General features: G+C 38.4%; 4 protein-coding genes across 4 annotated transcripts; all 4 read left to right on the plus strand.

Annotated features, from left to right (window-relative positions):
* Positions 1-17,600: 17,600 nt before the first annotated feature.
* LOC126592228 (F-box protein At2g39490-like) lies at positions 17,601-18,723 on the plus strand. The gene is made up of 3 exons (XM_050257952.1): positions 17,601-17,894; positions 18,104-18,233; positions 18,428-18,723. The coding sequence occupies exons 1-3, from the start codon at positions 17,601-17,603 to the stop codon at positions 18,721-18,723; spliced, it is 720 nt and encodes a 239-aa protein (XP_050113909.1).
* Positions 18,724-20,706: 1,983 nt separating this feature from the next.
* LOC126594010 (diaminopimelate epimerase, chloroplastic-like) lies at positions 20,707-24,928 on the plus strand. The gene is made up of 9 exons (XM_050260208.1): positions 20,707-21,143; positions 21,267-21,434; positions 22,422-22,492; positions 22,664-22,721; positions 22,911-23,090; positions 23,379-23,463; positions 24,099-24,158; positions 24,256-24,329; positions 24,669-24,928. Exons 1-9 carry the CDS (start codon positions 20,859-20,861, stop codon positions 24,783-24,785), a joined length of 1,098 nt encoding a protein of 365 aa, XP_050116165.1. The 5' UTR covers positions 20,707-20,858; the 3' UTR covers positions 24,786-24,928.
* A 4,626-nt stretch (positions 24,929-29,554) lies between these two features.
* LOC126594600 (kinesin-like protein KIN-5B) lies at positions 29,555-35,859 on the plus strand. Its single transcript, XM_050260977.1, has 24 exons — positions 29,555-29,827; positions 30,060-30,247; positions 30,335-30,464; positions 30,561-30,716; positions 30,824-31,161; positions 31,247-31,385; positions 31,652-31,749; positions 31,852-32,008; positions 32,095-32,164; positions 32,235-32,311; positions 32,408-32,461; positions 32,535-32,615; positions 32,698-32,809; positions 32,912-32,998; positions 33,232-33,407; positions 33,485-33,646; positions 33,728-33,835; positions 33,912-34,070; positions 34,152-34,235; positions 34,318-34,523; positions 34,761-34,862; positions 34,964-35,073; positions 35,170-35,321; positions 35,422-35,859. The coding sequence occupies exons 2-24, from the start codon at positions 30,081-30,083 to the stop codon at positions 35,602-35,604; spliced, it is 3,108 nt and encodes a 1,035-aa protein (XP_050116934.1). The 5' UTR covers positions 29,555-29,827; positions 30,060-30,080; the 3' UTR covers positions 35,605-35,859.
* Positions 35,860-36,120: 261 nt separating this feature from the next.
* Positions 36,121-37,451, plus strand: LOC126592229 (zinc finger protein ZAT11-like). Its single transcript, XM_050257953.1, has 2 exons — positions 36,121-36,124; positions 36,728-37,451. Exons 1-2 carry the CDS (start codon positions 36,121-36,123, stop codon positions 37,321-37,323), a joined length of 600 nt encoding a protein of 199 aa, XP_050113910.1. The 3' UTR covers positions 37,324-37,451.
* The last annotated feature ends 34,638 nt before the right edge of the window (positions 37,452-72,089 follow it).

The following is a 72,089-nucleotide window of genomic DNA, read 5'->3' on the forward strand; positions in this document are numbered from 1 at the left end:
AGCACGATATTTGCCAACCATTCAACATATCGAGCTGTCCGAATGAACCCGGCTTTCAAAAGCCGAACCAATTCGTCCTTGATGCCGAGTTGCACTTCGGTCGAGAATCGACGAGGTGGCTGACGGAAAGGTTTGCATCCGGGCTTAATACGTAATTCATGCTCGACCAGAGTACGCTCTAAGCCAGGCATTTCATGATAGCTCCAAGCAAAACAATCTTTGAACTCCGTAAGCAAGGCATGAAACGCGTCCTTCATTTGTTGGGGAAGTAACGCACTAACAAACAAAGGCCGTGGGTCATCGGCCGTCCCAACATTAATCTCTTCCAAGGGGTTCTTAACTTGGGGCCGATGATCTTCGAGTTCGGCCGGGGCGGCTTGAATTTTATCAAGAGACAAAACAGGACCATTATCTCCTTCGGCAAGGAACTCGACGAGGTTAACGCCCGAATTTGGTTGTTTAGATATAGTATACCAATGGGCCAGCAGTCGTTCCATAGTAGATGAAACCGCGGCTCTACGTGTTTCCCGATCGGTGTCAAACATCAGCTTCGGGGAGGAAATTGGCTAACCCGAGTCTCGTCGAATCCTGCTGGACAGTCTCGGCGCCAACCTCGATAGCTTTCTGAACCGAAATCTGAGTCGGCCGTCCTTCTTCATTGAAGCCTTGCAATGTAATGTAGCCGACGTGGTCATCATAATACCGTGCTTGGATCATGTTAGCTTCGAAGGGCTGGCTATCGGCCGGGTGAACAGTGATCGAGTTGCCGTCCCAAAATACAAGCACTTGATACAATGATGAAGGAATACAGCTGGTTTGATGAATCCAGTCTCGACCGAGCAGTGCATTATACTCGGTTTTGGAATCAACCACGAAAAAAGCGGTCATGTGAGTGCGACCGGCAATATTCACAGTTAACGGTAGTACACCTTTGGTTTGGGATTTGTCGTCGACGAAACTACTCATTGTGATCCCTGACGGAATAAGTTCGTCATTCGAGCGACGTAAGGCCCTCATGATGTTCAGCGGCATGATATTGACGGTAGCTCCACAGTCGACGAAAACTTTAGAAACTGGATACCCCTCGATATGGGCCGTCACATACAAAGGCTTTAAATGGTGAAGTTTGGCCGATGATGAACGAGGAAACAATTCGGCCAAAGCCGCCTTTAGACTATAATCTTTTGTCGTTGACTCAGCTTCAGCAACAGATACAAAATCAACATGGTCGGCTTCATCGGCGACTACGTCACCATCGAGGAAATTCGGTTGGGTCGTGCTTGATTGAAAATCAGCGGGTAACACATGGACCATACTGATTTCCATGTTATCCAGGACTGACGGGCCCATCGGGTTAGGACCCTCCTCACTAGCCTCATCTCTTGTCTGGTCGGCAACTGCGAACTCTGTTGCTGTCAAGGTTGGACAACGAGACTCTTCTGTTCCTTCTTCGATGGTTTGATCCTGCGGTGCTGCTTCGGCAACTTGTTGGTTCTGCGTACCTACCTCATGTGAGGTTGAGATCAACAGTGTGCTCGGGGTCAGGACCTGCTCCTGGTAGTGTAGCCGGGCATCCCTAGTGTCGAGATAAGCATCCAGACGTGCAACACGTGCTATTTCATCGGTCGTAAGGCCGAAGAGCGAAACAGCCGAGAATACTTCGAAGTGATATCGTAAATACTGAAGGTCCTCCATTGAGAAAGGAAGGTCGGCTGCATCAATATCAGTGTAGGGGTCGACTTCAAATCCAAGGACACGAGCTTCTCGTATGTGCTGGAACCTTGCTTTCAATCCTGGGTCTGAGGTTTTCTGGATGATTCGCTCGGCATCAGGACAAGTCAGGACTAGATCAATGGTGTCCTGGCATGCCTTTGGCAATCCATACAGATCATTGGCCGAATGTTTCTTATGGAATTCTCGCATGTACTCCAAAGCCTCCCCAAGGAACGGGGGGTGCAAATTCCGTCGGATCTTGATCAAAGGTTTTTGTATAGCCGGCGGGGCTAATTTGCTTTCGGCCTCTTGCCTGAAATGTTCAAGGCGCGCCTTCATCTCCCCTGGTCGAAGAAGAAGTTTGATCCGTTTATCGGCCTCTTCAAACTTGGTTTCGACATCTTGGTTGACCAGCCGTCTCCCTTGAGCCAACTCTATAATAATGGCTGGAGGTGGTCGTTCATCATCAGTAGCAATGGTATCCTTCGGCCGCCATTTAGGGACCGAAGTTTCTTGGGCTGCCCGTCGGCGGGCCATGCAATCTATCATTTGATGCCGGCGTTTCTGGGATTTGGACAATGCGGTGTAGACGCTTTTCGAAGAATGATATGTATACCAACGTTGATCTCTAGGCTCGGGAGGTTTGAAGGTTTTTTGGCTCCGCGATGATTCTGAACTGCTAGAATTACGTTTATAGTAATCATCGTCATAGAATGAAGCATCAAAATCGAGGCACTACCTAACCGAGGGTGTCTCTTCCATTCGTACTTTAGGACCGAGCCTATCAAAAACCCCTTGATGTTTTCCTACTTCGGCAACCTTCTGCTGGGTTGCGGCCGTAGGTCGTTCCGTTATAAGCGAAGAGGGCTTCTCCTCTGGCTCACTACCGACCTTGGCTCTGCATTTGCTGCATAAAACCGCTGTCCCACTGTCTTCATTGGTGGTATAATCTACCATAGGCTTGACAATAGCGGGTCCCATTAAAGCTGTAGGTGGTTTGTTTGAACGAAAATCGGCCATGAAACGTGGCCGAGAATTCTGATTCCGAAAGCGTTGCGTCGCAACAACTTCGACCTTCCCTTTCCCTTTGTCTTTAGGTAGGCATGCATCAACCATATTTACTGTTGCTGTGGGGAACGGGTCAGTATCAACACTCATCTTCTTCTCTGGAAATTTCAATTTGCCATTATCAATCCAGCTTTGGACGTTGTCTCGAAACACGACGCAATTGTTTGTCGTATGTTTGCTCGAATTGTGGTACTTGCAATACACCTTTCCTTTAAGCTCTTCAGCCTTGGGAATGTTGTGACCAGGCCAAAGCTTGATGATTCTTGCTGATAACAGTTGGTCAAAAATTGCGTCAGCCTTTGTAATATCAAAAGTGTAAACTTTTGACGGTTTCAATGTTCCTTCAGGGCCGAGCGACTTTTGACTTCCCTAGAATCAACCTGAGTCAATGCCTTGCAAACGTATGGCTTATCTATCACTATCTCAGCTGCATCCACACTAACACATTCATCCTCGGTTGATGCATAACTGACAGTAGGATTCTTGTAAATCGTCCCCCGAGTTGGAGCTTCCGAAGTCTTTTCCTCGCGGAGCAAATAATCATACTGTTCGACATGTTAGGCTAATTCGTACATATCCCGAAAGTTTGCCCCCAAGAATTTCTTTTTGTATTCGACGTCGAGGCTGTTCAAAGCAAGCCTGACGAATTCAACTTCGGGTAAAGGCACTCGGTACCAATTCCTGGCTGATTTGAACCTGGTAAGATAATCCATTGGTGACTCATCAGATGCTTGAGCCATCCGTGCTAATGAAGAAACTGACATCTCCATCCCTGGCCGATAAAACTGCTCGTGGAATTTCTCGACCAACTCCTCCCAGTTTTGGACGGAATTAGGAGGGAGATTGATATACCAGGCAAATGCTGATTCGGTCAATGAGAAATTGAACAGCCGTAACTTATGGAAATCACTATTAACATCCCCACATTGCGCAGTGAAACGAGCCACATGCTCCAACGAAGACAGGGATGATTCACCGGTAAAAAGGCTGAAATCTGGGATTTTGAAACCCTTCGGGTATCCGAACGTTTCCACGTAAGATGGGTACGGATGAATAAACTTAGGAAACTTCGGCCCTTTCTTCATGGCCGAGTCGATCATCCTCTGAACTTCGGTCATATCGACAGGTGTTGCCTCGACCCTCTGGTCGGTTCCGTCTGACCTACTATTCGACCCTCCTCCTTTTTCCAAGTTAATTGGTTTGAGCCGAACAGGAATATGCTCGGCTGGTGCAATTGGTAACGGATTGTTTCCTGGTGGTAAGTGTTGGAGAAGATCGAAAGGCCTGCTGTCACTGACTTTACTAACCAGCATTTCGAGCAATCTGGTTTGTCGCTCATTGGAACTGAGTATCACGTCATGCATCTTGTCAATGCCTCGACTAAACGTCTGCTCGACTGACCGAGACTGCTCGTCTAGTCGCTTTCGAAGAAACGACCTTGTTGGCGGATCAGATCCTTCACCACCATCCTCATCGCACTCTTCTACTATCCCTTCATTGAGGACGCAGGTGTTTCTGTTAGGGATTTCTAGACCGCGTAGTTGACCGCCGAGATTAACTTCTCTCTCTCGGCGAATCGCGCTCGTGGACTCAAGTGTCACAGCGCTAAGGGGATTCTGCGCCTGTGGCACACTTTGTCCTATGCTCTGATTTGGCAAATCGGCTGTTGACTTTCCTATAGCTGTTTTCTTTTTTACCGATCGTGTTTCAATTGGCATGAACTTCGTAGTCTAGCACTGGGTCCCACTGGGCGTGCCAAAATGTTGACCCTAGAAACTACAAAGCCTACGTGGCGCGCAGGCCGAGTAATCTATAAGCTAACTACGTCCTTCGATGATTACGGTGTTGGAAATGTGCCCTAAAGCCAATCATGTGATGATACTTTACGGACATTTCACATGTTAAACTAATCTAGTTTTACATATAAAGGGCATAAATTATTGTTTGAGCCGTCTCATATAAATGTTATATGCTTAAACGATAAAGTCCAAGGAATATGTGATTGGGAGAATGTAATCTAATGAAGTTAGATTCATGAGACCATTCTTTCGTAGACACATCCTAAATGTTCCTGATCATAGGATTGCCAATTGGGCGTTGACAGTCCGTTAAGATCAGTACGTACTATGTCTTCTCTCAGGGAGAGTGACTAGTCTCGAGTCATTGGTGTGTGTGACATCAAGACAAGTACGTAGGTGCTCAATAGAGAATGAGTTCACTGAACGTGATCAACGAAGAGTTCTTATATTCCATGTCACATGAGAACTCATGGTTGGGATAATGCAAAGTAGTCCTTTGACCTGAGGCATCACAGTTGTCTTGTGGTTAAGTCCTTGATCTTTGATTATGTCAAAGTCACCCCCTCGGGGTGTCCACGGCATTGTTGGGGTTAAGCCACTTAGCTATGGAGACAAGTGAATGCGCAACAAGGGATCTCTAACCTTCAAACAGTTGAGGGAGAATACTCTATGATATGATTTGGAATCTCTGGCCAGAGTATGAATGAGATTAGGGAATGCGTTCCAAATCACATTCAAGGAAATCATATAAGCAAACGATTTACATTGGATAGTAGACATGAGTAAATAAACTATCATACCAAACAATGTGGTCAAGAGTATTAGATTAGAGAAAGACCGTATTGCATTTGTAATCCCGAACTGAATAGGTTCTCTATCCTCTTCTGATTAGCTTGGGTAACCATGATATGCTGCTAGGTGTCACTCATGGTTTGTGGAAGCCCTAAACGTGTGTAATCACTAAAGGGAGAATTGAAAATAGTTTCAATTCACAATCGATGTAAAATGGTTTTAATCGCCCACTACCTCGCTAAAAGGAACATAATGGATCGCACACCATAAAAGGTGGAGATTGAAGATTAAACGGAGATGAGTAAGAATGATTAAATGGTTTAATCATTTATTTATGGCAAGGATTAATTAATATGTTAATTAATCAAACGAATAAGTTCGTTAAAGACCTCGGGATAGTTATGGACCTTAAGGTCCAATGGGCTTCGAACGTCAAGCCCATTGACTTAAGTTGTATGACAACTTAATGAATAAAGATTCACAAAGGCCCAAAAGCCCAAAAATCCCAATATGGCCGGCCATAGTAGATGAATTAGGGTTTTGGTTCTTTAGGTCACTTATTTGAAGGGACTATATAAAGGACTTTATAACCAAAATTCATTAAGGGTTTGTTTTTGGGGAAAATTGGAGAGAATTGTCTCTCCATTTCTCTCTAAAGAGGCCGGCCCTTTGGAGTAAGAATCTAGCAATCCTAACAACTCCAAAGTCACTCATTTCTTCTACAATCTAACCTTGGTGAAGAGACTTAGAGGTTCTCAATTTTGGGAACTTGGAGAAACCTATTCTTCCAACCAAATCCATAGATTTTAGATGCAAGGAATGAAGGCCCTCTCTTTGGGTGATTAGCCTTTGCTTATGCAAGGAGGAATCTACAAAGGTAATAATTTCAACTCACTTTGTTTTGAGTTGATTAATGGTTCACCAATCTACTAGGCTTTGAATTTCATGGTAATGTTTTGTTTTTGAGTACATGCAAGCATGATTCCGCCTTTAATTGTTAATTGCATGCTATATGATGTTGCTCAAATGAACATGTTTTTCAAAATAAATCCTTCATACGGGGCGTGCCAACTCGTCGGCCGAGCTCGGCCGAGGAGTAAAATTTGTTGATGTTGCGTTGGGTGCGCGGCTGACTTCTGCGTCTTGCGATTGCGGCCGAGAAAGGAACGCGTCTGGCCTCTTGGGCTCTCGAACCTGAAGACAAGGTTGCTATTTTTACGAAGTTCAATATCAAATTCGGCTTTCAACGTGCCGAATGTAATCACTTGTAACACCTCACTTTGCCGAGAATGCTGATGAGATGACCTCGACCAATAAGGATTCAGAAATCCTTCTCGACCGAGACTTGGATAGGTAATCAATTGTTCTCGCCGCAGTGCTGTTGATGCCAACGGAAGATACTGCGAGACCGACTGATTCTACGGTGACAGAGCTATCTATGTCGACTTAAGATATCACCGGTTGCTTCCACAGTGTTGTTGATGCCAACGAAAGATGTGTCAGCGAAAAAGGAAAAAGAAAAATCACAAGTTGTGAGAATTTGCGCAGGGCAATTTTGTATTGATTTGCAAGGGCTCATGAATAATGCGCAGTCTCTTCTATTTATAGCAACGGCCCCCCAAGGTCGAGTTAAAAACCTACTCGGACTAGGTCTTCTTCTCCTGATCAGTACCAACTCGACCAGTCCTACTTTCACTAGGATTGTGAACCTAGTCCTTAACCGAGCCGGATTCGCTTTCTGAATTACTGATCCCGTCGAGACTCCCTATTGTACTAGGACTCGACTTATGTTCTGATCAAACTAACCTAGGCTTGGAAGCCCACGAGCTGAACGATCCATGGCCCTTTTGCCGCACGGCCTCTCAGGCCGAGAATGATCCTATCCTCGGCCCAAACTATTATTTTGGGCCCAAACAGGTACAAACAAAGCAGTTGATAAATTTTGAGGGAATTGCTCCACGATCTGATATCTCAATCTGTAAGACCTGGATGAAAATTGTTTCTCTGCCTATTGTCTATTTTCATTGATGTTTCACCTGCACTTTTCATTTGTGCTATGCGAATTTGAGAAAAGCTTTATGGGTTTTGTGCACGGTGTTTGCAGCAATAACCAATTTTACTTTTTTTTTTTTTAATTTTCCATTGTCTCATAACTATAAGTCAATTTTCATAACCCAACATTTTGTTTTTAAGTATTCAAAAACCAAACTTGAATTGCAGCCAACAAACTTGATCAATTTTGTGAGTAACCCAAATCTGGAATTTGCTTCGATTTGATCCATGTGTCAAGGTCAGCAGCTTCAATTGAAGTTGCTGGTGTGGCTGGGCTCAAGCACGAATTGCAGACTCAACAAGGTCATCCCTTTTGTGGCTAACAAAAAAAAAAGATATTGGACCCGTGTACGCGGCCCATTTCAAACAAGCTGGGTTAGATCCGGTTTCAAATTCTGAAATCCCGTTATTCGGCTTGGCCCGCCGCGTTACTATTTACAACGGGTAATATCCGATTCCTCTAGGTTTGGGCGGCCCAGCCTGTGCCCACACCTACTTCTCATGTGTTATATTTTTTTAAATACCTAGGTGAAAACGACGTCATTTAGGTCCTGGGATAAAAAAAATAGAAAAACATTGTTAAGGAAGGCTACGGTAAGATTGTCGTTATTCAAGAGTCCTATGACGTTCTATTTAAGGCCGTTATGCGCCACAACCAGTAAATGATGGACACAAGGTTTTTTTAATGCAATGATGAGTAAGGGAATAGAGCCCAAGGCATACTTATAAGTTATATGACTTACTTAGTTATACCCACAAGGTGTCAAGCACCCTACTTAACTATCTCTCTCTTGAATGCCACACTCAGGAGCTAACCTAGAAAGAATCGATGGGAAAATACCTTGTATGTCTTCCATAACATGATATTTGAGTAAAAAAGCAATAATGAAAAGCCCAATGATTTCACCATTCTCATTTCGCCTCTCTCCCAAACAATTCCTAGCTTTGCCACTTGATGTTGCCATCAAATGTTGACCAAAAGCAAAAGGCTTATTTTTAGCCACACCCTCTAAAACTCCATTTTATCTGACTTTGCTCTTTGTAACTTAAAAGTCACCACTTTACTCCATGAAACTCAATATTAGTTTCACTTTGATTTGTGGACTCTCTCTTCTCCCTGAAACTTATAGGTCACCTCCTGAAACATATGTGGGACCCAATACCCGATAAGACTATATAACTTTTATTATAAATCTCCGTTATGTGTTAACATTTAACAACCATAGGATATTAAGTTTAAAAGAAATTGAAGAGATAAAAGAAAAAAAATTTAATTAGTTTGGTGCACCCAAATCAAACCTATGTAAGAAATTAACATATCTAAGGTAATGTGTAGCAAATTTGAGAGGGGGATAAATGAAATCAAAATCAAGTTCCAGGGAGCAAAGTGGAGCGAACAATGAGTTTCAGGGAGTAAAGTGACGACTTTTAAGTTAAAAAGTACAAAGTAAAATAGACATCGAGTTCCAAGGGCATTAGCTTTAAATAAGCCAAAACAAAATCAGGACTTTAATTCCTCATCAATCAAATTGTTGTCATTTACATCCAAAACCATCTTCTTCTTGCTTTATGATTAACTGCGTAACTGCATTCCACGTTCAAATCATTTCTCTCTCCTTACTCAAATTTCTAATAGTAAATTATTTATAATAAAAAATAATAATCATATATTATTATTCCTGCATCAAATGTATCAGGATCGAATCTCCCCTTCCCCACAATTGTTTATACAAGAAAAAAATAATAATCTTATTGTTGTGACATATGGTCTAATACATATTGTGATTGTGTAAATCCTAACTAGAGATAGATTAGGAATCCTTTGAGATCTAGAAGATCTTTCCTAATAGACTTTGTATTACTTGGAGAGCAAGTTTCTCTCATCCTTATTACTATAAATAAAGGCACAAGGACTAGAAATTAACATACAATTCCTCTAGTCTATTCTCCACTCTCTTTTCTCTCCATGCCGTACCCCTCAGTTAAATATAGGCCACAACACGTTATCAGCTCCTCCGTTGCGCTAAGGAATCTGACGTGGTTATTTTGCAATCAGGGGAGTATTACATTTCAATTATTTTAATCGATTAAATTTTGACTTTATTGAATTCATATACTTTTATTGATTCAATTTACAATTTTTTTTTCTTGAACGTGATACAAGCTTTGGAGATGGAAAGCCGAAATTAAAGAAATAATTTTATGCATCAAACCAGTTCATCAATATAATCACTCAATCATGTTCTTCCAAAACAACGATTTTTATCTCGATATTTTTGTAGCCCTGATAGCATGAACATTCACCATAATGGATTATCCAACTTTACTTTTTTCGAATTTTAGATTCTACGTAAATTGTGTATGCTTTATACTCATAATTTTAAATTATGTGAATTGATATTGCTATGAATTATATTGAATATACATGAATTGAATGATATATTGTTATATATGCATATAATTGAATTGAAAAAAAAGGGTTTCGAGAACCCAACCAAGCGAGCTACAAGCTTTCATTTACGTCACCACACGAGACATGGAGCTGCGATGCACCGCTGCGCTGAGAACCCAAGAAAATGATGCCATGTTGGCATCATTCCTAACCCAGAAAACCTAGCGTCACAGGAAGCCAAGACCACGACTTTGTCATTTTTTTTCTAGACATCACAACCTACAGTCGTGTCCCTTTTGGGGTTTGCATCGTCGTCTTCGACGATATCCCTTGAATTTCTTATTGAAATTCATTGAAATCAAAGATTCTTTAAATCAAATCCTCTTGGTTCTACCCTTTCCCGACGTCGAGGGTCCTTCTCTGTCGCTGAGATTGGTTATTCGATAAACCACCATGCATCACGACTCACTCCCAAGGTTTCCCGACCAAGACACCGTCACCATAAACGACGGCTTTAGTTTTCTTCCCTGGTGAACCCACCCAGCACAACTGGGATTCTTGATTGGATCAAACCATGGCCATTTGGGCCTGGATCACCTGGGCCTGCAGTAGGGCCTGTACTCACAGGTTGATACCCCTCGTACTCAGCCCACACGGCACCAACCCAATTGGGCTCTAGTGTTCATGTGTCCAGCATCACAGTGGAACTCAGCTCGCGTGACTGTTGTGGATTCCTTGCACCGCACCACACTAGATCACAGCCTTTGTGTTGGTGTATTCGTGCACACGATGCACAAGATTACGCCTTATTTTGGGCTTTACCATCTGGGCCTACGTTTGCAGCCCTTATGTGCACATGGGCTTATTGCCCTTAGCTCGGCCCGCCTCATGTCCAGCCAAGATTTGGGCCTAGGCCTCATGACAACAATTTTTAAGCCCATTCGTGGGTTTTGGTCCACTATTTTAGGCCTCGAATTTTAAACACCTATTTTTTTAGGCCTTATGGGTTTTATAATTTTTCACCCAACCTTTAATTTTGGCCTGAAGTCCAAATAATTAAATTCAATTATAATCCTAGGCCCCGAAGATCTATTCGCATATATGTATATATTGCATTTGTTTACAGGTATTATGAACTTGAAGTTCATACTTTCGAACCCAAAGTTTCGAAAAAAGTGCCATAAAAACCTGAAGTTTCTTAATGTGCAACACTCATGTTGAGACCCAAAATTCTCCTTGCTCAAATCCGTTTAAATCAAACCATGTCTTAAAACCTGAATGTTCTAACTTTGATGTTTATGGAAATTTTATTTTTTGAAACACCGATCACATTCTTGTTTCCACCATTCAGCGTATTATCTAACCGTAACAAGTTTGATTTCCCTAATTTGGAAGTTTCGAATAAGAAACTACTTTATGTTGATACAAGACGTGACACCCTGCTTGACTACAACTAGTTGCAAAATCTTTGTAGCCAGTTATGGTATGGAAGAGCTGAATAAGCCTCTGCCATGATCTTCATTCGAAGACTTATGCCTAAAGCATATCAAATGGAAGTTCCTCCCTATCGAGGATTGTATGGCTATTTGACTCCCTATGGATTGTTTCAAATCATGCAAAGATGAATTCTTGCCCAAAGCAAAACATGATTGAAACCTTTACGCTCATGAATAGGTACAATTCTGAAGTTTATATCCAATCGAATTTTGACTGAAAGAAAATCTTTCTCATCCTTGTATATCTAAACTTCTCCTGAAGTAGCAATATAGAGAGTGGAAGTTTACCAAATTCTCATATCTGATTGCTACCACACTTGTGAAAGAATGGTACCTCAGCAATTCAGCTAGGAGCTACCGAACGGTATTGACCCAGTTTCAACTGGAGTCTACTGAATGGTGGTGTCCTGCTTTGGTAGGGATGCACCAAAGGGCATGCTTTGCTTCGGTAGAGGTGCACCATACAATAATGTCTGCTTCAGTAGAGGCCTACCAAACAAGACCCTTCCAGCTTCGGCTGGAGCCTACCGAACCCAAGTCTGGGTCTTTCTATCTCTCATAATCTAATTTCGAGTTTGTTTTACAACCTATGGTAGAATCTGGGCCTACCGAGATGTGGTATCATGCCTGAAGCATGATCGTTGGCACCTAAGACTTAAAAACCTCAACAATAAGGGATAGTATTCCTGAACCTCAATCCTGCAGAAACTAATTCTGTTTTGCTGAAATAGATCATTGGTTCTGCACTTGTCTGTGCCTTTACCAATGTTGTTAAGGAGTATCATTCTCGTAGTCACTCTATGAGACTAATTTTGCTCTACCTATCACATTTGGCGAGCGAAATTTGACATGGAAGACCGTATTGGCTGAACCCCCTTGTATATTTGGTTTACTTTGTGGATAATTTATTTTGTTTTCGGATTTAAGATTGGTGTTTGGATGTCACTATTATTCTCAAATAAGAGTTAATTAATGAACATTACCACATGTGGCTACAATTAACTCATGCTTAGGTATGTTTTGTGGAGAAGTTAGCTGTCAGGTTCTATGCTAACTTCATACCTAATCACCCCCTGACAACCATTCAAGCTTATCCAACCTGATTGTAGGGCATGGCAATGCCCTATATTCTTCAGTGGTACTAATTTTACCATAAAGGGAAGCCTTATACTCACTTCATTCTGGAAGAATGCGTTTTTGAGTTTTAAGGATATTTGAGAGCATTATTACCATATTGAAACCAATGTAGAAAATGGAGAAAATTCCTTAGCATATTACTATATTGCACTTCCTACGAATATAGCCAGAAGTGTATTCAAGAGAAGATTGAATGCTTAATAAGTGGATTACACCCATTCAAGCCCATTATGTGGCCGGCCAGAAGCTCGAGATTCCAAAGGAATTTTCGCTATGGATGTATGTTTAGGATATCTAGGATGATCTGTGATGCGTCGTTTTGGGCATCCTCTTACTAGAAGTAAAGACATCATACCTTGAGGCGTATCATGCCTTAGCACCCTTCATCTTTTCTTCAAAGGATTCAAGAGGACATTTGTGGACTGATTCAACCACCATGCATACTATTTAGATACTTTATTGTATTGGTTGATGCTTCTACACGTTGGTCACATGTGTGGCTGTTGTCCTCAAGTTGCTTTCTCTATACTGGTGGCTCAGATTAACAAGCTCAGGGCTCACTACCCTGATTATTTGATCAAATCTATTTGATTGGATAAGTTGGAGAATTTACATCGAAAACTTTCAATGCATATTGCATGTCGGTTGGGTTTTGAAGTTGAGCATCCAGTACCTAATGTTCATACCCAGCACAACCCAACATAAGCATTCATTAAACGCATTCAAATGATTGAACAGTTGATTGGTCATACATACCAAGTTCCTGATCTCTATTTGAGGCCATGCAATATTGCAAGCAACCATGTTGGTTTGCCTGAAGCCCGTCACGACCTAACCTTATAAAGCGTGTGTTAATTGGTAACCAGATACAAACCCGACATATCATATCTACGCGTCTTTAGTTGTGCGGTCTATGTTCCATTTGTGTCACCCTTACATACAAATAAAATGGGTCCTCAGGGAATGATGAAAATCTATGTCGGTTATGATTCTCCTTCTAATATTGGTTACTTAGAACCTTTGACAAACAATCTCTTTACTGCTCGTTTTGTGGATTGTCACTTTTATGAGACAATCTTCCTGTTATTAGGGGGAGATAAGAACGTCTACATTCTTAAAAGAATGATGTGAATTATCATGAACGTCCCACTATGTATCATCTCGATCCTAATCTAGATCGTCAGAGTATAACAAGACACTTCATTTGATCTAGCAAAAGTGACGAGATCACATATACCAGCTATAAATGTGCCTGCAAAGATGTGTATCAAATGTATGACAAACCTTTGTCCCAAAAATAGGAACGCCACTATTGTGGCCGATCCTTGTACATTGGTGGCTAGCCAATCAATTTGTCATGTGCCAGAAGTGTGGCAAATCATTCAGTTCGAATGATTCACCTCTCCAAAAGTGGAGAAACGTGGCAAGAACGAATCCGTCATTCGATCGCTATCTCAATCCTTTCATCTCATGAGATTAAATCCAGATTACTCTCGAGACCTAAAGTTCTTGGTCCAGTATACTAGTTTGGATGAGATATGGAATTAGAAAGAAATTATCATATATGGTGTTTCATTTATATGGTTACTACCGATATAAATGAAAAGCGACGATAACGAATTGTGTTCCATTGATTAATGTCAACATAGAACTGATTGGTCAACTAGAAGAATTAATTCCGTTGATTAATGTCAACATAGAACTGATTGGTCAACTAGAAGAATCAATCTATGACAAATGAGATGAATGAAATAGTGTGACATGACGCCTTGTGGCGCAAGGTTTCTCTTATGAGTCATGTGATTGATTGCAGCATAACAAACATGGTTGTAATATCTCTAGGATCCTGATACGAAGCTGACATAAAGCTTCCAAAGGACTTACATGTACTGATTCAAATAGTTATAGACCACAAAAACACCTTTTCGGTTCTTATTAGGCTTTCACTATGCTAATGCAGAACTATCCGGGGGGATGTGGTATACTTGTCTAAGTGAATATTTGTTCAATTAGGGATATATGCCCCTGCGTGTTCAAAATCCAAAATGGCTAAAGTTGAGAAAACTAACTTGCACCTAAAGTCGAACAAGATCCAGAAGGTGTTACATCTGAGTATATCCTGATCGTCTGTACGCTAAATGCAAATGAGACCTTTATGGAGGATATAGAGCATAAGGTTCTATATTGGAACGTGAGGCAACCATATCTAAATATAATTGGAGTTTGTTGTACTTAGCTCAATGAACTTGATTATATATCTTATATGCTAATAATCTTTTGGCATAAAGCAGCATTGCACCTACACGCCACCACCAAATTTGGTGTTCAATATGTTTTTCCATTACTACATATTTGGGCTTATCTATCCCTATGCATCTCAGAATAGATCACACCCCATTGATCTTTAAAATGATGCCTACCTTGTGAGATTTACCGAATCAGACTATCTATCTGACCGCACAAGGTAAGTTCCCGAATGGTTATGTCTTTACCATTAAAGAACACTGCAATATCTTGGAGGTCCTTAATATAGACCTTTAGTTGCAAAACCTTTGAATTGTTCCAAGACTCACTATATCTCATCACGTGAGAGATATGTTTAAGAACTCTTGTTGAGCATATTCAAACTCCCTACGATTTTCATCCATCGTTAAGTCCCAACAACGATCCATGAAGACAACACCGCATGTATCAACCAGATCATGATATGTCCAATAAGTCAATGCCAAGCATATTGTGTCTACATCAGCACGATCATCAGAAGATTGAAGTCAAGCAGTCTGATCCCAGACAATCTTGCTGACCTTTACACAGAGTCACTTTTGAAGTCTACCTTCCAGAAACTTGTTCAAGGAATTGGTATGCATAACTTTCTCATTTGCAATGCTTATAGTTTCATTTGGAAGTTCTGTCAAACTCAGGGAGAATATCCAGAAATATACTCACTTGACCTTTATGTACTATTTTTCTCTACGCTTAAGAGCATTTTTCCCACTGAGTTTTTGCTACCTGACTAGGTTTTGACGAGGCACCTATCCTGGGTTGGTCATACCATTGTATACGTTATACTTGTGTCTTGAAGACGTATAGTTTGGACTGAATGCAACTTCTTACTTTTCTCCTTTGACTATGGGCTTTTGTCTCACCTTGGGTTTTGTCATAGCAAGGTTTTGTGAGTTTTACTACCCATGCATTCTTCCATTTGTTTTGAGACTTGCATTCACTACTTGTGCCGACTAGACGAGATGACTTCATCAACTGCTTCTAGGGAGTGTTGTGACATATGTTCTAATACATATTGTGATTGTGTAAATCCGAAGTAGAGATAGATTAGGAATCCTTTGAGATCTAGAAGATCTTTCCTAATAGACTTTGTATTACTTGGAGAGCAAGTTTCTCTCCTCATTACTATAAATAAAGGCACAAGGATTGGGGAATTAACACACAAATCCTCAAGTCTATTCTCCACTCTCTTTTCTCTCCATGTCGTACCCCTCAGTTAAATATAGGCCACAACATTTCTATCCATTATTCTCTTTAACTAAATTATTATATATATTATCCATTAGTCTTTTTATATCTTCAAGTTTTATTGTCCATGTAAGTCAATGGTAGCAACCCAGCTCTCTATACAAACACTAGGATAAAGAAGTTGTTTTTGCATTCACAACTGAGGTATTAACTTTACATTTTTTTTCATGATAAATTTTCATATTCATTTCTTGTTTCTGATTTTACATTATTTTGTAATTTTTGTTGATCTAAATTTTTTGACAGTTAGGTTTTAGTAGGGAAAAAAGATCGAACTCATGGAGGAGGAAAATCTTGATTTGATCAGCAGCTTTCCATTTGACTATCCGACATAAAATTATTTCATTTCTCCCACTACTTAAAGAGGCAGTAAGAACAAGTGCTCTTTCAGCTCATTGGAATAGCCTTTGGTCTCCAATTGAAGCAAGTTTGAATTTTGACGCAAACCCAACAAATCTTGAAGGAAACCCAGTAAAACATGAAGAGATGTACTAAGTACTATTCTAAAAATCCCCGCCTAACGCCGCCTAGGCCGACTACCTAGGCGATTAATGCCTAGAGGTTTGAAAATTAAAAAAGGGCGCCTAGACTTACTAAGGTGCCAGCCTAGCCCGCCCAGACCCTCCTAGGCACCTACCTAGGCTGCAACTCACTTAGACAGAAAACAGATAACTTTTATTTTGCATTTTATTTTTTTTCAATAAATTGTAAGAGACTTGTTGAATACTTAAATGAACACACATTACATGCTTGTTCCCCATAGTTTCATTATGTTCCAATACTTCATAATATATATGTCAATCTATTTTGTAGGTTATGATAAAATTATATATATTTTAAGTATAAATAGACATTTATTTACACGAAATATATAGATTTACTTAAATCCGCTTAGGCCCCCGCCTAGCCGCCTAGGCGCTAGGCCCCCGCCTAGCCGCCTAGGCGCTAGGCCCCCGCCTAGCCGCCTAGGCGCTAGGCCCCAGTCCCTAGTCTTTTAGAACCTTGGTACCAAGTTATGGGAACTTACATGAAGTCTTTTGTTTTCCCTGAGCAATGGAAGCTTTCTCTCAATGTTGTTGCAAGCAGTGAAGACGCACAGATTACTGTGGCCAAGGCCACCAAGGGAGTTGAGAGACAGCTCCATCTCGAGTTCTTTGAATCATTGGAAATGGCGAAAGATTTGAAAGGTTTGTGCCTCCACAAAAATCTAAACAGATGGTTTTTGTGGTGTGAAGCATCTCCATCTCAGATCAGTTACTGGCCTCACCGGAACTTTGGTGTCGGATTTGTTCTCCAATTGGCATGTTCTTGAGAGCTTGAAGCTTGAGAAGTACATGGGATTGCACAACCTTGATGTAGAAACAAATAGCCTCAAGAACTTGGTGGTGGAAGATTGTTCAAACATGGTTTATATTACAGTTTCTGCAAACAATCTCAAGTCCTTTTGGTATGATATGGCGAAAGATTTGAAGGGTTTATGCCTCGACAAAAACCTAAACAGATGGTTTTTGTGTTGTGAAGCATCTCCATCTCAGATCAGTTACTAGCCTCACTGGAACTTTGGTGTCGGATTTGTTCTCCAGTTGACATGTTCTTAAGAGCTTGAAGCTTGAGAAGTGCATGGGATTGCACAACCTTGATGTAGAAACAAATAGCCTCAAGAACTTGGTGGTGGAAGATTGTTCAGACATGGTTTATATTACAATTTCTGCAAACAATCTCAAGTCCTTTTGGTACGATGGTGTTCTTCCTCGGATTGTTAGGTTAAGGGATGTAATGAGCTTGGTTCATGTGGTGCTTGATTTGAAACATGGACCAGGCAGCGATCAGTTTAAATTTGATGAATTTCTGTCCAATATCTTAATTTTTGTCAAGGATGTTGAGGTTCTCACTACAAGTGGCTGGATTCTTGAGGTATGCTTATAATGTACTTTGGATTGAACATTGTTTGGCTTCTTACACATAAAAAGTCATTGTCCTTGTACATAAATCACAGTCTGACACGTATACAAAAACAACTCATTATTAAAATCTCAATAGGAAATTTTTTTGCATACATATCAAATTGTAATTTGTCTAGTACACGTAAAAAGTCATCGTCCTTGTGCTATATTTTGTTTAAGTGGTTGTGTTCAGGTGGAGTGATTTTTGGATATCTTGAGTTCCAATTCAACAAGCTAAAGTCATTAACTTGGGTAGACTCTTTGATCAACAAGAACAAAAGAGACTCCATTGCTTGCTTCCTAAATGCATGTCCTTTGTTGGAGAAGTTGTTAGTTGAGGCAAGTGTTCTAGTTTTTAACAGATAAACGATTTTTGGTACCCAATACTTATATTTATTCAATCTAATGCCTAGAAATAAACATATGTGTGTAAAGAGAGAAACATGATGTGCGGAAATCACTTCGTTTTTCAATATTCGTTTGTGAATATATATGCTTTTACAGTTTTACTGACTCTTCCTCTCATTGTGACGAGTAAGCGGATTGACAGCAACCTCAACAGCATCCCCCGCCCATATTTCCACCATTGCTGTCATGACTTTCATCTCTGGATGGACTTCTCTTCTGTCAGGTTCAGCACCTCACAGCTCAGATACCTCAAGAGCGTTGACTTTCTGGGATTCAGTGCCAAAGAAGATGAACTACTACTGATGGATCTTGTACTTGAGAAGGCGATTAAGCTCAATTCATTCACTTTTAACACTCACAGAAAATTGAAAATTGATCAACCCAAATTGTAACGATCTCACATCAGAAGTCTATAGTCACTTTTCCGTGTTACATAACCTCAATCCCACATCGGATATGCTGGTAGTCAACTTTTTTAATTTTAGTCGAGAAAATTGTTGGCAAATGTGTACTAGATACACTAGAACAAAGTAAAATTTTCAATGAAATTATATTTTAATGAAATTGTTGGAACAATGTGTGTAGGATACACTGGAAGATAGTAGTATATTCTCGATAAAATAGATGGACTTGTAAACTGGAATGCAAGAGAAGGATTTAACCTTTTTTTTTTAATTCTTGTGTTTTAACTTGTTAGAGAGGTGAAACCAGTTCCAAATTTGAGGAGAACGAATTATAATAATCTTTGGTTTTATCTCATAGATTATGTACCATAATCTAAACTCAGAATTTGATTAGAAAAAAGGGTTGTGGTGAGCTTAAAAATGATGCTAAATGGTAAAATGAAGCACACTAGGTCCATTTCATTAGCAAATCGTATTTCTTTTTGGTCCTACATCGACAGTTAAGAAAGATGCTTAACACTTTATATAGCCCACTGCATTTTTTTTCCATCGCATGGGCTATAGCAGCGGATATACTAACCCCCAAAATCTTAAATCGTCACATTGACTAGAACAGATATACCGCTGAAACTCTAAATCCAAAATTAATACTTATAGGCCTAAACATCTAGTTGTAGCCGAGCCATCCATAAATATGGAGGACAAAACTACTGCTACTCACAAACAACAGCCGTTTATCAATCACGTGTGGTATGGTAGTATATAGTTCACAGTGCAGCAGTGGTTAGATAGATCATCAGCGAGCTCGTGAAAGTTTCTGAATATGCCGATTATCCTTTAGTTCTTCGCGGTCATGCAACTTCGGTAAAAAATACCTATTATTCACTGAAGCAAGAGAGTTTTAAAATATAGCAACGTATATTTGATAAATTACAAAGAAATACTTGTTGCAAGAATGTAGACGAGTGAAAACAAAAACTAAAATCTAAAAACGAAATTGTTATCAAACAACTCACATGGTTCTCTTATAATCCCATTAGGCACAAATGTGGAAAACAACTTTGGCACGCCAATTCCAACAACACAAAAGTTAGTAGTACTAGGACAAAAATCCATCCCAGTAGAAATAATAAGTTGATGCCCAGTTAGCGTAACTTTCGAGGGGATCTAATTGACAATTTATAAAACTTTAGGGGTAAGAAAGTTAGAATGAAAATTTTCAGTGCCATACTAGAAATAGGTGAAAACATTGGGTACAACAATCAAGGTTCTAAAAGACACTAGACTTTAGTCAGACGGCGGGCGACCTAGCGTCTAGATGGCTAAACTGGGCCTTGGTGAATTTAAGTAAATTTATAATATTTCGTGTAAATAAGTGTCTACTTATACTTAAAATATATTAGCATATGGGCACACATAAACTGTATGAGAATTTTTTTTGTTTTTTTTGTTTTTGAAATAAAATGAGAGAGGAAGAGAGTGATAAAGAATGTGAGAGTGAGAAGTTTTATTTTTTTTATTTTATTTTAATTAGAAATATGTTACGATTACATGTAAGTGACGTTTTGAAAAAAAAAGTACAATTTGATTGTGTGAAATTACATTTATGCCCCATATTTTTTATTCATGTTCTGTTTCAATTAGAGAGTTAAACTGGTAATTTCATATGGTTTTGGTTGACAATGAGTGTTTTATTAATTAGTAGAGATATAAGTTCATCATAAACTACAAAATAGAATGACATATATATTACAAAGTATTGAAACATAATAAAAACATGGGGAACAATGATATAATATGTGTTCATTTAAGTATGCAATATGTCTCTTACAATTTATTAAAAAAATAAAATACAAAATAAAAGTGATTTATTTTCTATCTAAGTGAATCGTGACCTATGCAGATGCCTAGGCAGGTCTGGCCGGGCTAGGTGAGTCTGTAGACGGTTTAAGAGCAGGTTTAAGCGTTGTTTTTTAATTTTCAAAAGCCTAACGGGGACGGTGGGCGGCGGGGAATTTTAGAAAGTGGGTACAGCACGTCAATTGAACACGTTGTTGCTACGACCAACGGCAAGTAAATAACAATTAGGTAGTCTGTGAGCCGCTACGCCTACCATCAGAGCCATGGGAGCCATAGCCGCCGCCATCTCACTGCCTCTCACCTCCCCAACTCGCCGATCCCTCACCTTCCTCACCGCCTCTGGTCGACCTTCTTCTCCGATCCTGAAGCTCAACTCTCCCTCTGCAGCTACCTCGCCGAGAGCTCCTACTCTCCGTGTGTCGGCGGTCTCCTCTTCCATGAGCGTCGAAGCCGTCGAGAAATCCTCCCCCGCTGCCTTTCTCGACCGGAGAGAAGCCGGATTCCTCCATTTCGTCAAGTACCACGGCCTCGGAAATGACTTCATCCTGGTATTCAATTTCTCTGAAATGTTTTGGATTTTTTGCAATTTTTGAAATTTATTGGCATTGAAGAAGTTAGGGTTTAGTTGTTATCGATTCTTTGTTTTGATTGTCTGGTATTGCGAGTGATAGGTTGATAACAGAGGTGCTTCGGAGCCTAAAATTAGTCCGGAGCAGGCGGCAAAGCTATGTGATCGGAACTTTGGGATTGGTGCCGACGGAGTGATCTTCGCACTGCCGGGCATCAATGGCACTGATTATACCATGAGGATTTTTAATTCTGATGGGAGCGAGCCCGAGGTGAATCACATTTTCCTAAATATCGGTTTTAAGGGATATTCGGAAATATAGCCATTTTAGAAATCGCTTATTGAAATATAACCTACATTTTCTAATTTTTATAAAACTAACCAAAATTAGAGTTAAAAAGACTTAATTCCCTTAACTTTCTCTTAACACTCGCGTGCTGTCTCTTAACACTCCTCATCTCCATTGAAACGCCACCACCGAACTTCGCTTTACCCAAACGTAATTGAACCAAGTGATCACGCCAAGCAGTAGTCGCAATACTAGATGAAGAAACAGTCAAAACTAACAAAAGTTTTCTGAAATCTTATTTGTGGTGTGGCTATGAACCCAGTCGAGGCTGTCAAGCATCCTCACGGAGGAGGTAATCACCACATATTGGACATGCTACAAGAGTCAGGCGTGACGCTCCTCCTGGGCAGAAGGTTGGTCTCATTGCTGCTAGGGGGACTGGTCGTCTCAGGGCAAGTTGCTGCAAAGGTCTCTAAGGCAGACAAGTGATGAGATTACATTTACCACTTTATCTACATTTGCCGTGTTTGGACTGTTAGTATTTTATTCAAGACTAGTTTGGTGCATTTTGTGGAGGAATTTTGTTTAAGAAAAAAAAACAATGGGGATGAAGATTTAGAAAGAAAAAAAAACACCACGTACGATTCTGGAAGCAGGGAAAGTTTTAAACTAAGGGCAATAAGTCTTTTTAACTTCAATTTTGGTTAGTTTTATAATACATGAAAAATGTAGGCTATATTTCAATAGGTGATCTCTAAAATGGCTACATTTCCAAATTTCCCCTTTACTTGATTGTTTGAAATGTTAATTAGATGAGTGATTGCCACATTGTATTGAATGCAGACGGTCTGAAATGGCAATGAACATTTTGCATTTTATTGAATGGCAGTATTGTGCATGAGTCATGCATTTCAAACTTCTGAACTTTGATATTAAATTTTGGAAATTGATATTAATTTTTGTTTGTAGATGTGTGGTAATGGAGTCCGGTGTTTTGCCAGATTCATTGCCGAGCTGGAGAATTTGCAGGGAAAGTATAGGTATGGTAAAGTTGATTCCATATATTGATTATTGTTTTTGTTTAACAATGTTTCCTTGTATATTGCATTGTTTGCTTTAGTTGTTGTTTGAATTTAACATCAAAAAGTGAAATTTATTTAGGCACATACAAATGGGTGTAAATTTCTAACGGTATATGTAAACAATTGCAGCTTTAAGATTCATACTGGTGCCGGTCTAATTATTCCTGAAATTCAAGAAGATGGGAAGGTATTTTCTTGTTTATATTATGTTCCAGTTCAAGTAAAGTATTTCGGATTGAGATGTCTAACATTTTGCAAAGCATGTGACTTTGAAAAATTTATGACAATGTTAATTGCCTCTCTGGATGCCTTCATCATGTGTTAAGTATTGGATGTTTATCTTGACCTTAGCAGACATCAATTTTCTTAATTACAGGTCAAAGTTGATATGGGGGAACCGATTCTTAAGGCATCAGATGTACCTACAAGACTGCCTGCAAACAAAGATCAATCTGTCGTTAAGTCGGGTCTCGATGTAGATGGAGTAACCTGGAATGTAACTTGTGTTAGTATGGGAAATCCTCATTGTGTAACTTTTGGTACAGAAGGAAGCCAGGTAATTATTGCTAGAATAACTTGGGACATATTCACTCTTATGAATAACTGGGAACATATTCACTTTTGCAAGGCTTATGTTGCAGACATTTTTCTCAATTGTCTTCTCTATAATGCTTCTGTTCCATCTCAAATGAATGACACAATGTGGGTGGAATAAAGATGATTGATTAATAGTTTCGTCCAGCATATCACATCCTTTTCAAAACATTGGAACTTTTCATGAATGACTACGCTCAAAAAATCCGTAGTTTCTGCTTGTGACTTCATGTTTTTGTTAATTGAACAGAATATGAAGGTTGATGAATTGATGTTAGCTGACATCGGTCCCAAATTTGAGAATCATGAGGTGTTTCCTGCACGAACTAACACAGGTTTGGATTTATTTGTCTGTGGAAATGCTTTTTTTTTTTTTTTTTTTTTGAGCAGTTAGATTTGGCATATTGTTAAGTAAGAGCACTATTACATGCTGCAGATGATAGGTTTTTTTTTGGGTGCTTATCCATTGCCTACACCTGTTGACATGACAGATGATTGACCGTGCATAAATTTGAACTTTGAGATTTCTGGTATCCTTCATTTTAAAATTATTGGAATAGTGCTTGCTTGCAGTGGGTATTTTAAGATATACTTTGAAAAAGACATACTCACAAAATTGTCCGGCACTGACACCTTGTCTTTGAATTTACAAAGTTAGAGTGGAATATTATTCGAAAACAGCTACTCATAGCTTCTATGCTGAACTGCCTAAAATTGTAAAAAGAACTCATGCGATGTGCAATCCAAATATGATATTGGGTGCTTGAAGCTTTTCCTTCTCCAATCTTGCTTAGAGCTTGAGACACAGTTTCAAGATTCGATAATGATCATACTACATATTCTAGTGCAAATGAAATATTTGGTTTCAATCAAAGTTCTTGGATCCTTTGGTCCTGTCTTGTTCTTAATTTGTCATTGTTCTGAAGCGTTGATTTTGTATTCACAATTTCCATTTGATTGTGATTGACAGAATTTGTGCAAGTTTTCACTCCTTCACACCTAAAGATGCGTGTTTGGGAGCGTGGGGCAGGTTAGTTCTGTTGCAACCAAAGAAGAAGTTATTATACCTTGATCTGATACCAAATCCAGTTTTTTTTAATGGGAAGTATAATTATTTTTCATTGCAGGAGCAACACTTGCTTGCGGAACTGGTGCTTGTGCTGTAGTTGTTGCCGCAGTTCTTGAGGGGCGTGCTGAGCGAGTAAGTTTTGGCATATTTTTTTTTGGATATATTAAAAGAATTTAATATAGATGGTTTATTTTTTTCACATGAAAATGAAATTATTCCACTTTTATAAGCGCGATACCCCTCCCATGCGCGGTACCAACCATGAAAAACGAGGGGTGGGTAGTCGGATACATGTGGCCTAACAACTCAACAGCCACGTGATTTCCTAAACGTAATGTGGGGAAAGTTTAGTGTCTTTGACTGTTGCTTATTCATCTATCGTAAAATTCCAGATCACTTCATTGTTACTGTAGTTTCTTTTACTTGCTGTCCACTTCGCTAATCTTTTTTATGCTTATCATTTGGACGTAGAATTGCACGGTTGATCTACCAGGAGGGCCATTACAGATTGAGTGGAGAGAGGAGAACAATCACATCTACATGACAGGCCCGGCTGAAGTCGTATTTTACGGATCAGTGCCTCTATGATTCTTTTCACTGCGTTGTGTTTGTATGAAGAAATGAAGATAGATTTTGTAATTTAAATTCATCTGAGTTATGTAGAATTGCAAGTCAAAGAAACCAGTGGAGTCGGAGACATTCAATATATCATCTGCGTTTGCTTTATGAAAGTTGAATCCCTCCAATGGCATCCTACACTTGGGCTCCATAACGAAATGGTAATGGGAGCCAAATGGCCATCCAAAATTTTACATCTAAATAATAATTAGGGGCAGGTGTTGTCGAGTCTTATTGGTTAGAGTAGATGTGCTCTTCTTATGTATTCAAGTTCGAATTGTTTTCCATGCAAGTTGGAATACTACTAGTATAAAAATAAATGGATTTTTATCATAAGTGGTCCTTGAAATTGATCTACACTATCGAGATGGTTTTTGAAATTGAAAATTAATCAATGTAGTTCTTGAAAATAGATGTTGCAAATCAATGTAGTCATTTTGTTAGAATTCTGTTAAATTTTTTGTTAGTGTGTTGATTTAGCACATATGTAGACCCATAAGTTTACTAGATATTGCCACATAGACAAATCATTAAAACCTACACAAAAATTTAATTTGAAATCATTTAAAACCAAATTCAAAATGAGTAAATAAAAAATTAAAAGATTTGGTGAAATTATTTTTGAAAACAATTTTTTTATAAAAATGCAGGTAAATATTGGAAAAAGCCCTAAAAGTGAAATAGCTCATTGGTGTTTATTGTGGAAAGCACTTTAAGTGCTTATGTTTCTCTAAAACTCTTTCAGTTATTTTAAAAAAACGTACAAACGAGTACAAACACGTCATCTTCTTGGCTTCTCTCTTCTTCGAAACCCAGCTGCCAACAACAATTCTCGACATTTTCTTCTTCAAACACCGCGACTACCCTTGTCCACTCGCACCACCATCAAGAGTAACTTCCGGGCCGACCACAGAGGGTATGCGAGGGCTCTGCATCCCGAGAAGCCGGAGCAGGACGATAGCTGCCGCAACGGATGCGTCCGGTGCGCGTGAAATGTGTATTACGACGATGATAATAATCAGGACCTGGGCTTCTTAATTTGCCAATTCCCTTGCCATCTCTCCCACCCCAGCCACTATCTTCTGACCTGCACCGCACCCCTGACATCGTTGTTCTCTACCGGGGCTTCTTATTTTGTTGAACAGCTTTTTGTTCTTTTATCTAATCATTTTGAATTTAGTTTTAAATGATTCTAGATTAAACTTTTATATAGTTTTTAATAATATAAGAGAAATTCTAAAAGAAATTTTGATGAAATTCTAAAAGAAATACTACATTGAGCGGCACTCATATTGAGAGATTACATTTATTGATTTTCATTTTCAAAAATCATTTTAGTGATATGGGTTAATTTCAAAAACCAGTTGTGATAAAAATTCAAAATAAACTAATAGTTTAGAGACACGCCATTCAACACTTTTGATACAAGTAAATATTAAAGAGAGAAAATCGAACTCAGGATTCTGAGTGCGGGGGTGAATGTTCATTATCAATTGGGCAACAAGCCTCTCGCACTCCATTTTCACATTGTACCTTTTAGTCTAGAATTATGCTAGGCTTGGTAATTTGCGTGAGCATGGATGATTGCGAGCCGTAGATACAAGTGGGCTTCACAATCACAATGCGCAACAACTCAATCATCCATGCAGCCTAGAGTTAAGTTAGGGATCGTTTGATAACCATGCTCAACAACGAAATGGTATTAAGACAACGACTAATAATCAATCGCGCATACTGCCTTTTCCTATTCAGTTTAATGCGGTTTCATCATAATGATGTCCTATCAAGTTTGCAATGGCGCTCCACGCTCGGGCCATCCTGCATTGTCTCCTCGTGTGGCAACTGCCCAGTTAGCTTTTACCAAGCCAAATCACACCTCCTTTAATCATTACTTTAACCTTGAACGACAGTTCAAATTACATAAGATAAGCCTTGCAACCATCATTCATCTTGATAATTTTTGAAGCCTTTTTACTTGATCGACATGAATCAGCTCTTTTATGTTATAGCTTTGCTTCGTACGATGGTTCATTTGCAAGTGGAGAATTAATTGCTGATATATGTAAACTCATAATAAGAGAAAAAAAAAAGACAACTGGTGACAAGTCACGATTATCCATCCATTTCGGGAGTTGGAAAAACTCATAGAGGCATTTTAGTCTACCATTGGCCACAAGTTTGGCTTCCAGACCAGCAGCGGGTTTCGAACCCAATACCTCAAGTATTTAATTTGAAAGAAGCCTCGCAATTCGCTCTTTACAACTGGGTCACCGGCTCGTGGTTTACGAAATATAATTATTGTTACGGTAAATCTTAACGTTTTGAACTAATTTCAATGATATTGAGATTAATTGTGTAATTCCGCACATATAATTTGTTGAGAGGTTATTCCACATTTAGAAAAAAGAAGCTTCCATGAGTTAATAATGTGCACATACATTTGGATACTGACATATGTTCATACATTTGGATACTAACACATGTTTCTTGTTTTTTAAAGCTCAAGAAAAATTAATTAACATGTCTATTTTTTTTTAAATGATAAAACATGTGTTAAAACATCATTGGACAAAAATCAAAAAGTAAATATATAGGCTAGTCACTAGTGAGTACTTAAGTTCATCCAAAAAAAAAATTAATCAACATGTCTATTATTTTTTAAAGTAATAAAACATGTGTTAAAATATCATTGGGCTAAAATTAAAACGTATGTATATCCTATTAGATTTTCATCATTTATGTCTAAAGTAAGTTCAACATGAAAGTTCTTGTAGAATTATGAATGCTTAACGATTGAGTTTACAATCCCAAGTTATATTCAATGATGATTAACTATATTTAGTCTAGTGCTTAAATCTGTTGTTTTCTATAATTAGGCTAGTGGTAACTACAAGTATAGAGAACCATGGTGGAGAAATCAAGATGATGAATCTAGACTGATTTCTCTAAGACCATCTATAAAGGAGATGTTAAACTAAAATGTAAGTTTTAAAGCCTATGTGGCAACACGTTTATTAACGTTTAAATAATAATTCAATCAAATTTCATATTATTTAGTTTACAAAATTTAGTCTCTATAACATTACATTTTTTTTAAGTTTTGTTCTCCAATCCACATCATGCCACGTAATAATTGGTAGAAAAATTTAGTCTCCATAACATTACATTTTTTTTAAGTTTTGTTCTCAAATCCACATCATGCCACATAATAATTGGTAGAAAACTAATGTTGTCCTTTTTACTGTCATTGTTGATATGGACTTTTTAACATCTTTTTTGGAGATACTCTAACATTTTTTTAATAAGGAATGATGTAATATTGTAATATTATTGAAACGATAAAATTACAATGAGCAAATACTACTTGAAATTGGACCAAAAGAAAAAAAGATGTGTTATTCTCACCCTCATGTTTTATCTTCCCACCCACCTTTTTATAATTTTTTTTAATTACAAATTTGTCCATTTGTAAAATGACTTAGTTACCCCCTTTTGCATTACTTTCTTCTTCTTCTTCTTTTTTTTTTTTAATTTTTTTTATACAAAAGAAAAAAATAGTTTGGAAGTGATAACTATCACGCTATATTTAGAAAATTTATCTCCCTTAAACGCTAACTCATCATTCCACCATCGGCTTCACAATCTTGCTGGCGCTCCTGCATTGCAGCAACCACCGCGATTCGTCTCTCTGCTGCTGCTATTCCTTTTTGCTGACAGCTCGTTGTTTCTCGGCGAGGTGGTTCTGCTGCTGCTGTATCCAAGCAGCGGCGCGTAGGTTAGCAGGCTTCGATGCAACTATTCTTTCATGGTTAAAGTTGAAAATAGCGGACAGATAAATTAATTGATGATGAGCAGCTAGACAATACTATACGTCAATGACAATGCGAATTGCTATGCATCTCAAAAAGGACACTCAAATTGGAATTTGGAAAGGAAACATGGTTTTTTTTTCTTTTTTTTTTCTTCTGGTTTTTAGAAGGTTTGGTTATATTTTTTTTAAGAGAAATTTATCTCTAATTATATATAGGGTTATTTTAGGAATAATAGTGGGTGGAAAAATAACATTTTAATTTTTTAACTTTTTATAGTGGGTGTAAATATAACGTCGGTGGGGAAATAAGACAACGGGATGAGTTTAGTAGCTCTCAATAAAAAGGGCAATACAATCCGAATAAAATAATAGGCTCTTCAATCCAATTGTAATAGACATCACAACGAAAAGCAAAATAACATCAAATATGGTAAACCTTTTCTAGTGACCAATCCCAACATAATCATCCGAACTTAAAACCAACATGATTTGCAGAGGATCAAACTTAACCAAGAATAAATCCTCATTAAGCTATCAAATTAACAATTACAACCAATACATATCGACCACAAATCAGGAGAACACCACAAACTTACATAGTGAGACTGCAAATGATAATGCTAAAGAAACCAAATGATGTGATTGTTAATAATTAAATTATTTTTAAAATATTAATTAACGTACTTATTTTTTATTGTGATACATCATTTGATTTGCAAATTTGATCTAAAATTTGGTGTCGCATATCCGACCGCAAAACACGAAGGCTCTCTCTCTAAACTCTTCTTTTTCATTTTTGGGTAAAATTGGAAATCCACTTTTTAAATTCACCCAAAGGCGCAAGTTAACGTACGCGCCTCATTTGAATTTTCACGGGTCGGCCCCACGCAGTTTGAAAAAGCCATAGAAATCCGTCTGGCCCCAACGGCCACTTCCCCCCATACGAAAGTGCAAGGTAGCCGTTGGAGAAACAGACACCACCATTCTTCCTCATTTTTCAAATCTACGATTCGATTCAATTTCGCTGAAAACCCCAAAAGCCTTCCTTTCTTCTAAAGACGGAAGAAAGCTTTCCTTTCTCCGATTCCCCTTTCGATCGCCAAGCCCTAGCTAATTTTCTCTCTGATAGAAAATTTCATAACTTTTGAGTTTGATTTAGCGAATCGAGTCGGGCTTCGTCAGGATATACAAAATCACTGAGGTAATTTCGTACTTGTGATCCCAATTCAATTGTAATCTAATGCAAGGATTTTGTTACCAAGGACGGAATTTAGGGTTTTCTTCTGGTATTGCTGATTAGGGTTAAAATTAAGTTAATTAATCATCATGAAATGTTTCTAAATTTGTTGGTTAGGGCGTTAGGGTTTTGTGATTGTGTAGTTGATTTGGTTTATATGCTTTGATTGTGATGAAGTATGTTGGTGTTGGTTTAGGTTTGGGAAGAGTGAAAAGTGATGGCACTTACCCCTGATCACACTAGGAAAGTTGGGATGGGGGTGTCACCATCCCCTTCTCCTTTTCTTACTCCTCGTCCCGAAAGGCGGCGCAAAACTCTTGAGTACAATCCAAATCGACAGGAAAAGGATAAAGAGGTTAACGTGCAAGTTTTGCTGAGATGCAGGTAAGTTTTAATCTCCTTTTTTTAGTTGATGGTTCAAATTCTGACCTGAAATTTCAATGATCAATTCGTGGGTTGATTTGATTTCAGGCCATTAAGTGATGAAGAGCAAAAGTTGAATGTCCAGAAGGTGGTATCCTGTAATGAACAGAAAAGAGAGGTCACTGTTATGCAAAGTCTAAATAATAAGCAAGTCGATAAATTGTTCACTTTTGACAGGGTATGCTTCTTTAGTCTCCGTTCTGATAATGTTACTTCATAACATTCTTTTATGATCAACATGTAAAAAGTGTTCTTCTTTATTACAATTTGCTAGGTTTTTGGACCAAAAGCACAGCAAAAATCAATATATGAGCAGGCCATTTCCCCGATAGTTAATGAAGCTCTTGATGGATTCAACTGCACTGTCTTCGCTTATGGGCAGACTGGCACTGGTAAAACTTATACAATGGAAGGTGGGATGAGAAATAAGGTATAGAATCTATATTGATTATGTTGTCATCTACCTGCTTTGACTGACAATATAAGATATCTTCTCTCTTCATGGCAAGCGTAATGTACACATATTGTTTCTTGTAGAGTGGCAATTTGCCTACTGAGGCTGGTGTTATTCCACGGGCTATTCGTCAAATTTTTGATACACTTGAAGCACAAGATGCTGACTATAGTGTGAAAGTAACGTTCTTGGAAATATATAATGAAGAAATAACTGATTTACTAGCTCCTGATGAGAATCCAAGAACTGCAGACGACAGGCAAAAGAAATCTATTTCGTTGATGGAGGATGGGAAGGGTTGTGTAATAGTAAGAGGCCTTGAAGAAGAATATGTGTATAGCGTAAATGAAATTTATAGTCTCTTGGAACGAGGATCTTCCAAAAGGCGTACAGCAGACACTCTGATGAACAAGCGCAGCAGGTATGTTTTCATCAGTCACCAAAAAGATATTTGACTCCAGAGGACCACTTCATGTTAACACTTCTCCCTTTTTCTTTGTTTGCAGTCGCTCTCATTCTGTCTTTTCCATTACTGTCCACATAAAAGAAGCAACAGTTGGTGATGAGGAGCTAATTAAATGTGGCAAAATTAATCTAGTGGATCTGGCAGGATCGGAAAACATATCTCGTTCAGGTGCACGAGAGGTACTATAATAAATTTTCTGAGCTTAAGCTTGCTGTCTGGGTAAACATGATCTTGTTAGTCACTGGAATTGCAGCCAGAATCAGGTCCAGATGGTATATTTGCTTGCGTTTGTACATGTTTAGGCGCCTTATGCTGTTCTAGTAGTACAGGTGCTGTCTTAAAGACAATCGAAAAAATGATAAGCCCCTAAGTTAGCTTTAAATGAATCTGCAATAATATTGAATTGTATATCAGAGTTTGATATAACGTGTGCTTAAAACTGTAGGGACGTGCAAGGGAAGCAGGGGAAATAAATAAGAGCTTGCTCACGCTGGGCCGCGTCATAAATGCACTAGTGGAACATTCCACTCATATACCTTACAGGTACGTCCTGATATATATAGACTTTATTTAAACAGTTGGTGGTTCACTATCTTTCTTTCTGTTTTCTATATGTTTAATTTAATGTGCTGACTCTTTTTGCAGGGACAGTAAGCTTACAAGACTTTTAAGAGATTCTTTGGGAGGGAAAACAAAAACCTGCATCATTGCCACAATTTCTCCAACTGCTTCATGCATGGAGGAAACTCTAAGCACACTGGATTATGCCTATCGTGCCAAGAACATTAAAAACAAACCCGAGGTTTGTCCTCGTCTTTCAGTCTTTTGTTTCTTGAAATGTATTGTTCTATGTGATGACTATGATGATGATGGAGTTTATTCGTGCAGGCAAACCAGAAAATGTCAAAGCCTGTGCTGCTCAAGGAATTGTATTCAGAGATTGAGAGAATGAAAGAAGGTTGGATGACAATTGCCTAACCTTGTTTTGGTGATTAATTTAATTTTAACCTGTTCAAAGCTGAATGCAGATATCCGAGCGGCACGGGAAAAGAATGGTGTTTATATTCCGCATGAAAGATTTGTCCAGGATGAAGCTGAAAAAAAGGTCCTTCTTTAAGCTGTATACATACAGTTTGAATAAAGTTCCCCTTTGCATTTGTACTAATGTGTGTACATCGTTTAAAATGTGAAAACTTTGCAGGCTAGGATTGAGAGAATAGAGCAATTGGAGAATGACCTCAACTCCACAGAAAAGGTACATTTTGCTTTCTCCTCAGTTAATTATTCTTCTATGTTATCTTAGTCATCGAACTCACTTCTCCTTTCAGCAAGCGAATAGTTTTCATGAGCTCTATATCAGTGAACAAGAACAGAAGCAGGATTTACAAAGTGAGCTCAAGGACTGCAAGGTCTGCATCATATACCTACATTATTGCTCGACTCATTTTCAGTTTATGCATCTTATCAGGAATTTGATTTCGTCTATTTCAGATAAGTCTGGATAACTGTAACAAGGCTTTGCTTGAACTTCAAGAGGATTACCAAATAGCCACCTCAACCCTGAAAGAGAAGGAGCGTATCATTTCCAAATTGCTATTCTCAGGTAAGGAAATTGAGATATTATTGAGAAATTTTGTACCTCTTTTCTCATATTTGTTGAAAAGCTCTCTTTATTTGAAATAATGGCGGCATGTCTTTATATCAGAAAATCTTTTGATTGGACGGGCAAAGGAGTTGCGCAGTGATTTGAAGAATGCATCAGAGGAAATGAATTCCCTCTATGAAAAATTAGGTATGGTTAATGAACTTCAGTATGCAAGGTCATAAGCATGCCCCATGCAGAAAAGTAACTTGTGTCCTGCAGTTTCGGTAATTGGCAAATGATTATTGTAGTTTTATTTACTTTTCTGGCTGAACAGAATACATCTGAAAAGAAAAGATGATTATTGTAGTTTTATTTTACATGTCATCCAAAATCCCTTCTTGTGAACTACACGCAAGTCAAGTGCTTTTTGCTTTCTGCAGATAAGAAAGACAAGATGGAAGCAGAAAATCAGAGCTTGGTTATGGCATTTGGTTCTCAGCTTGATCGGAGTTTGAAAGACCTGCATAAGACCATCCTAGGGTCTGTTTCTCAACAGCAGTATCAACTAAGATGCATGGAGGAACATGTTCAGTCATACCTTGCGAGTAAATGTGATGTAAGAGAGACTTCGTTATGTCATGTACTATAGATTTACTATAGTTATCTGTTTATTAAAACTATTGCTATTACCAGGCAGCACAGGTGCTGGAATCCAGGATTAAGAAGATAACAGAGACATATAGTTCTGGAGTAACAGCCTTGAAGGAGCTGGCCAACATGCTACAAAAGAAAGCATCATGTGACCTGGAGCAAATAAATGCTAAGACGTTATCACAGACAGTGGCTGTTGCGAAGGTTGTCAAAGAGTTTCATATAACATTCATAGAATGTTCTTGATTTTTTAGCTGAGCATTGTACAAATGTTTGTCTTTATAGTTTCTTGAAACTGCGGTTAAGGAAGCCAATGAGGTCATCCAAGATATTCAGCACTCTCTTGATGAGCAGAAACAGCTATTGGCTTTCTCCGCTCAACAACAAGAGGAGGTAGGTTTAATTCATACTTGTTACAATTTGCACTTGAAAATGATTAGAGGTTCTTAATCTTTGAGTAAAACTGTAGGGATTGCAAAGGAGCTTGATGTCAGCACAAGTAATTTCGAAGGCCACTGGGAACTTTTTTGATGACCTCCAGGACCGCACTTGTCAAGTCATGAGAAATCTTGAAGAAACCCAAATTCAACGAGTCAACCAATTGGTGAATTTTGAGAAAATGTTTGAGGTAAGTAAACCCGAAATCTACAGGTGTGTTTTGATAAGATGGTATAAGAACGACCGATGAACTTTCATTGCTTTGAAACAGGAAGAAGCTTCTAGAGAGGAAAAACAGGCTATGGAAAAAATTGCAATAATAATTGGAACATTGACATCTAAGAAAGCCTCTATGGTAAGTATTTGATTTTATTTGTCACTTGAATGAGTAGTTTGTAGGTATTTTTGTCAATTGACATTTAGGGAAAAAATATTAGGTATCGGAGGCGTCAACCGAGATCCAGGAAAGGAGTAAAGAAGAGAACACCAGGTTGCAAAAGGCAATGTTTAACATGCAAAAAGTGGCAACGGATGCTAGGAAGGAGTTGAGCGAATATTTCAGAAAGGTGGAATGTGATTTTATGAAAGACACATTCTCAGCAGTTGAATCTCAGGCAATCATGGAAAACTGCCTTCAAGAGTGGTAAGTTTATTCATTTTCTTCTCAAATTATATTTTATTTTATTTTTAACCTTGAATCAAATCTGAAAATATAGTGCAAAAAGATTGTATCCTCTGTTTGTGTAGGAAATGAGAGCGCACAATATTCTAATATTGCAGTACCCTATGCAACGTTGAGCATGCGTAACATGCTGCAAGGGGTTTCCCCCTATCAATTTATCACTCCATTTAACTTTTTTCCTTCTCATGGTATATGCAGCTCAGAGAGAGTGGGTTACTCTAGCAAACAGTGGGAAAATGCCCAGTCAGCCATAAATACTCTTAATCAGAACAGTGCTGCAAATATCGAATCTACTGTGAAGTGAGTTTCCGTCCTTTGCAAATATCGAATCTACTGTGAAGTCATAGTTTGTTGTACCATTCCAATGCTCTATTGAAATTTCAATTCCTTGCTTTGAACAGGGAAAATATCTCTGCTAATCATTCTGCACATGAAAAGTTTGTTTCCGCATCTTCCCGTGTGGATTCAGATTTCAATGCTTTAGCCACCGACACATTGTCATGCGTTAATGGTATTCAATTTACTTATGCGACAAACTAAGTGCTTCACTCCCTATACAATATAATCCACTCTTCCAATGCCTAACTGGTGATTTGAAAACTTGCAGATTCGCTAATGCTGGACTATGAAAAGACAAAGGAAATAGACTCCGTGACTGCTGTGTGTGTGGATCAACTCAAATCAGTACAAGAGAAGCATGGTGATGGTATATCAACTATACGAAATCAAGCAGAAAAGTGCCTTGTACAAGATTATTTGGTATGTCGTCACCTAGAATGAATGAGATGTGATTTGTTAATAGTAAACGGTCAACTTCGTTGCATGCCTAATATCATCGCTTGCTGGTATGGTTAAACAGGTGAATAAGCATGCCGGTGCAACCAAGAAACAAGTCATAGCTGTCCCCAGCTTGGAATCTATCGAGGAGATGAGAAGCTCCTTCGATGTCAAAGAAGACGGTACATCTGATAAAAAATTAAAACGGAGCCAAATGGAAATCAAGATCCCGGGTCCTAGAACTCCTTTCGCAGATGTCAACTGAATTCTGAGTGAAGAATTCAAAGTACCTGCTGTATAATGTTCCATTTCAAAAGATCGAAACATGCTCATCAACTAATGAGTTCCGAGTTGTTTTCTGCTGATCGAAAAAGTCCTATGCTGCCAGTGCATGCAGCTCATTCAGAGAGCGATGCATGCCAGGGTTTTCTGCCTCATTTAATCTGTAGAAACTAAGAAAGAATTCTTATTGTAATATTTTGTAGTTCCCGTCAATGAAAACATCTACAAGTTTCTCCAACTTCTCCAACTGATTAAAGTAATAATGTTGAAAACAATCTTACGAAAACTAGAATTTGTCATGAAATTCTTCTAGTGGTACCGTTGAGTGTGAAACCAGAATTTGGCATGAGATTCTTTTACTTGCTATACAAGATAGCAGAGAAAGACTTGCCTACACTGGGATGTCACCTTGGCATCAAGACTTAACAACACGCCGGGTGATTGGTTTGGAATACTGCCACATTAGAGTCTCCGTTTCATGTAATTTCTTTTTGCATCTATGGGTAAGAGAAGAAAATCATAGAAGGAAAACCAATTTAGTCATAAATTCTCAGCTTCCTCTGCATTCGGCAGGCAGCCCACGCTTTATTATTTTATTATCTTAAAATAAACAGAGAAATTAGGTGCATTATTAACTCATTTGCCAATTCTTTTCTACCACTTTGTTTGGTAAGGACTATGCATCATACTTCCTTCTTAAGTACGACGCTTAGTTTAGGTGATTATTCCGTAAATCTCAGTGCTTTTAACAAAAGTGTTTTTCTGACTTCAATGCTTAGAACATCCGAAGTACTCAGAAGCTGCTTTGCAGCTTCCTTCAGAGTTCATAGACATAGCCGGATAGCCCTCCACTGACGACTCGCTGCAACAATTATAACTGGTCCTATTTACCTGCTTTCAAGCCAAAGACTGGGCAACTCTCCCACGGTATATATTGTGTAAACTCTAAATTCATTGCAAAAATACAACGTTTGCAAGTCAAAAGAACAAAAAAGGTCAAACTCTGATTACGAAAAAAACCACCACACTTGCTGTTTCCTTAACGCGGCACAAGCAAACACTAGAAGAAAAATCCTCTATAAATAAAACCACAACTGGATGAGGAGCTTCATCCTTTCACAACATTTTGCATTTCAACTTTTTGAGACATTTGTACGTTTGCTTTTGCTTAGACATGAAGAGAGATATGAGAGCAGAGGAATTAGGGTTTGGAATTAAGGGTTTAGACATGGCAAAGTGTCTAATGCTACTATCATGTGGCATGCAGACCAAAACATGTTCGCCTTCAAACGATGTGTTTGAGTGCAAAACTTGCAACCGGAAGTTTGCGTCGTTCCAAGCTCTCGGCGGCCACAGAGCGAGCCACAAGAGGCCGAGAACATCGACGAGTCATGATGATGAAGACCGTAAAAATGAACCTGACAAGAAGGCTAAAACACACGAGTGCTCGATATGTGGATCAAAGTTCGGCATGGGACAAGCCTTGGGTGGTCATATGAGGAGGCACAAAGCTTCTAATATGAACATGGCCAGTTTTCCTCACGCTCCTTCAGTTGTTTCGTCGAAGATTCCAGTCTTAACAAGGTCAAATAGTAAAAGAGTTATGAGCTTGGAGATGGATTTGAACTTGACACCGTTGGAGAATGACTTGAAGTTATTGTTTGGGAAGATGGCACCAAATGTTGATGCTTTTGCATCATAATTATTTGATGTACTTGTCACATACCATGAGGACTCACCATTATTATTCTCATTAGTTCCAAATTTTATTCGATCATTAATTTTATCAACGTTATTAATTGAATTATCACTTTGATTTTCTTAACTTAATTCTTGTTTTGTTTTTCCAAGTCTTGTCTTTTATTTTACGTACCTAAGTATGATCGTTTAATCTGGTGTGTTTGATTCGTTTACCGATAATTTAAGTATGTCTAATTATGTTAAATAGAAAAAGATTAGAAAATTGTTGTATGAAGAATTCTGTGTATATATGTGGGCTAAATCCATGTTTGAACCAGAAAAGGATAGGTCAGAGGTCCATTGAAATATAAAGATCCTTCGTATGAGCCTTCCGTTGTGGGCTTTCCTTCCGCCTTCCTCTAAACAGAAAATTGTACAGTATTTTATTACATACGATATTTAACACTAATTCATACTAAGAAGAGGAAGGAAGATTTAAAATCGAAACGCAGTGAATTGGAAATGAAGACTTTTAACCATTAGAGCAATCCACTACTTGCAATACTATTTGACTTCTTTGAGTCTTTACACATTTTTTAGCCTATGAATTGAACAAATTTACAAACAATCAAGAAGAAGTGCAAAAAGTAATAATGAGAATGTGGGAAAACAGTGGATTGTGTTGACGGTTAGGGCTTTTTTTTTAAAACTCACTGCATATCGTGTTCAAGCTCTCATCTTCCCTTAATGTAGCTTACTAGTTTTAAATAACAATATCGTTTGTAATAAAAAAAATAATGAAAATTCGGAAAATATTCTCCGTCCAAGAAGACGGCAGAACGCAGTCAGTTTCATATTGGGCTTTGACCCGCTACTTCCTCCTCATTAAACTTGACATTTGCTCTTTTTCCCACCTCCCTAGCCTTTTTATTTGTAAATCATTCAAAACTAATTAAGCATGAGGTCACCACTTAGAGAATTTAGTGGTATTAATCTTTACTTATATGCGAGAGATTTTAGATTTGATTCTCGCTAAAAACAAATTTGGATCACATTATTGCTAGTTTTTTGTGATGCTTAATTTAGATAATCTTGTTTGTTAAAAAAAAATTATGCAAGAAGTCAGTCATTACATTTTATTCTAAAATATAAATTAATGTTGTGTTGTTACACTTAGTGACGGATTCATGAATTTTTCTTTTCTCGACAAAAATTAACGTCACATGCTAGTTTTTTCATGGCTCCCTACCTATGTTTCGGCCTTACAAGGCATCTTTCGAACATTTTGTTTTTATGATAGCCACGCTTAAGAAGAACATTTCATGTGTAACACTGATTTTTAACCATAATGTTTGGTCTACATTTACAGTGTTATTATAGAAGCATTTCGTATCACTTCTATTTCCTAAATATGTCATTTTAACATAAACCTATCTTGTCCTACGTCTGTTATTTTTATAGATTTTGAATCACTTCTCTTTTCTAAATTTTCTTCATCAAGTTTGACTCAACTTATCCTACATCAGACCCCCCCCCCCCCACTTGAAAGAAACTCGACCTCAATCATTTTGGATTGAAATAAACAATGAGCAAACATTCATAAAATTTGAAAAGCAAATAAAACTTGAAACTCATGATTCACCTACTTTTCTAAACTCGTGGAGCAACACTCAAAACTTTAGTTACTAAGAGTATCTCCTATCAAAACTTTAGTTATTAAGAGCATCTCCTATAGGAGATGCAAAATGCTTTGAAATGTGTGTTTTGCATTTTTTGTTGACCGGAAAACTCTCCAACAGAGACATGTAAAATACATATCTTAGCCTGAAAATGTAAATAAAAACCACAATTTACATTTTTAAACATTTTTTAGTGGTGGGTCCCACAAATCAAAGAGAAAAAAATTAAATAGATCTCAAATGTACATTTCTTCCATTGGAGTAGAACTCACATTTACATCTTATGAAAATATAATTGAGATGTAAATATAGTTTTTGCATCTCTCTGTTGGAGATGCTTTATGGAGCTAATTATGATCTAAAACAAGTGCCTGACTACTCTGTTTAATTACCATGAAACTTACACATTCGGATTCGACTAGTCTAAAATAGTGAAGCTAATTAATGTACTAAAAACCCACTAGTAGTTTGAATTGATACAAGTATTTTCAAATCCTTGTCACACACTGAAACAAGCCAAACTGAACATGTTTGGGTTATTATTTAACATTGGGCTTAATGATAATGAGGCCCAATGGTGTCATAGCAAAATGGAGACTTGCCCAAAGCCCAGCCAAGAGGCTTGAAGCAAATTGAAGCCATTTCAGCTAAAGCATAGGCCACGTGCCTATAATTGAAGTGATAGTTGATAGACACCAACTCACCACCAGCCCAAAAAGCACTTTCTAATGGCATGAAGGTGTAAATACAAGATGACTCACTGCCCTTGAAAGCCCTTGACCAAGAACAAAGCCAAAGCAGTCAGGCCAAATTGCCTATAAAAGGAGAAAGAGACATCAGAGACAATAACACTCAACCAATCAATCAAAAGACATACAAACTCTACTCTCAAGCCAGTTTGTACCCAGAAAGTTGAAAATTGTCTAGATTCAGTCTTTTTAGCTATAGTTCCCTTAGAAAATCTATCTTTTGTTTAGTGTAAAAGCTCTGCTACCTTCTCGTAAGTGTTGTAGTATCGATTCCCTCATGTAAAACCTGTTTACCATCCATCCCTTTTACCTTACAAACTCTATAAACTCAAAGAGAAGTGGTTACAAGACGTTCGACCTTGCCAGACAAGGTGAAATCTTGCCCGACTCTCTTTGTTTGTACTTTTATTTAGTAAATCTGTCGCTTAATGTACTTTTTAGCATGCATTCAAGTTATTTCCAACTATTTTCTAGCTAAGAGTTCTATTTGCATTCGAATATGGTTAACTTAATAAACCTATTTTCATTAAGAACAAACTATGTTCAAGGATATGGTTAAGAGGGCCCTGAACTCCTTTCATTTTGGACATACAAGATTATGAACTAAAAGTCCTTGTTTACAAGGTAAGAAAAAGAACCTAATGCAGACTCAACCTATTTGTGACAATCCTTTGATAACAAAAAGTTTAAGTAACTTAAGGCGCATGTAATCAACTTAAATCACATCTATTCAACATTTGTTATACTGAGATAACAATGGCATGCCTAGATCCTTGTTAGCTTTGATTGCGAGCCTCAAGGCCTACATCAAAGGCCCTATAAAGTCACCCTTCAAACTAACTACGAAATCTTCTTGCAGCACACCAAGAAGCAAGTGTAAGCCCGACTACACACCAAGTGCCAAATCCCTAGGGAGCTATGCGAGGGAAATCCTTGCCCGAACATGGTTATGGCATGCCCAGTGGGACCCAATAGTCTTTATGCCAAGAAACAAAGAAGGAAGGAATGAACTTTCAGGTGAACTACAGAGTACGGGTAACTTCTTTGTCCAACAAGATCAGACATGACAGATTACCCGAAAGACTTTCCATCCCTACAAAGTCCTGCCATTCTGGAGAGTCCAACAAGACCAGACATGTCAAATGAAGACTTGCAAGCCACCATGGTGCAAGTGTTGAGAAGTATGGAAAAGATCACTCTGGAAACCCGATGAGAAGTTAGCAGACTCTGTTCCTTAACAGAAACTCTGCAGAGGAGCTTGAAGTTAGAGTACTCCACGCCAAGAGATGGTTATGTAGGGAAGTGATCAGGGAAGCAAGCCTTGAGAAGGAACCAGTGATCCCTCTATTTCCTTTACTTGAGGAGAAGAAAGATAAGGGAAAGAAGAAAGAAGAGCCCGAGTCTAGTCGGCTAGATGAAGAGATCCAGGAAACAAGTTTGCCAACCCTCTAATATTCCTACTAGATGGTAGGGGGCTGATCGAGCTAGAAGGAAGGAAGTTTGGAATGACTCAGAAAGTTGGAGAGTCTAGTGGAAAAGATGTGCCCACAACTATAGGCAAACCCCCCTTATAGGTCACCACCGTTGGCTAATAAAGTAAGGAAAGCTAGGTAGAGACAGCCAGAACCACAGAGGGAGGCTTTCTCGGGCAATGAGCGTAGCCCGAAGTGGGGATGGTGGTTTAAAATGCGAAACCACAGGCTCGCCAGCTGTTCAGGATCACATATCAGAAGCCTTACCCAAAGTATATTGATGAGCAAAACCCTTTTCCCTTCAACTTCAGGATGCCCGTGTTCCTAACTTTAGTGGGGAAGACTATAATGTGTCTTCCAGGGACCATATTTTTCAAGTTTTCCAACTACTGCGTGGCATTTGAAGACAATCCTAATTACAAGTTAAGGTTGTTTGGGAATTCACTGGTGGGCTTGGCATCTAAGTGGTACTCTTTTTTACCCCCCAATTTCGTTACCAACTGAGGGCAGATGTAGATGGCTTTCTATGGGCAGTTTTATAGGGTGGAGCCTGAGATGATGATCAATGACCTAGTGGAGGTTAAACAGTATGAGCATGAGTCGACAGAAGACTTTATGATGAGGTTTAGAAAGACGAGGATGAGGTGCCAGTTTCCCATCAATCATGCCCAGCTCATACCATTGCCTAGAAAGCTCTAAGGCTACCTTTAAGGAAAAAGTTTTATAATGTGCAGTTCAATGAGCTGCAAGAGTTGGTGATTGCTGCTACCAAGTATGAAAAGTTGTTGACTGAGGAACAGTAAGTGAAGCATTCGTCTAAGGTGCTCTGTTCTACAAGAACAAAGCCTCAATACACCAATTGGAGTTCGAATGACCAGAGCTGAGAGATAATGATAGCAATATGGAAGAAGGACTTAAGTTGTGCATAGTAGAGATGACCACTCATTTCAAACCTTTGATAGTAAAGGGATTAGTCCAGCCTGTTAAGGGTCAGAAGGTAATGATGAATGACGAAGAATTTGTGCCTGTAAAGCCCCTGAAGTACCAAACTTATTCATTTGATTTAACCAAGGCTGCTGACATCTAAGAAAAGTTAGTGAGGGCTAGAGTGATCTTGCTCGACAATACTAAAAAGATGCCCAAGCCAGAAGAGCTGAGAGGGAAAAAGTATTGTAAGCTTCACTACACATTCAACCATTCCATTGCCAATTGTGTCCAGTTCAGGGATTGGATCCAGGACCTCATAATCAAGGGGAAACTGTTGTTAGAAAAACCCCAAGGTAACATGATGGTTGACACAAATCCATTCCCAGAAGCCCCAATCAACATGATTAACCTTAACTGGGTTGAGAAAGGAAAATGAAGGGCTACTTGGAAAGAGAAGGGTGAGAGAAGGCAAGCTATTAGGCCATTTGAAGGTATTAAATGATTGCCCAACAGACCACGACCAGTTGTAATTTTGGGAGTGGTTTTATGCAATAAGTGCCAATGTGAATGTGAATTAGAGGTGCTAGCATCGTGTACCATTATTGACTGAGAGTTAGTTAGAAGAAAAGAAATAGAAGAATAAGATGCTCGCATAAGTGTTATTCGAGCAGCAGAAAAGGAAATTTCCAAAAATGTGTTCCAAAAACTTGGTGGAGATTCAGAACCAAAAGACTTATCTGAGGCATTCAGGAATTATGAGGTATCTGAAGAAGCTAAAGATAAAGAAGTCTAGATGCTAAGATGGGTAAAAGTGAAACCTCCCCAGCCGAGCTATCATAGTAGTTCAAGGCAAGGATGGAAAGAGATAACATGAACCCAATTCCCCCAGTCATTAAGAAAGATTCAGCCTGACTCGGCTTAAAATGGTATGTAGTTGGAAATGATGGAAGACTTGTTAAAAAGATGGGGGCATCTATGATAAGGAGGGTTCAAAGGCAGCATAAAGCCCATATGAACTCATTGAAGATCTCTACCATTTCAAAAGCTTATGGAAATGTCAAGTTTGAGAAAGCCACACAAGGTGGAAGAAGACAACTCCAATGGAGAAGCAAAAAAGAGATAGAAAGAGCTAATACTAAAATGGAGGGAGAAGGAGATCATATACCTCAAAATCCTTACCCAGGAAAGTACAGAGTTTTGAGGAGAGTCAGGAGAATATAGTGATGATGCCTATGTAAAGACGAAAGTTCTGTATCGAATGAAACGAGAACACGTGTACAAAGTAGATTTGTATTGATTTGAATTTGTATGTTACAATCTCTGTTTACAATTTTTCCTCGATTCAGTCTTCAAATTTGATGTAGATGCGTAGGTTGTTAATCCAAGGGTCGCGATGACTTGATCTCAGACGAACAATTTAACGATTGCTTCAAATTTTGAGCTTGAAACAATGCATGGATAGTCTTCACCTCTAGGTTTGCATATGACCTCCGGCAAAGGTGATGTTGATGTGAAATTTTGTTGATTCAAGGGTCTTGGCAACTTGATCTTGAATCGAATGTCGTTACAAGTTTTAAGCTTGCAACAAAGTCTTGAAGGAATCGGTACAAGTGCTTGTTGACTCTTCAAGGGAATGCTTCAGCTTTGGTCGAAAGAAAGCTTCGGCTTTGGTTGTGCATTCTTTGAAGAGAGTTTTGGCAGCGTATTAGTCTTCAAAGATTTGGCAGAGGTTCTCATTTTGTGAGAATTTTGGCCCTTCAATGTAGAAATTGTCGACCTCTTCAATGTGGAAATTGTCCATCTTGGCCTTTATACTTGTCTGAGGACCTTGTATTTATAGACTTCTCAAAGCTTGCCTTTGGATGAATTTGGCTTTAATTTATGTCTTGATTCGTCCATAGGAGAATTTAGGCATGTTTTGTGTCTTAATTTTAGCCACTTTCCCTTACCTTGGCCGAATTGTAGGGCTTGTTACCTATTTTGTGAGCAATATTCAATTCTTGCTTGTTTTGTGAAGATGTTGTAGCTTACTTTCCGGTTTTGGGAGCAATTTGGACCCCTTGTCAATTTTAAGAGGGATTTTCTCCCTTTTGCCGACTTTTGGGAAGGTTTTGTACTTCCTTTGCTTGATTTGTGTCACATGTCATTGATGACTTGTCTATTTATGATGAGTCATATGCCACGTGGAGCTTTGTGATGCATCATTTGCATGCAACAAAATTTACATGTCTACAAATGCCCCCATTTCAAGGTGTGTTGTAGTCATGTGCTTGTCACATGTAGGAAACATGTTTTGACGTCCTACAATGTAAATGTTCTAACTCAAGGGTCATCGAGACTTGATCTTAAATTAGTTTGCTTCTTTTAGGGCCGTTGAGGCGTATTTCTTGAACGAAACATTTCTTCAAAGGCCGTTGAGGCGTATTTCTTGGACGAAACATTTCTTTAAGGGCCGTTGAGGCTTGGTCTTGAATGAAATGAAAATTTTCTTCAAGGGCCATAAAGGCTTGATCTTGAAAGAAATGAAAATTTTCTTCAAGGGCCGTAAAGGCTTGATCTTGAATGAAATGAAAATTTATTTTAAGGGCTGTAAAGGCTTGGTCTTGAATAAATGATTTTTTTTTCTTCAAGAGCTATAGAGGCTTGATCTTGAAAGAAATTTTGGAAATGGATAAATCAGCACATACTTATTGTGCGTATTGATTTTCCATAATTTTTTGACGAAATACATTTGGTGTATTTTGAACTTTTTCCTTGTGGTTGTGGGAAAAAAAAACGCTCTTCCTTCCTTAGGTAGGAATCTCCTTCAATTTTGGTAATGAGGGTGATTTTCTTCAAGATGTTGGAAAGCTTTAGTGATTTCCTTCAAGTTTTTGGAAAGATTTAATGCTTGTCCTTGGGTGAGTAGGATTTGCATTTTTTTTTTCCCTTTCCCTTTTTCTTTTCCATGGCAAAGAGGGTATTTTCCCTTTTGGTTTGGGAAATTTGAAGACTTGTCCTTTGTTTGGGAAACACGTCATCTAATTTGCATGCCAAGTTTGAGGTCGATTTCTCTTCTAGAAAATTCTGTACAAATAAGGGAAACGTAGTTTTATCTCTTATCTTTTCAGGCATATATTGCACACCACTAGGAAAAATCGGGAAAACCTTTAACTCATCATTTTCCCACAGCTGAGCATTTCTGACGGGAAAACAACTTCTGCGGGATTAACTTTAAAAGATGGAAAGTTTGGCTTCAGAGAAAATTATGAAATTTGGACACAGCGATCATCCGCCTCGTAGCTTCCTTCTTCAATTGTCCTTACATCAAAACTCCTAAGGAAAGTTGAATTATCACAAAAAATGTCCTACTTGCGCAGATTGGCTGAAACTTGCCTTTTTTTTTGCTTGGAATTTGCTTCCTTCTTTTGGTTGGAATGTACTTCATTCTTTTTATTTTCCTTTTGCTATTTGGTATGTACTCTCTTTATAACATTAGGAGGCAATTGACCCTTATTTATAGGACAATTGGGTGTGTATTTTTTCACAATTCCTTTGTCGTGCACTACCACTGTGCTTGCTGTTGTGCCGTGCCCTATTGGTGCTTGCTGCTGTGTGTAATTGCTGCTTGGAGCTTGTTGCAGTGCGTCACTTTTTATCGTGTGGTGCTGTACAAAAGACTACAATGAGTTTACACTATGTAGTGCCTTTTGGACGCAGTTTTCCCTCGGTGGTGACATTGTCATGCAGTGCAAGAAACTGCTTGTGTAATCGCTGCAAGGTTGCGTAGTGCGATTACATAGCATTTTGGTTTTCTTTGCTATTGTAGCATGCTTTGAAATACCATCTTGTAGCTGCCCTCCTTGCTGTGCTACTTAAGCTTTGTGGTTGATTTCTTTTCATCGTTGTGACTTTGTCATCGTCATCTTTCAACGCTTATGAGGTTTGTCTTACATGTCTTTTGATTTAGTGAAGCAATCCCTTATTCTTTTTTTTTTCCCTTGCCATCCCACCTTATGCTTATGTTGTTTTTTTTTTTTTTTGTTTTCATTGTAGCCCTGATATTTTTCAAGTGCTTTAAGAGCAATACCATCATTATTCTTGCGAAGGAAGGTGATTCACAAGATAGGGGAACGACGTTAAAGCTTTGTGAGCTGTTGACTGGAACTATGGCGCTTGTTCTTCCTATGAAAGACAACTCGATGCATATCAAGTCGTGGTCTTCTGAAGTATTTTGGAAGGTGACAGATTTTGGTCAACCAAATACGAATAAGAAGGCGTGTACATCGAGGATTCTTATCTTGAATCATTCGCACCATGTTCGTTTGAGCTTCTTGGCGATCGCATCCATAGCATAGCTATGACTTGGAATAACACCTTGTCGACTACTGGAGAAACCGTCTTTGTTTTTTTGCTTATTTTGTGATACGACTTTGTAGCTGAATTCTTCCTTTAAAGAAATAAAGTATTCACATTCTTGAATTTGCTCTTAATCTTCAAAGTGTTTGTATTTTTGGTGATAATGTGACTATACTTGAAGTTTTGAAGTTTCAAGTTACCTACGTACCCTCGGTTGAGGAGGGATCAAGTCATGACGTAGTTCAAAAGAGTGATGGATTGTTTTTTTATGGTTTTGACATTTTTGATGGTGATTTTGCCATACACAGTTTGTGCTCTTGAGGGCTAGGAGCGTTGAGTGTCGCATTTTAAACTCGTGCAAACAAGGAGCATTGAGTGTCGCCTTTTAAGCTTATGTGAATAAAGAGCATTGAGTGTCGTCTTTTAAGCTCGTGCGAACAAGGAGCATTGTACGTCGCCTTTTAAGCTCGTGCCAACAATAAGCATTGTATGTCGCATTTTAAGCTCATGGGAACCAGGAGCATTGTATGTTGCCTTTTAAACTTGTGCGAACAAGGAGCATTGTGTCGTGTGTAGTTTAGGCTCGTGCAGGTGATGAGCTTTATGCCGTGTGCAGTTTAGGCTCGTGCAGGCGATGAGCTTTGTGCTATGTGCAGTTTAAGCTCATGCAAGCGAGGAGCATTGTTTATTTGGTTTAGGGGTAGTAACGCTTCAAGAATCTGCCATTGATGAGGCCGATCTTTAAGTTGTCTTCCACCGTGATTAAGTAGGCGCCATTGGTGTAGACCTCTTGTATTACATAAGGTTTGAAGGAAAAATTTTGTCCTAGCTAAGAACAAGTATGAACATTTGAATACATATGCAAGCTATTAACACTTTAAAGTAGGCATGCATCCAAAAACAATTCATAAAACCCATGACTTTCAAAGCCTAAAATATGGTGAACCAAAATAAACTCTTTAACAAAATTAAAGAGAAGTAAAGATTTAGTGATTCTTTACCCTTGAAGCTCATCCTTGTTTACACAAGGGATTCACCCAAGTGGAGGGCCTTCAAGTCACCTCCAAGCTCCTTGAATCCTCCTTGTGTTTTCCTCCCTTTAGTGCTCCTTTGATGATTAGAGGAAAAAGGATTTGTTCTCCAAAAACATCAAAAGCTTGATGTCTCTAAGTCTCTTCACCAAGGTTGTATATTGTGAAGATGATATGGATGACTTAGAGAGATTTTAGATGCTAGTAAAAATCCTCTAAGTGGTCGGCCTCTATGTAGAAAAAGAGATAAAAAGTTTCACCCAATTTCTATTAGAAAAACCCTAATGAGAAAATTGCTATAAAGTTCCTTTTATAACATTTTCTTTGGTGAGTGGCAAACTTGTAATTAAGCAAGCTTGCCCATTCACCCTAATGGCCGGCCTCTCCTTGTTATTGGGCTAATTTGCCCATTTTGTTTTAGTTGTCATACAACTTAAACATAATGGGCCTTGTGGACCAAAACACTTTTGGGCCCCGAAACCCAAAACCAACATATAAGCCCAATACGAACTTTTCGTATAATTAATTAACTAATTAATTAATCTTGACCATTCTTCAATTAAACCATTTAATTGCTTATCCATTTCATATAATTTCTTCACTAACATCCTTATGTGGTGTGCGATCCATTAGGTTCCAATTAGCGAGGCAGTGGGCGATGTTACTCTTAACGATCGATTGTGAATTGAAACCACATTTCAATTCTCCCTTAAGATTAGTTGTTTGCTAATCTTCAGGGCTTCCACAAACCATGAGTGACACCTAGCAGCATATCATGGTTACCCAAGCTAAGTAGAATTGGTTGGAGAACCTATCCAGTTACAACTACAATGCAATACGGTCATTCTCTAATACAATACTCTTAATCACATTGTTTAAGTGATAGTTTGTTTCATGTCTACTATCCAATGTGATACTTTCCTATATGACTCCTTTGAATATGATTTGGAACAAACTTCCTAAGTCATATTCATATGCTTTGGCCAAAGACTTTAGAATCATATCTTAGAGTATTCTCCTTCCACCATGGAAGGTTAGAGATCCCTTGTTGTGCATTCATATGCCTACATGACTAGATAGCTTGACCCCAACAATGCCGTGGACAATCCGAAGGAATGCCATTGACATGATCAAAGATCAAGGACCTAACCATTAGACATCTATGATGCCTCAGGTCAAAGGACTACTTTGCATATTGCAACTTTAGAGTTCATACATGACATGTATGTTCGAACTCTCTTTTGATCGACGTTCAGTGTACTCGATTACTCTTTCGAGCACCTATGTGTTTGTCTCAGTGTCCAACACCAAATGACTTGAGACTAGTTCATACTCACGTTTGAGTCAACATAACACATACTAACCTTAGCGGATTGTCAATGCCCAATTGGCAATCCTATGGCTAGGAACGTTTTAGGAATGAACATAAGAGAGAGGTCTCGATAATCTAACTCATTAGATCACTTCTCTCTTAGAACAAATACATTCCTTGGATTCTCTTATTGCTTAAACACATGATACAATAAATAGTGATTAACAATAAGCTTTGCCCTTCATTAAACATATAAAAGTTTAATACAATAAGTATTCCAAAAAGCTATTACATCAAATGAGTGGCTTTGTGGGCATACTTCCAACAATCTCCCACTTGTACTCAAAGCCATCTTCCCATGTATCTAATACCCATCTTATCCATATGACGATTAAGCTGGATTTGAGACATTGGCTTTGTCAGTGGATCTGCTACGTTATCGGCTGAGGCAACTTTGAGGATGTTGACTTTCCCCTTGGCAGCATATCTTCTAATGATATTAAAGCGCCTATCAAAATGCTTGTTCTTTTGATGTGCCCTGGGTTCCTTGGCTTGAGCTATCGCCCCACTATTATCACAGTACAAAGTTACTGGTGATGTAATGGTTGGAACCACTCCAAGTTCAGTAATGAACTTCTTCATCCAGAACGCTTCTTTGCCGGCTTCAGCTGTAGCGACATATTCAGCCTCTGTCGTGGAATCAGCAATTACACTTTGCTTCTTGCTTTTCCAACTGACAGCCCCACCATTCAGAGTGAATACATATCCGGAGTTGGAACTTCTATCATCGACGTCAGATTGGAAATCTGCGTCTGTATAGCCTTCCACTCGCAACTCTGATGCTCCTCCATATACGAGGAACATGTCCTTAGTTCTTCTTAAGTACTTAAGGACCGTCTTGACAGTTGCCCAGTGTTCTAATCCTGGGTTAGATTGATATCGACTAGTAATGCTCACAGCATATGCGATATCAGGCCTTGTGCATATCATGGCATACATGAGACTTCCTATGGCTGATGTTGGAAATGTGCCCTAAAACCAATCATATGATGATACTTTACGGACATTTCGCATGTTAAACTAATCTAGTTTAACTATAAAGGGCAAAGATTATTGTTTGAGCCGTCTCATATAAATGTTATATGCTTAAACGATAAAGTCCAAGGAATATGTGATTGGAAGAATGTAATCTAATGAAGTTAGATTCATGAGACCATTCTTTCGTAGACACATCCTAAATGTTCCTGATCATAGGATTGCCAATTGGGCATTGACAGTCCATCAAGATCGGTACGTGCTATGTCTTCTCTCAGGGAGAGTGACTAGTCTCGAGTCATTGGTGTGTGTGACATCAAGACAAGTACGTAGGTGCTCAGTAGAGAATGAGTTCACTGAACGTGATCAACGAAGAGTTCTCATACTCATGTCACATGAGAACTCATGTTTGGGATAATGCAAATTAGTCATTTGACCTGAGGCATCACAGTTGTCTTGTGGTTAAGTCCTTGATCTTGGATTATGTCAAAGTCACCCCATCGGGGTGTCCACGGCATCGTTGGGGTTAAGCCACTTAGCCATGGAGGCAAGTGAATGCGCAACAAGGGATCTCTAACCTTCAAACTGTTTGAGGGAGAATACTCTATGATATGATTTAGAATCTCTGGCCAGAGTATGAATGAGATTTAGAAAAGTCGTTCTAAATCACATTCAAGGAAATCATATAAGCACACGAATCACATTGGATAGTAGACATGAATAAATAAACTATCAAACCAAACAATGTGGTCAAGAGTATTGTATTAGAGAAAGACCGTATTGCATTTGTAATCCCAAACTGAATAGGTTTTCTCTACCTCTTCTGATTAGCTTGGGTAACCATGATATGCTGCAAGGTGTCACTCATGGTTTGTGGAAGCCCTAAACGTGTGTAATCACTAAAGGGAGAATTGAAAGTAAGTTTCAATTCACAATCGATATAAAATGGTTTTAATCGCCCACTGCCTCGCTAAAAGGAACCTAATGGATCGCACACCGTGTAAGGTGGAGATTGAAGAAACAATGGAGATGAGTAAGAATGATTAAATGGTTTAATCATTTATTTATGGCAAGGATTAATTAATATGTTAATTAATCAAACGAATAAGTTCGTTAAAGACCTCGAGATAGGTTTTGGACCTTAAGGCCCAATGGGCTTCGAACGTCAAGCCCATTGACTTAAGTTGTATGACAACTTAATGAATAATGATTCACTAAGACCCAAAAGCCCAAACAACACCCCATGGCCGGCCATTTAGAGGAAGGGTAGTGAACTTGCTTTAATTACAAGTTTGCCACTTAAATGAATAAAGGTATAAATATGACTTTATAGCCTTTTATTCATTAGGGTTTCTTTTAGAGAAAATTGGTGAGAACTTGTCTCTCCATTTTCTCTCTAGGAGGCCGGCCCCTTGGGGGGTGCATCTTGCAATCCCACTACTCCAAGGTCACTCATTTCTTCTCCAATCTCTCCTTGGTGAAGAGACTTAGAGGTTCCCTATTTTGGGAACTTGGAGAAACCTATTCTTCCATCCAAATCCATAGATTTAAGATGCAAGGAATGAAGGCCCTCTCTTTGGGTGATTAGCCTTTACTTATGCAAAGAGGAATCTTCAAAGGTATAAATTTCAACTCACTTTGTTTTGAGTTGATTAATGGTTCACCAATCTACTAGGCTTTGAATTTCTTGGTTAATGTTTTGTTTTTAAGTGCATGCTAGCATGATTCCGCCTTTAATTGTTAATTGCATGCTATATGATGTTGCTTAAATGAACATGTTTTTACAAAATATTCCTTCAAGTGGTATCAGAGCCTAGGTCTAGTAGTTGGTGAATCCTTTTGGGTTTTGTAGTTCATAGTTTGTGATTTAAAAGTTGTAATTGTTACAAGCTTTATTCTTGCTTCTTTGAATGTAAATTTTGTTAGAAAATTTGCCATCTCAAATGTTGTAGATGTAGTTCATATGAGCATGAATATTGGAGCTAAAATTTGGTGCCATGACTTTGGGGATTTTCGGCCAAATCCAAAGGGTGGATTTTTGGGTTCTTGTTTGACTTGTTAAAAGTGTTTTAAGGTGACTTTTGGAACCCCTATGTACCCTAGTTTGGTTAGATGTTATTTCCCTAAAGTTTGAATGGTTTTGGAATGTTTTTGGGTGAAAAATGTTCATGGAAAATTTTGAGTTTTTTCATGAGTGTTCTTCATTGTTCTTGACATTTTTGCCAAGAACAAAAAGGTTTGTGTTTTGATTCAAAGTTTTGATTTATTTCATAAAGTCTTTGTTTTGTGCTTTATCAAATGTTTTAATGTGATAGAAATTGTGTAAGGTGATGGAAATGGTGATAGGTGTGTAAGAAGTACTTCTCTTACACACACATCACTTGCATGAATTTATGTCACAAATTCCACTTGCAAGGCTTTATGAAATTGTTGAAAATTTTTCCAAATTTTTGTGGACTTATCTCCACTCCCTTTCCCTCTCTAAAAACCGGCCCTCCCTCAATGGGAGTACTTTTGGGTCTTTTATGCAATTACATAAAGTTTTGATACTTTTGTGTATTTGCACTTTGGCCCAAAGGTTTACGTTTAGGTCCAAAAACGCTAAAGGACAAATTGTTTTGCTCCTTTAATGAAGTTTTTGCATTGATTAAATTTTGGGTTCTAGTGTAATTACATGAAGTAGTGGACTTTTGTGTCTTTACAAAGTGACCCCAAAAGTTTTGCAATATAGCCCAAAAGTTGAGGTTAATTGCTTTATGGCCCAAAAGTTGTGGTTATTGCATATTGGCCCAAATTAGGTAGAGAACAAAATTGTTTTGTCTCTTTAAATGAGAATTGGATTTTCATTTTGTTTAGCTCCATTTAAATCAATTTTATGGATACAAAAAACCAAATGAAAAATGTTGCATTCAATTTAATTAGTTAAAGTGTTAATTAATTAAAGGGTGATTATGAACCTAAGCCTAATATAATTGAGCTATGTGAAAGGCCGTTTCAAATTTGTTTGAACCATGGGAATGTGTAGATTAGATTTTGGTTGTAATTTGATTTGATCAAATGTTGTAAAAGGGTTTAAGCTCTTCTTTACTTTAAAGTAATTTGTTTTATGCAAATGTTGTAATGAGCATAAGCTCACCTTTACTTTGAAGTACTTCTTTCTTGCTTTATATGATATGCATGAAAATGAAGTAGTTGGGTCCAACGCCCCTAAGACAACACGCCTTAATGTGATTAAACGCGTAACTAAAATCAATCACCATCCCTAGACCGAGATTCAACACAAGGCTCGTGTTGAATCTAAACAAAGGTTCATAGTCATCCTAAGGCCCTAAGGCAACTATATAGTCCATTAAATGAATGCAAAGTTTATGTTAGTAGTATCATATACTCTTGCTTTAAAAACCGTTTTAAAAGCATAGTGGGAGTATTATATACAACTAAAACAATCATATGGACCAATAGTTGTAATAGGACCAAAATTGTTTTAATAGAGATTAAAATGTATGTTTATATGTGATGAGACCTAAAACCCTCAACCAAACCAATATTAAGTTGAAAAGCGTGAGAGTGCTTTGAACACTCTTTCGTGGCCTTCCACCGTGGTAGGCTTCAATCGTTTGTGACTCATACAATGTATTCGTCCAGTTCTGGGGTTGCAAAGTATGTGCTTACATTCAGGAGAAGCCTATAAACATATGATGAAGTGAAAGTAGGCAACGAGTATGGCCAATATGGAGTTCTTCTGAGGCCATTCTTGAACCCCTACTTGAACTAGCATGGTGGGAATGACTTAACTAAGTGCAATGGTGCCAATATGGAGTTCTTCTGAGGCATCATTCTCTAGAGGCCAAATAAGATGGGTACTTGCATTAGTTGCAAATGAGTAAGCGTACTATCTCATTATTATTGTTGCTAGCCAATATGGAGTTCTTCTGAGGTGGGCTTGGTAATAGTGAGCCTCCCATAACCTACTAGGAGTTTCATCCAAAACTCTCGAATTCCAATGAGGGATATGGAATTTGCCAAAAATAGTGGGTGGTGCTATTTGATTTAAAGACCCGAATCAAATGGCTTAAAATCAATCAATTTATATTCGTTATGTATTTGTTTACCAATATATTTGCAAACGCTATCCAACACTTGACAAAGAAAAGCCGAATGCTTTAGTTTCCGGACTTGGTAACACAATCCCAAAGATTGTCTTAAATGGATTGTATATGTACCTAAATAGTCTCATCCTCACAATCTTCCTAATGATAATGTATCATTGGAAGAACATGTTAGAAAGGTCTGTCATGAAGAGGACAACACAAACAACCAATACTTAATCCTTTGTTAAATGAACAAAGGAACTTACGAAGATTAGCATAATGACAAGGACACTTTTAGTGTTATTAGTTCTTCACTTACAAATCGTTGTATGAAGAAATAATAGTTGCTTTGAACAACCCTTAGTCAATGCAAACACTAGTGCTTGTTTCTTTGTTAAATGAACAAAGAACTTGAGAAGAAAGCACAAAGGCATGGACACTTTATGTGCCATGTTTCTTCACTTACAAATTGTTGTATGAAGAAATGAGAGTTGCCTTGTACAACTCTTGAAGGTTTGTAATTATGTTTAGAACATAATGGTTGGTTGACAAAAATAGTCCATTAACATGGACTTATAATGATTTTGAATCATTAAGTGTTGAAGTGATAAACCACTTAATGAGACGGAAACTAGGCAAGGACTTCACCTAAGTGCCCCTATCCTAATGGTTCACTAAGTTTATTGTAAACTATGTAGTGAACAATAACCACATGCTCTCCAAAATGTTTGATGTGTATAACACAATTGAAATAAGTTTCAAGAGAGATAGTGGGAGTTTAGGGACCATGACTATTGTAGTCAAAGGAGAAGTCAAATAAAGAAGATAAAATTAACTCCAAGGGAACAAACTTTCTTTATGAAAGGATGGACATTGGAAGGGGTATTTGCAAGAAATGTCTTGCAAATGTCAAGAACACACCTTTCGAAGGTGTTGTAAATTGTTCTTGAAAAGTTCAAAGCAGTTGGTTCTTCTACTTGAATGCTTGATTCCGTATTAGTAACTATGTTTTACAATCGTTGTAAAAGTGTGACTAATAAGAAGTAGAAGATATATGAGAGAAGGAAAAGGTGCTTCACATTCGGAAAGTGAATCAAATATAGATCTCTGCGAAAGCAGATGGTACTTACTTCCTCATATGAACTACCAAAGAAATTGGAAAAACATAGATTGTCTTTATATTCCAATTTTAAGGAACTAAATTCCGTCACTATGTGAAATGGATAAATGTTTTGTTTGACAAAACATTGTTCTTTATTAATCAATGATTGGATTATGGTAATCTAATTGATTGTCTCTATAGTAGAGATAATATGGTGGTGTTAACTGTTTAGAACATAATGATGCTTAAAACCCAAAAGGTTGCAAGGTAGTGACTAATCCCAACTAAGTTGTGATTCCTCTAAAAACATAAATTACGAGTTGGTAATAAATGGATGCTTTGGATTGTTAGATCCGGATCCAATACCTTCTTGTTAAAATTGTATAGAGGCGAAATGTTCGAATCTTTATTCTTTTGGAAAGAAGAAAGAATCACAAAGTTGTTGAGGTTAATTCACTTAGATGTTAGTGGCACTTGTCCACAAACATAATACTACTCATGTTGGATGACATTCACCGAAGATCACCCTCGGTTGGACTATAGTTTATTTTAAATAAACATAAGTCCGAATACTTTGCAAAAGGTTTCAAAGAATTCAAGTAATGTAAGTTGATGAGTAAGACGTCTAAAGTATTTACCTCCTTAGATTTGATCCAAGATAAGGTAACACTTTAGAACAGTTTCCTTGAAAGATATTAAGGAAATAAGCATCATAAGATAATGTATTTCTCCATTAGGAGAAGAACGAACTCGAATGAGATTTAGTTCGTTAGATGTTATCTATTACCCATATATAGGATATATACTTCTAAAACAATATGATTGTAAATTAGAAGATCTTCCAATATTTTCATGACTCCATAAGATGTAGTTGGAAAGAAAGACAAAATCTTAAAACATGTTAAGATTTGGGGTTGTGTGCTAATAAGCAATATTTGTTTGATAACAATCTTGTGGGATATCCTTAAATTAACTTTTGGATATCGCTTCTATATACCAACTAACAAATGTTGTTTTGTTGGGTAGTTCATTGTAATCCTACAATGTGATTTGCCTAAGAGCAAATGAACGAGGGATAGAACTCAAAGAATGGTTCTTTGAGAGACAAGATAATAATCAACAAATATAACTACCTAGTTCCTATACCAAAAGCTCCAAGGTAGTCGAGAAGGATTTATAAACCGTCTCAGTTGAATGGTTTGAACTTTATGACTATGTCATAGAGTTGCACCTCTTAATTCGAAAGAAATAAGAATGAAAATCCTTATGACTACATTGAGTGTATATATGATATATACTCAAGGAAATGGTAAAGTACCATTTGACTCGAAATAATGAAACCTTAATAGCTAATTGGTAGCTTAAGGTGACTACAATCAAAGAGAATGGTTGACTTTGAAGGAACCATTTTTGACGTAGTCTTAGTTTCAATTAATTCGAAGATTGCTAGCTACAACTAAATGGTGATTCAATGTTTGGACATAATATAGGTTTCCGAAACCATTATTAAGATAGTCTTAATAATATATGTCTAAAACTATGAATCACAAGACATGTAAGTTGTAGAGATCCATCCATCATGGATCTTAGCAAGCTAGTGGGAGCTATAAGCGTCTTATGAGAGAAAGGTCAAATCGTTTGATTTCTCATAAAGATGTAAATGAATCTTTTGTTTACTAGGTTTACAAAAGATTAGTGGGAGTTAATCACATTCCTAAATTTGTATATATATATAAATATATATGTGATATATATGAATATATATATGATATATTAATTTTGGAAATGAAAAGAATATTTCTTCGTTAAAGTTATGACTTTAAGCATTCTATAACGATAGAATGTATATGGGAGACATTGTCTATATACATGGGATGGAAATCTATATTGATAGATTTCAAGATATAATTTGATTATATAAATCCCTAATAATAGACAAAAGATGCTAGGAAGTTTCTCATATGATGATAAACTTTAATCAGAAGAACAACTCTAGTGAGACTAGGAGGTAGCTCTTCTCAAAGGGAACGTACCCTTTGACTCCCAAAGAAATAATGCGTAAATAAGAATCCTTTATGCATACGCATAAAGGTGATTTATGTATTTCACATTGTATGAAAAACATTGATATGAGTTGTACCTAGAACGGTACAAGACGATATCAGTGCAAGCCCAGGATCAGAACCATGGCAACTGTCAAGTGAGTCCTTAAGTATTTAAGAAATACTAAAGGATAGATTCCTCAAAGAATGAGGAAGAATTAGAGTAACGTAATGGAAGCGTAAATGTATTAGATTATGAATCTAATCCATCATTGGATGTTTCTTCATTATGAATGAAAAGATAAACGAATATCTCTTTATTATGACTAAAGAGATATTTGGATGGAAACATTAAAGTAATGACTTTAGTGTGTTCCATTATGAATGCAAAATATATTGCCATAAAGAAGCTTACAACAATGTTGTTTGGATGTGAAAGTTCATTCATGAACTCTCTATTCGGTTCCAACCAGAAAGTGTATCTAGTGTATCGACACTATGACACTAATGGGGCGATAGCTCAAGCCAGGGAATCAAGGTCTCATCAAGGTCCGAACTTAAATGAGAGACTGAACCACATGATTGAGAATCATGTATAATGGTGACGTCGTTATTCTCAAGGTTGCTTCTATGGATAACATATAGATATCCATTGCCTAGGCCTACTATTCAGCCATTTATGAAATGACTACATAAGAGGTATCATCACTGATGACCAAGCTGATTGGCTCTAGTGCAAGTGGGAGATTGTTGGAAATGTGCCCTAAAACCAATCATATGATGATACTTTACGGACATTTCGCATGTTAAACTAATCTAGTTTAACTATAAAGGGCAAAGATTATTGTTTGAGCCGTCTCATATAAATGTTATATGCTTAAACGATAAAGTCCAAGGAATATGTGATTGGAAGAATGTAATCTAATGAAGTTAGATTCATGAGACCATTCTTTCGTAGACACATCCTAAATGTTCCTGATCATAGGATTGCCAATTGGGCATTGACAGTCCATCAAGATCGGTACGTGCTATGTCTTCTCTCAGGGAGAGTGACTAGTCTCGAGTCATTGGTGTGTGTGACATCAAGACAAGTACGTAGGTGCTCAGTAGAGAATGAGTTCACTGAACGTGATCAACGAAGAGTTCTCATACTCATGTCACATGAGAACTCATGTTTGGGATAATGCAAATTAGTCATTTGACCTGAGGCATCACAGTTGTCTTGTGGTTAAGTCCTTGATCTTGGATTATGTCAAAGTCACCCCATCGGGGTGTCCACGGCATCGTTGGGGTTAAGCCACTTAGCCATGGAGGCAAGTGAATGCGCAACAAGGGATCTCTAACCTTCAAACTGTTTGAGGGAGAATACTCTATGATATGATTTAGAATCTCTGGCCAGAGTATGAATGAGATTTAGAAAAGTCGTTCTAAATCACATTCAAGGAAATCATATAAGCACACGAATCACATTGGATAGTAGACATGAATAAATAAACTATCAAACCAAACAATGTGGTCAAGAGTATTGTATTAGAGAAAGACCGTATTGCATTTGTAATCCCAAACTGAATAGGTTTTCTCTACCTCTTCTGATTAGCTTGGGTAACCATGATATGCTGCAAGGTGTCACTCATGGTTTGTGGAAGCCCTAAACGTGTGTAATCACTAAAGGGAGAATTGAAAGTAAGTTTCAATTCACAATCGATATAAAATGGTTTTAATCGCCCACTGCCTCGCTAAAAGGAACCTAATGGATCGCACACCGTGTAAGGTGGAGATTGAAGAAACAATGGAGATGAGTAAGAATGATTAAATGGTTTAATCATTTATTTATGGCAAGGATTAATTAATATGTTAATTAATCAAACGAATAAGTTCGTTAAAGACCTCGAGATAGGTTTTGGACCTTAAGGCCCAATGGGCTTCGAACGTCAAGCCCATTGACTTAAGTTGTATGACAACTTAATGAATAATGATTCACTAAGACCCAAAAGCCCAAACAACACCCCATGGCCGGCCATTTAGAGGAAGGGTAGTGAACTTGCTTTAATTACAAGTTTGCCACTTAAATGAATAAAGGTATAAATATGACTTTATAGCCTTTTATTCATTAGGGTTTCTTTTAGAGAAAATTGGTGAGAACTTGTCTCTCCATTTTCTCTCTAGGAGGCCGGCCCCTTGGGGGGTGCATCTTGCAATCCCACTACTCCAAGGTCACTCATTTCTTCTCCAATCTCTCCTTGGTGAAGAGACTTAGAGGTTCCCTATTTTGGGAACTTGGAGAAACCTATTCTTCCATCCAAATCCATAGATTTAAGATGCAAGGAATGAAGGCCCTCTCTTTGGGTGATTAGCCTTTGCTTATGCAAAGAGGAATCTTCAAAGGTATAAATTTCAACTCACTTTGTTTTGAGTTGATTAATGGTTCACCAATCTACTAGGCTTTGAATTTCTTGGTTAATGTTTTGTTTTTAAGTGCATGCTAGCATGATTCCGCCTTTAATTGTTAATTGCATGCTATATGATGTTGCTTAAATGAACATGTTTTTACAAAATATTCCTTCAGCTGAAGCATAAGGAATTCTACTCATATGCCTTATCTCTTCAGGAGTCTTAGGTTCCATGGACTTAGAAAGGTGAATTCCATGTCTTACAGGAAGAAAGCCTTTCTTACATTGTTCCATCTCGAACCTACTTAGCACCTTATCAATGTACATAGATTGGGATAATCCAATTAATTTTCTGGATCTATCACGATAGAGCTTTATCCCAAGTACATAAGATGCATCTCCTAAATCTTTCATGTGGAAGGTTTTGGACAACCACACTTTTACAGAAGAAAGTATTGCAGTGTCATTCCCGAATAGTAATATGTCATCTACATATAACACTAGGAATACAACTGCATCCCCAACGACTTTTTGATAAACACAATTGTCGTCTTCGTTTTAAGTAAAACCAAACGTTTTGATTTCAGTGTCGAAACGAATGTTCCAGCTCCTGGAGGCTTGCTTGAGTCCATAAATGGACCTTTGAAGCTTGCATACCTTAGTCTTTTCAGACTTGGACACGAAACCTTCGGGTTGAGTCATATAGAGCTCTTCCTCTAGGTAGCCGTTCAGAAAGGCCGTCTTCACGTCCATTTGCCAGATCTCATAATCATGGTACGCAGCTATAGCAAGCAAAATCCGAATGGACTTAATCATGGCTACAGGAGAGAAAGTTTCTTCATAGTCAATCCTTTCTCTTTGCCTGTAACCCTTGGCTACCAATCTAGCCTTATAAGTCTCCACGTTCCCATCAACGCCTATCTTCCTCTTGAAGACCCATTTGTTTCCAACTGGTACAATACCTTCTGGAGGGTCTACAAGAGTCCAGACCTGATTTTGATACATGGAATCCATCTCGGATTTCATGGCCTCTTGCCATCTCTTTGAATCAATGTCGGACATTGCTTCAGTGTAGTCTCTAGGGTCCTCATTTGTTTCATTGTCACCTAGAAGGTACAATTCATCAAAGTCATTGTCTAAGCCATACCTCTTAGGTGGCTTACTAACCCGTTCAGATCTACGTGGAGCTTGGGGTTCAGGAACAGGGTTGTCAATATGTCTAGTGCTTGTTTGTGGTTCATTATTAATCTCATTAATTTCCATCTGTTTGCTTATAGTCCATTTGAGAACGAATTCGTCCTCTAGAAACTTAGCAGTTCTGGCGACAAAGACTTTCTGGTCGTCAGGATGGTAGAACTCATATCCCATAGTTTCTTTAGGATATCCCACAAAATAACATCTTACTGATCTCGCTTCAAGCTTAGTAGCTTCAAGCTTCTTGACATATGCTTCACAACCCCAAATCTTAATGTGTTTAAGACTTGGCTTTCTTCCATGCCATATCTCATAGGGCGTTTGTGGAACTGACTTGGAAGGTACTCTATTAAGCAAGTAAGCTGCTGTATATAGAGCGTATCCCCAGAATGTTACTGGTAGATCAGCAGAACTCATCATAGAACGAACCATGTTCATCAAGGTTCGATTTCTCCTTTCAGAAACTCCATTGAGTTGTGGAGTTCCCGGTGGAGTCCACTGTGATATTATTCCACACTCTTTGAGGTAATCTAGGAACTCGTTACTCAGATATTCACCCCCTCGATCCGATCTTAGGATCTTTATCTGTTTCCCAGTTTGCTTCTCAACTTCATTCTTGAATTCTTTGAACCTTTCAAAGGATTCTGACTTGTACTTCATAAGATACATATAGCCAAACCGAGAGTGATCGTCGGTGAATGTGATATAGTAGGAGAAGCCTCCTCTCGACGTAGTAGACATAGGTCCACATACGTCAGTGTGGATTAACCCTAGAATTTCAGTGGCACGCTCTCCTTTTCCAGTAAATGGAGATTTGGTCATTTTCCCTTTCAAGCAACATTCACAAGTACCCATCCGGTCATTACCTAATGGGTGGATGTATCCGTCTTTCGACATCTTGTGAATCTTTTCAAGGTTCACATGTCCAAGTTTAAGATGCCACATCTTTTCTTGGTTAACTTCTTCTCTAGCCCTTTTGGGTTTTGAGGTATTCCTGCTCGCAATACAGTGCATCCCACTATTCGTCTCTAGGTGAAAAAGTCCCTCTATCATATTACCATGAGAGATAATACGACCGTTCAAGTATAAAGTGCAACTCATTTTGTCAAACAATACTGAGTGCCCATCTCGTAAAAGCTTAGAGATGGAAATCAAATTCTTTATACATGAAGGAAAATATAAACAATTTTTAAGTTCCAGGACTTCCCCAGAGGGTAGGTTAAGCATGTAGGTGCCTATTGCTTTTGCAGAGATTTTAGTGCCGTTCCCAACTCGCACAACCATCTCATTATTGCGCAGTGATTTGCTCCCCACTAGTCCCTGCATCGTATTACAGATATGTTGACTAGCGCCTGAATCAAATATCCAGGAACTGGAGCTCACTGTAAAAGCACTCTCTATGACAGAAATAGTCTCTTCAAAAGTTCGTGTCATAAGGCTCGCAATGCGCACCCTGTATTTCTTCTTCCAACGTTCATCCTTTCCACAATGAAAACATGTTCCTTTGGATTTCTTTGCCTTCTTCTTATGCAACCTTTTCCTTATGTTTGCATTCTCACTCCCACTGTCTATTTTGAAACCTTTTTCAAATTTACAGCACATGTCAATCATCTCTTTCAAAGAATGATCGAATCTATTCACTTTATAGTTTACAATAAACTTAGTGAAATCATCCGAGAGAGATGCAAGGAAAAAATCTTGGGCCATTTTCCCATCGATGGAAGTTCCTAAACTTTTAAGATTTTTAAATATCTTTTCCATCTTTTGTCCATGTTTATGGACCGATGTCCCCATTGCCATTTTGGCATTCATTAGACTACAAACATTTGAGAATCGTACATTACTAGTCTCAATGTCATGCATCTTATGCAAACTTTCAACCATGGCACAAGAAGTGTCCATGTGCTTATGTAGCTTCATAAGCTCCTTACTAAGTGAAGTGAGGATTAAGCATTTGGCTTGTAAGTCATCCTCATAGTGTCTAACATAGTTTTGACACTCCTCCTTTGAAGCTAATTTCGTAGGAGGTACATGAGGAGGGGATTGCTTAAGCACATACAATATGTCTTTCACCTTTGAGACATTCTCAATGTGGCGATACCAAGCAAGGAAACGTTGGCCCTTAAGGCCCCTTTTGTCAAGTATAATGGTGGGTATAATTTTAGGCATGTCGTTCACTACATAACATAACAGAAATCGTATTAGATTGTTTGTTTAAAACTATTTGATTGGGTCTTTGAATCAAATAGTACCACCCACTATTTTTGGCAAATTCCACATCCCTCAATAGAATTCGAGAGTTATATTGAACTCTTAGCAGGTTATGGGAGACTCACCATTACCAAGCCCACCTCACGATGATACGATGTTGGCTAGCAAAAATAATGATGAGAGAATAACGCATTATTCATTTACAACTTTTGTAATTACCCATCCGTTTGGCCTCTAGAGAATGTTGCCTCACGATGATACGATGTCGGCTTCATTGCACTTAGTTAAGTTATTCCCACCATGCTTAGTTTGTATAGGGGTTCAAGAATAGCCTCACGATGATACGATGTCGGCTATCCTCGTTGCCTACATTCACCTCATCATATGTATATGGATTCCTCCTGGATGTAAGCACATGCTTTGTACTTCCCCATGATAGGGTGAAGCCGGTGCATGAGTCACAAACGCTTGGAACCCACCACGGTGGAAGGCCTACGAAGAGATGTTCAAAACATCTCTCGCTTATCAACTTAATATTTGATTTGAGGGAGTAGTTTTGGGCTACATCAAAACATTTTAATCACATTAAAAGAACTTGGGCCTATCACAACTATTGGTCCAAGTCAATATGATTTAGTAGCATATAATACTCCCACTGTTTCGTTGAAACAAGCGAGACTATATGGAACTACTAACGAATGCATTGCATCCTCATATGGACTATATAGTCATATTAGGTTTTAGGATGATTATGAACCGTTTGATTTGATCCAACACGAGCCTTGTGTTGGACCTTGGGTTTAAGGTAGATAGTTGTTGATTTTAGTTACGCGTTTAATCCAATTAAACCGTTATTTCCTATTGGGCGTTGGACCCAACTATTCCATTTGCATACATATAAACAAAAAGGAATACATGAAATAATAATAATAAGGGCTTATGCCCTTTTACAACACAAATCAAATGATGGACTTATGTCCATTTACAACAAATTGAATTAATCAAATTACATTCAAATCTATACTACTAAAACCCAAACATTCAAAATGTATATCGGCCAATCACATAGCTCAATTATCGTGGCCTTTGGTTCATAATCACCCTTTTCTTAATCAATCATATTAACTAAGAAAACAACTTTAAACAATTGGTTTTTGGATCCATAGAATTGATTTAAATGGAACTAAATGAAATGAAAATCAAATTCTCATTAAAGAGACAAAACAATTTTGTTCTCATTTTATTTGGGCCAAAATGAAACTATGACCACAACAATTGGGTCATAATGCAAATACAAAAACTTTTGGGGTCACTTTGAAAAACACAAAAGTCCACAACTTCATGTAATTTCAACTAGAACCCAAAATTTCATTAATGTAAAAACATCATTAAAGGATCAAAACAATTTGTCCTTTAGCGTTTTAGGACCTTAACGTAAAAACGTAAACTTTTGGGCCAAAATGCAAAAACACAAAATTATCAAAACTTTATGTAATTGCACAAAAGACCCCAAAAGTACCCCACTTGAGGGGTGGCCGGCCAAGGGAGTGTGTGAACAAGTGTGAAAGGGTTTTAGTGCATGCATGTGCAATATGCAAGTTGATTTTGGTGGGTAAGGTGAAATTGATGGTTTGTAAGAAAATGTTTTGTAAAACATTAATGAGTTTAGACAAACATTAAAGCCTTTTAAACACTTCTCACCAATATCCATCACCCATCAAAATTAAACCAAAACTTTATGAAAAACATAAAACTTTTGAATCAAAACTTCAAACCTTTTTGTTCTTGGCAAGAACTTCAAGAACATTTGAAGAACACCATGAAAACTCATAATAGCCCCATGGATGTTTTCATTCACCAAAACTCAATTTTTTACCTCTCAAAAGAGGGCAAATATCCTAGGGTACTTAGGGGTTCCAAAAGTCACCTTAAAACCATTTTAACAAGACAAACATGAACCCAAAAAGTCACCCTAAGGATTTGGCCGAATTTCCCAAAACACATGGCACCAAATTTTAGTTCCAATATTCATGCTTAAATGAAATACATCTACAACATTTGAGATGCTAAATTTTCTAGCAAAATTTATATATTCAAAAGCAAGAACAAAGCTTGTAACATTTACAACATTTAAATCACAAAATATGAACATCACAAAACCCAAAAGGATTCATCATACACTAGGCCTAGGCTCTGATACCACTTGAAGGAAAAATTTTGTCCTAGCTAAGAACAAGTATGAACATTTGAATACATATGCAAGCTATTAACACTTTAAAGTAGGCATGCATCCAAAAACAATTCATAAAACCCATGACTTTCAAAGCCTAGTATATGGTGAACCAAAATAAACCCTTTAACAAAATTAAAGAGAAGTAAAGATTTAGTGATTCTTTACCCTTGAAGCTCATCCTTGTTTACACAAGGGATTCACCCAAGTGGAGGGCCTTCAAGTCACCTCCAAGCTCCTTGAATCCTCCTTGTGTTTTCCTCCCTTTAGTGCTCCTTTGATGATTAGAGGAAAAAGGATTTGTTCTCCAAAAACATCAAAAGCTTGATGTCTCTAAGTCTCTTCACCAAGGTTGTATATTGTGAAGATGATATGGATGACTTAGAGAGATTTTAGATGCTAGTAAAAATCCTCTAAGTGGCCGGCCTCTATGTAGAAAAAGAGAGAAAAAGTTTCACCCAATTTCTATTAGAAAAACCCTAATGAGAAAATTGCTATAAAGTTCCTTTTATAACATTTTCTTTGGTGAGTGGCAAACTTGTAATTAAGCAAGCTTGCCCATTCACCCTAATGGCCGGCCTCTCCTTGTTATTGGGCTAATTTGCCCATTTTGTTTTAGTTGTCATACAACTTAAACATAATGGGCCTTGTGGACCAAAACACTTTTGGGCCCCGAAACCCAAAACCAACATATAAGCCCAATACGAACTTTTCGTATAATTAATTAACTAATTAATTAATCTTGACCATTCTTCAATTAAACCATTTAATTGCTTATCCATTTCATATAATTTCTTCACTAACATCCTTATGTGGTGTGCGATCCATTAGGTTCCAATTAGCGAGGCAGTGGGCGATGTTACTCTTAACGATCGATTGTGAATTGAAACCACATTTCAATTCTCCCTTAAGATTAGTTGTTTGCTAATCTTCAGGGCTTCCACAAACCATGAGTGACACCTAGCAGCATATCATGGTTACCCAAGCTAAGTAGAATTGGTTGGAGAACCTATCCAGTTACAACTACAATGCAATACGGTCCTTCTCTAATACAATACTCTTAATCACATTGTTTAAGTGATAGTTTGTTTCATGTCTACTATCCAATGTGATACTTTCCTATATGACTCCTTTGAATATGATTTGGAACAAACTTCCTAAGTCATATTCATATGCTTTGGCCAAAGACTTTAGAATCATATCTTAGAGTATTCTCCTTCCACCATGGAAGGTTAGAGATCCCTTGTTGTGCATTCATATGCCTACATGACTAGATAGCTTGACCCCAACAATGCCGTGGACAATCCGAAGGAATGCCATTGACATGATCAAAGATCAAGGACCTAACCATTAGACATCTATGATGCCTCAGGTCAAAGGACTACTTTGCATATTGCAACTTTAGAGTTCATACATGACATGTATGTTCGAACTCTCTTTTGATCGACGTTCAGTGTACTCGATTACTCTTTCGAGCACCTATGTGTTTGTCTCAGTGTCCAACACCAAATGACTTGAGACTAGTTCATACTCACGTTTGAGTCAACATAACACATACTAACCTTAGCGGATTGTCAATGCCCAATTGGCAATCCTATGGCTAGGAACGTTTTAGGAATGAACATAAGAGAGAGGTCTCGATAATCTAACTCATTAGATCACTTCTCTCTTAGAACAAATACATTCCTTGGATTCTCTTATTGCTTAAACACATGATACAATAAATAGTGATTAACAATAAGCTTTGCCCTTCATTAAACATATAAAAGTTTAATACAATAAGTATTCCAAAAAGCTATTACATCAAATGAGTGGCTTTGTGGGCATACTTCCAACAAGGTTCATCCCACTTTGATGTGAAATTGCTTTTTGTCTTGTGAGTTATGATGATAGGCCTTCATAATGCCAAGACAAGATCTTCAGTTTGGAAAGACCTTGGATGAACCTTATTGTTGAATGCCTTGGATAGTTGTGCTTGGTAGCATTCCAAGTGTTGTTGAGCTTCGAGCCTCCATTCGTCGAGTGTTTCCAACTCTTGAAGTCGTAGCTTTGCATTTTCCTCTTCAATCAAGCTTTCTTGTATAGGCATCCTTAGTGAGGGGATTTGACTTTCAAGTGACAGAATAGCTTCCACGCCATATACGAGAGAATAAGGCGTAGCTTGGGTAGGAGTTCTATGTGTCATCCTATACCCAAAGTGCTTTGCTTATTCTTTCATGCCAGTCTCTCTTTGTTCAACTGATTACCTTCTTCAGGAGGTTGCATAATGTTTTGTTGAATACTTTCGCAAGACTGTTTGCCAGAGCATGATACATGGAAGACTTGTGCTGCTTGAATTTGTATTTCTCGCAGAGCTCGTCTATAAGTCAATTGGAGAATTGTTTTCCGTTATTGGTGATGATGTAGCAAGGCACACCATATTGATGAGTGATATGCTCTTTGATGAAATGGACGACAGTTTCCTTCTTGATTTCCCTTAGGGGTACGGCTTCAACCCACTTGGAAAGGTAATTCGTTGTAGCTAGGATGTAGGCTTGTTCTGCAGATGACTTTGGTGTGATTGGTCCTACGATGTCCAATCCCTATACATAAAATGGCCATGAAGCAACTATAGGGCATAATGGCTCAGGTGGTTGATGTATGAAGTTAGTGTAGAATTGGCAAGCTTGGCACCTTTTGGCGTATTCCAGACAATCATTCACCATGCTTGGTGAGTAGTAGCCCATTCCTTTAAGCTGGAAGTGTAGCTTTGATCTAGATTGATGCGCTCCGCATATGCTTGAGTGTGCTTCTTCTATGGCTTGATTAACTTCTTCCTTACCTAGGCATCTTAGAAGTACTCATTCGAAAGAGCCTCGGTAGAGTGTTCATTGGTAGTAGAGGAAGCGACGTACTCGTCAACGTATTTTAGAGCGGTGTTTAGGATCGTCTAGAAGTTTTCCATGCTCCAAGTAGTCGATCAGCGGCTATCTCCACTCTTCAATGTCGACTGGAAGTACTAAGATGACGTTTATGTCATCTAGTAGCATTTCAGTGACGAGTGGGATCACCCATCTTTGGAAAACTAGCACGTTCGTAGCTTTGTCTTCTCCTAGTGCTATATTGGAGGCTAAGTAAGTGAGAGCGTCTGCCATTTGATTTTATTTTCTTGGCACATGTTTTAGCATCACGACCTCAAACTTTTGTAGAAGTTGAGTAGCTAGCAGGAAGTATGGGACGAGATCATCTTTCCTCACTTCATTTTCAGTCACGAGTTGATTGATTATGAGGTTGGAGTCGCCATACAATTCTAGCGTTGTGATTTCCATGTCGATCACTATTTGGAGTACATCTCGCTTAATCGGAATGAATAGGGTAGTACTTGTCTTTGTGGTGACATGGATACTACTTCTGCCTCAGCTCCATCTGCTTGTGCAAATCTGCTCTGTCTTCTCTTGATCTTGTTCAACGTTTACGCTGATGTGTTGAGTACTAGCATTTTTCACTTTTCTTGAAATCTTCACGGGTGTATTTGGTGTGAAGCCAAGTCCAGCTATGTTGTTGTCAACTTCGTAACCATGCTCCTTCAACTTCTTCTGAGTTTGGTAAGGTTACATTCTTTGTCATTGACGATGTTTAAATTCTTTTATCCAAGATTTGAAGAGGAGGCAAAATCGTACCCAGCCTTTGACATGAGTTTGTAGGTGTTTGGGTCGAAACCTTCTTTGATCCTCTTGGTTGGAAGAGAGCTTGGTTCTACCCCCTATGGCAGGGGTTTTACGAAACCTTGTAGTGGTTTTGAAACATTAGAGTCTCCTAGCTATGTCAGAGGTAAAACGATATTCGTCTTGAGCAATTTTACACTGTCCTTATGCAGCTGTGTGTCGGCTTTGCTTATTCCAGTTTCGAACAGGGATTGCCCATTCTTTCTTCTCGACATTGGGATGTATTGGAAGACGAGTGTGTTTGGTCATTTTGAGGGTGTCACACACCTTTTGGTTGTTGTAGGCTTAGCAGACTCATCGTCATTTTTACTTAAAGATGGCACGGCTTCCCCTTCTTGTTTCTTGGGCATGGCTTGCCACTCCTGCTTTTTGGGTGTGGCTTTGGTTGTGGATTTGATCGTTTTTGGAGGAGCTTCGGGCACCATGTCTTCATCCATGTAAAACTTAGCGTCTGTGAAATGTGATTCAACTTCGGTGAATGCCTTGGTGTCACCTTGTATCACCTTTACTCCCTCTCGGTAGAACTTTAAGCATTGATGAAAGGTGGACGACACTACTTCATTCTCGTGGATCCAAGGCCTTCATAAGAGCAAGCTGTAGGAAGTTCTTGCATCAATCACATAGAATAACATGCTTGATTTGAGTTCACCAATGGTCATCTCCATTCGGATCATGCCCATTACTTTTTGTCCTCCTTGGTTAAAACCTTGAATTAGAATTTGGGATAGATCATCCACCTTGATGCAGATTGTGGTCATTGTTGACTTTGGCATGATGTTTATGGTCGATCCACCATTCACAAGCATACGGTTGATTTTGTGCCCTCTCACGTACCTAGAGACGAAGAGATAATGGTTGTGAGGCTTTGATCCCAGCAGCAAGTCTTTGTTGGTGAAGTTGATTGCATCATGGACGGCACATCATGTGGCATATTCATGTGGTCGAAACTCCAAGCCTTCGTCCTTGCTTTCTTGCATTTCGTGGTTGTCGGGATTCGCCAAAACCATTACTAGTGCTTCTCGCATCTCTTTGGGCAATCCTAGTGTTTCCTCAATGATAAAGTATGTTGGCAAGCCTTATTTGGGTGTGTGAGTTTTTTTTTCCTTGACAACGATAGCTTTGCCTTTTGAGGGCTGTTTCATCTCTATTTTAACCATGTGACAGGAAACAGTAGTGCACTGTTGGAAGAAATCCTTCGGGAAGTACTCGTGTAGGGAGATGGGAATACGTGGCTCTTGCTCCATAGGTTCCCCAACGTATGTTGGCTTGGTAGCTCTTATGCTCATTTTGGACTTCCTATTGTTGTGGTGGCGGTGCTTTCTCCCTTGTTCCACCATTGGCTGTGTGGTTTGTGGTCTTGGCTTTCTTGTCTTTTTGTAGGTCACCAGTGTCCACCCTTCTTCATCGTTAGTAAGTGCATTTTAGTCGCTTTCCTCAAGTGATGGTTGTGCATAAGGTGTCGTGTAGCTTGAGCATAGACGGGAATGGTCAGGCGTTACTTGGAAAGGCACGGGACTGAATGATCCAAACACAATCGTAGTAGTATGTGATGTGGCCGCATCTTCAAGGTCAAGCTCGATTTGCCATTGTTGTGCTAGCTTTATGATGAGCTTCTTGGGGACGAAGCACTTGCCAACAGGATGACTCATAATACGATGGTATTTGCAGTACCTAGGATCGTTAATGCGATTTGTCTCTTCAGGGCACTTGCATTCAGGTAGCTCAATCACCTTCTTTTCCAGCAACAAAGTTTAGCATTGCAGTCATGTCAGAGTCCAGAAAATGGTACATTTTCTGCTCCAGTTCCTTCAATGTGTTTTTGTTCCTATCTTGGGTGTGAGAAGGCTTACCTCTCTTCACCTTATTCGCTTTGTTCTTGGAGGAGATCTTGACGGGCACAGAGAAGGTCTTGATAGAGGTAGTATTGACAGTAAAAGTTTCATTGACGGGCTTCTTCCCAGTCTTGTCTACCTTTAAGGCGAACACCTTATCCTTCTTGAAGTCGATGATCGGCTTCTTCTTTCCATGATTAGGGATACTCAGCTCCATGTCGTGGGAACGAGTTGCTCGCTTCTCAAATGTTCTTGGTTTTATGCCTTGGAGAATGTAATGTAACCCCCAGTGTATGCCTTGAACGTACATCTCAATGGTGGAGGTTTCAAAAAGCCGATCTTTGCAATTCAGACTTAATGAATGCCATCTATTAATGTAATCGATGACAGGTTTGTCCTTCCACTACTTTGTACTCGTCAGCTCCAGCATGCTTATGGTGTGGCTAGTGCTGTAGAAACAGTTGAGGAATTCCCTTTCAAGCTGATCTCAGCTGTTGATGGACTTGGGATCAGGGTCGGTATACCAGTAAAAAATGTTACCTTTTAGCGAGCGCACAAATTGCTTGACTAGGTAGTCTCCCTCAGTCCCAGCATTGTTGCAAGTTTTAATGAAATGGGCAATATGTTGCTTAGGATTGCCCTTTCCATCGAATTGCATGAATTTGGGCAGCTAATAACCCATTGGCATCCTCAAGGCGTCAATCATTTTAGAGTATGGCTTTGAGTACAACACATAATCATGCGAGCTTCCTTCATATTTTACCTTGATTGTGCTTGTGATCATCTCTTGCAGCTGTTGGATAAAGAGAGATCCCATGAGCATCGTTGCTTGGTTTGGCTTCTCTTTGTCGATTTCCTTCTTTTGTAGATCAACCTTTGAGTCACGGTCAGCTTTTTCGTCATGTTATGCCTTCAAACGGCTGACGAGTGTAGCAATCTACAAGTCATTTTCCTTCACGGTCATTTTCAACCTTGCAATTGCTTCATTCATTTAGGCCAGCTGCTCATTGATGGATGTCGCACCAGTAGTCATGACTTGCATGGTTACAGGATACGAGTTACCGCTTAAGTCGGCATCAGAAGTCAACGACTTGAAGTACCTCCTCGTGTTTTCTTCCCTTGGCGCTTTTAATGAGGCCAGGGTGATCATGGGCTTGTGCCTCGGTTGTTCTTGCTTATTCAGCAGAGTTGATGTAGGGGTGGAAGGCACGGCTGAGAGAGCTCTGACCTTGCTTCAGGTTGTGACGCCCAAAGTGCCATCACTTGCAGTAAAGATGTTCTTGTTCTCCACATTGATTGTGGGAACAACTTGATCATTTCTTAATGCCATGTGTGTTTCTTGTGGATTTGAAGACAGAGATGAGAGGCAGAGATGTCCTACCAGCCATGCCAAATTTATAAACACAAAAATTTTGTATCGAATGAAACGTGAACACGTGTACAAAGTAG

The sequence above is a fragment of the Malus sylvestris genome, chromosome 12 (genome assembly GCF_916048215.2).
Source record: "Malus sylvestris chromosome 12, drMalSylv7.2, whole genome shotgun sequence".
Classification (NCBI taxonomy): Eukaryota; Viridiplantae; Streptophyta; class Magnoliopsida; order Rosales; family Rosaceae; genus Malus; species Malus sylvestris.

What these genes read in the sequence shown, in the direction of transcription:
- LOC126592228 (XM_050257952.1), top strand. Translation starts at nt 17,601, where the DNA reads ATGGGATTGCACAACCTTGATGTAGAAACAAATAGCCTCAAGAACTTG. An exon ending in CAAGTGGCTGGATTCTTGAG is followed by an intron (nt 17,895 to 18,103) that starts GTATGCTTATAA and finishes ATTTTGTTTAAG; the next exon opens with TGGTTGTGTTCAGGTGGAGT. An exon ending in TGCTTGCTTCCTAAATGCAT is followed by an intron (nt 18,234 to 18,427) that starts GTCCTTTGTTGG and finishes ATGCTTTTACAG; the next exon opens with TTTTACTGACTCTTCCTCTC.
- LOC126594010 (XM_050260208.1), top strand. Translation starts at nt 20,859, where the DNA reads ATGGGAGCCATAGCCGCCGCCATCTCACTGCCTCTCACCTCCCCAACT. An exon ending in TCCTGCACGAACTAACACAG is followed by an intron (nt 23,464 to 24,098) that starts GTTTGGATTTAT and finishes TGTGATTGACAG; the next exon opens with AATTTGTGCAAGTTTTCACT. An exon ending in TGTTTGGGAGCGTGGGGCAG is followed by an intron (nt 24,159 to 24,255) that starts GTTAGTTCTGTT and finishes TTTTCATTGCAG; the next exon opens with GAGCAACACTTGCTTGCGGA.
- LOC126594600 (XM_050260977.1), top strand. Translation starts at nt 30,081, where the DNA reads ATGGCACTTACCCCTGATCACACTAGGAAAGTTGGGATGGGGGTGTCA. An exon ending in GTGAGCTCAAGGACTGCAAG is followed by an intron (nt 32,616 to 32,697) that starts GTCTGCATCATA and finishes CGTCTATTTCAG; the next exon opens with ATAAGTCTGGATAACTGTAA. An exon ending in ATTTTGAGAAAATGTTTGAG is followed by an intron (nt 34,071 to 34,151) that starts GTAAGTAAACCC and finishes GCTTTGAAACAG; the next exon opens with GAAGAAGCTTCTAGAGAGGA.